The sequence below is a fragment of the Equus przewalskii genome, chromosome 7, assembly GCF_037783145.1.
Source record: "Equus przewalskii isolate Varuska chromosome 7, EquPr2, whole genome shotgun sequence".
In the NCBI taxonomy this organism is placed as follows: Eukaryota; Metazoa; Chordata; class Mammalia; order Perissodactyla; family Equidae; genus Equus; species Equus przewalskii.
The window spans coordinates 54,701,039-54,765,587 of record NC_091837.1 but is presented as its reverse complement, the minus strand read 5'-3'; the positions used below and the strand labels follow the sequence as shown (position 1 = coordinate 54,765,587).

At 40.3% G+C, this 64,549-nt stretch overlaps 1 protein-coding gene across 1 annotated transcript; it reads right to left on the bottom strand.

Annotated features, from left to right (window-relative positions):
* Positions 1–17,023: 17,023 nt before the first annotated feature.
* Positions 17,024–44,889, bottom strand: MEP1B (meprin A subunit beta). Its single transcript, XM_008531290.2, has 15 exons — positions 44,779–44,889; positions 42,466–42,484; positions 41,594–41,638; positions 41,468–41,511; positions 39,217–39,295; positions 33,580–33,697; positions 32,667–32,845; positions 30,936–31,154; positions 30,118–30,270; positions 27,846–28,061; positions 24,251–24,694; positions 22,596–22,775; positions 21,265–21,391; positions 20,416–20,620; positions 17,024–17,866 (listed from the first exon to the last, which is right to left on the bottom strand). Exons 1-15 carry the CDS (start codon positions 44,836–44,838, stop codon positions 17,852–17,854), a joined length of 2,103 nt encoding a protein of 700 aa, XP_008529512.1. The 5' UTR covers positions 44,839–44,889; the 3' UTR covers positions 17,024–17,851.
* Positions 44,890–64,549: the final 19,660 nt, after the last annotated feature.

Genomic DNA, 64,549 nt, shown 5'->3' with positions numbered 1-64,549 from the left:
CTGTTTTTATGCCTGTACCATACAGTTTTGATTACTAGAAGTTTGTAGTATAGTTTGAAATCAGGACGTGTGATGCTTCCAGCTTTACTCTTCTTTCTCAGGATTGCCTTCACTATTCAGGGCCTTTTGTGGTTCCATATGAATTTTAGAATTTTTTTTTCTATTTCCGTATAAAATGCCATTGGAATTTTGATAGCAATTGCATTGGATCTATAAATGGCTTTGAGCAGTATGGTAATTTTACCAATATTAATTCTTCTGATCCTTGAACATGGATATCTTTCCATTTATTTGTGGCTTCAATTTCTTACATCCAAGTCTTACAGTTTTCAGTGTGCAAGCCTTTCACTTCTTTGGTTAAATTTATTCCCAAGTATTTTATTGGTTTTTGATGCTATTTAAGTGGGATTGTTTTCTTTGTTTCTTTTCCCAGTATCTCATTGTTAGTACATACAGACTCAACTGATTTCTGTATGTTAGTTTTGTCTCCTGCAGCTTTACTGAATTAATTTATGAGTTCTAACAGTATTTTAATGGAGTCTTAGGATTTTCTATAAATAAGATTATATCATCTGCAAAAGAGACAATTTTACTTCTTCCTTTGTGATTTGGATGCCTTTTATTTGTTTATCTTGCCTAATTGCTCTGCTTAGAATTTCCAGTACTGTGTTGAATATGAGTTATGGGAGTGGCCACCCTTGTCTTGTTCCAGAACTTAGAGGAAAAGCTTTCAACCTTTTACTGTTGAGTATGATGTTAGCTGTGGGCTTGTCATAGATGGTCTTTATTATGTTGAGGTTACTCTTTATGAGACCTCAGTTTTACTGCCCAGGCCTGGAGACATGTTTCATATGCTATTTTGTTTTTTTCTAGTTTTTCATATATGGTTTAATGTTTAGGTCTCTGAATGGATTCAAATTCATTGCAGTATATAAAATAAGTATAAATCTAAATTAATTTTTTGCTATCCTGACATTCAGTTGCCCCAGTAATCTATTCAGCAATGATTTGGGAAGAATTTGGAGTGAGTTCACATTGTCAGGGAAGCAAGAATTCTCAAATCCCCCTCTGTCAACTAGATCCATCCAATCCTTCCCTTCTACCTCAGGCTCCCAAGGAATTTGCTACAAGAAATAGCAAACAAGAAAATGCCACTTTGCTAGAACTGAGTTAGTATCCACTGTCCCAGTGTAGCCCTGTGATGAAGCCGGGCTGAAGCATGCAATTTGGGCCTCCAGCTAAAGCCTGTACCCAAACCTGAGCTAATACTACTCTCTAGCCAGATGTGAGAACAGCAGCCCAGGATCTGCACCTTCAGATGTGCCTATAAAGAGAGAGACCTGCAGGCCCTGGGTCCACTGAGCCAAGTGCGTGGAGGAAGCTCAGACCTGGAGGCAGCGGGGCAGAAAGGCACGCTGAAGGCAGAATTAGCACCCCCCCCCTTGTCACGCTGCTCTGTTTTTCATATGTTAATTTTAGAATATATGATCAATGGAATAGAATCCCCTGGGGAATTTATCTTCTTTTAACCCAATACTAAAGTGTTGTGGTTTCCATTACTTTCTAAAATGTTTCAAATACGATAGAACAATTTTATATAAATATATTCATATTCATAAATTTATACTGAGTCCTTTAGTTCTCCAGGTGACTATCAAATTGTCAAGTTCTATTTCCTATTTGTTATAACTTCCGTTGATAATATATCAATGATGCATAAACCTATGTATTATATTTAGTTAGGAATTATTGTCTTCTTTATTTAAAATTCTCAACTGGGGATATTATCTATCTGTTCATTTATTCTTGTCCTCTTTTATTTTTCATGTTAAGATTTTATGATTTTCTTAAATGTGTGTCTTGAGTGAATTCTCAGTAAGTCAATATTTGCAAAAACAAAAAAGGAATCTTTCATTATCACTGTATATTTTAGCATTATGGCATTCACATGTACAAATAATAAATCTTGCATATTTATTTTATATATGAAATTAGGAAAACATTACTTCTGATAATTTTTTATGGATTCCTTTAAATTTTCCAATGATAGACTCATAAAACCTACAAAATTAAAATGTTTATTTTAGGGGCCGGCCCGATGGTGCAGCAGTTAAGTGCGCACATTCCGCTTCAGCGGCCTGGGGTTTGCCAGTTTGGATCCTGGGTGCAGAGCACTTGTCAAGCCATGCTGTGGCAGGCATCCCACATATAAAGTAAAGGAAGATGGGCATGGATGTTAGCTCAAGGCCAGCCTTCCTCAGCAAAAAGAGGAGTAGCGGCAGCTGATGGTAGCTCAGAGCTAATCTTCCTCAAAAAAAAAAATGTTTATTTTAATATGTTTATTTAACTTTTATTTATAATTATTGTCTCCTTCTCAACTATTACCAGAGTTTTTGAATGGTAACTAAGGCTTTTTTTCTGTCTACTAAGACTATCTCTAGTGCTAAATTAAGCAATTTTTTTTCATTGCACAAATCTTTAACATATATGGTTTTTAAGATCAAATACAAAGGACAATGCATGATTAACCATAAGAAATTCAAATGCTAAATAGAGTAGCAGTCTTTCCTTCCTTTCAATGAATTAGAAAAAGATCTCTAAAGAATAACTCTTTGGGACAAACCTCAGGACTCACCAACTTTTAGAGGCCGTTAACTATTTTCTCTTTACCTGAAGTTTTCAGGAATAATACAGCCTATGAATGGGGGGTGGGAGTAGGGTGTGGAGGAGGGGCATTCTGATAGTCAGGGCTGATTGTGTCCCACAGAAGAGTATGCGGCAGGAAGTCATCCCCCCAACTCCCTTCCCAGTGCCTGTGGGTTTTTTCAAATAGAAAAGAGGATGATCAATGAGGTGGGTTCCACGGTCCCTTGGTTAAGGAATAGGCTCTAGCTTCTAGCATAACTGCTTGAAAAACATGATGTTATCTTTTTGTTTGTTTGATTGTTATTCCAATATTCATTACTTGTAGCAGGCACAAAATAGAATGGATGCCCAATCCCCAGAGATTTCCCAGCAGCCATGTTTCCACCCCCTCCTTGGCCACAGGGGTGTGCACTTGAGGCAAATTGGGCCGATCAAAACACCTCACCCCTGACCAGAAGACGCTGGCACATAACCTGAGCCATGGCAATTAAAATCCTTCCTCACAATGCTTCCAAATGGAGCTGGAGGCAGGAAGCACCATATCTTGTCTGTGCTAGGACCTGAGTCTGGCACCCCTGGTGCCGCATCTCCTGCCACAGAGAGGGAGCTGGTTTGGTAGAACAAAGCCAACACACAGAGAGAGGTGGGAATGGGAGAGCCGAGGACTAGAGGAAGTCCTGGTGGTATGCATGTTTTTGATTCCTGTCATTCCTGGAGCCAACTTGAGCTCCAGCCTTCCCAAGGTTAGGATTTCAAGCCGCTAAAGTCCCCATTTGCTTAAGCAAACTCGTAACCTCATTTATAACCCAAGGAGTCCTGAATTATACAGCCAAAGGTCAAGTTTCAACTCAGCTGTTTCTGGAGTTTATCTTTCTCACTTCTGTGGACTTGTATGGGGATGTCTGTGACTAACCAGCAGTGATGGTACTGAGGGGTTCTGAACAGGTCTCCCCAAGATGTGCCACTTTGGCGTGTGGATTATTTTGAGCTGAAGGCAATCAAGACCCTACAAGCTCAAAAGAAACTTTTACCTCTCCCTTAAAGAATTTAAACTGGGGGCCTTGCCCATAATAAGAGTTATTACCAGGAAGAAGTTTTTATGAGCTATCTATAAGGCAGGGCAGACGTCTAATTACTAAACGTCCACTCTTCTTATTGTCCTGTGAATTACCCTTCTTGCTTCTGAAGCCCCAGGCCCTGATCCCAAAATGGCATGTATACCTCATTTTACCATTCTATCTTCAAACCTCTCCTGTATATGGGGATCCCATGCATATGAAATTAAATTTGATTTTCTCCTGTTAATCTGTCTCATGTCAACTTAATTCTTAGACCAGCCAGAAGGACCTACAAAGGTGCAGCAAAATTTCTCCCTCTCCCACAGCACTGTCTTTAAAGACAGCTATAATTTCTTTCCCCTTTCCCCGTAGACTTTCCCAGGTAGCAGTGGTTAGATGTGTGGGCTCTGGAGTTACAAGGTCCTGGTCAAATCTCAGCTCCAGCATTTATTAGCTAGTTCTAAGTGGCCTGTTTAAATGGATTCTGTTTAATGGGGAGTCCTTCTTTTTGTGGGCTACTTGGAGGTTGGCATATTACATAGCTTTTGAAGCTCACTAGTCAATGGGCTCTTATGGTATTATCTTCAGAAAACATTCCCATTCTGTCACTCAGGGCCATCATTCATTAGCTTTTCCTTCCTTCCCTTTTCCTTCTTATATTGTCATTATAAATGATCCAAGAAGCTATAACCAAGAGAAAGACTGACTCAGAGCCAGTGGCAGCCACAAGAAAATGCAAATTGGAGGGAGAGCAAGAGTAGAAAATAGGTAAGTTTCTTGAGACTGGTGGAGCTTCCAAGGAGAGAAATGTATGCAGTTCTTTTCTGATATTAACTACCTTTTTATTTTTAAAGATTGGCACCTGAGCTAACATATGTTGCCAATCTTTTTTTTTTTTTCTTCTCCCCAAAGCTCCCAAGTACATAGTTATATATTCTAGTTGTAGGTCCTTCTGGTTCTGCCATGTGGGATGCCACCTTAGCATGGCCTGATGAGCGGTGCTAGGTCTATATCCAGGATCCGAATTGGCGAAACCCTGGGCTGCCAGAGCAAACGGCGAAAGCTTCATCACTAGGCCACGGGGCCAGCCCCTTAACTACCCTTTTTATGGCTATCTTTATATTGGCTTAGGAGCTTTCAGAGGGTCTATGAACATTAATTCATGAAATACTGCCAAATTATGGAAGCTGAGAACTCTCTCGTAAGTAGGCTATTCTACGGCTAAGGTTTACCGATAAGAAAGTGTTTGTTGTACATTGCTGACAGTATGAGCTGACAGTAAGGGCTTATCAGGTAAGGCATTATCAGTGCTATCTGATAATTCCACGTGTTCATTACATGCGATAGTTTTCCAAGGCTCCATCTAAAAGGAAATGTTTCATAATCCCAGCTGCTTTGGGGTGTACCAAATCGCTGTTGTTAAGGTTTATGACGACTGAGTCATTTCTCAGAAACGGGACACCTTTGACCTAAAACTATTCATCCAGGAAAGGTAAGTTCTTGAGGACGTGGGGATGATTTTTGTTTTCTTTGTTATACAATTATCAGAAAATGATAGCAAAAAGTTAAATCCCTTCTGTTGTGACCATTAGAGTAAGAACCCAAGTAAACTCAAAAAGAGCATGTAATATTCAAAATACTCAGAAAAGGAAAATTTAAAAAAACAGATAGCTAACTCAAAACGTTATCTAAACTATACACACTTGAGGCAGTTATTTGAAAGATGTACAAATAAGATTCCTTTAAAAAAATTCTCCTCACAGTTTAGATGTCCTAACATAGTAATTGGAAAACATGTAAAAAATCTAATCATACAAAAAATTAAAAAGGAAAACATTGTCTCTTCTCCCTCTTTCTGCTACTCCCGTCCATGCATGCCTTCCCTAAGCCTCTGGGAGACCCGGTTAAGTTGTGTACACAAGTGCAGCTGGAAGGGGAGCACGGAGAGGATCTCAAGATGTTCTTTTGGAAGCCGCTATGGCCATCAGCTCTGCAACAGAAGGGCTTACCGACTTTCAGGATCTGGAATCTGGGCCTTGAGTCTTAGGGAGGTCAAGAACAGCTAAAGGCAGAGACGAAGAAAGGCCTTAGTCTGAGGCCTCGTCCTTGGATTGGCAGATCAAATAAGTTCCTTGAAAAAGCACACTGCTCAGTTCGAGGAACTCTTTTGTAATCTCAATCAAATTGCAAGTCAAATTTTTACCTCACATTCCCAGACTAATGATTCTGCTCCCAATTCCACTGCGGCGGATGGAAGAGGAGTGATTCCCTCCACCAGCAGGCAATTCTACACCAGCTGGGTGTTCTGCAATTCAACTCAATTCTGATGCTATCTACTTAAGGATAGCATTAGATTCCACAGGTTAAGGGCTCAGTCCTACAAGACTGCCCACCTTCACTTCTGACACCAATCTCAAGTCCAAATTGTCACCGACTGGCTATAGATCACAGGCTCCAATAATTCCCTCCTTGGGTTTGATTAATTTTCTTTTTTAAAGATTGGCACCTGAGCTAACAACTATTGCCAATCGTTTTTTTTTCTTCTCCCCAAAGCTCCTCAGTAGAGAGTTGTATATCCTAGTTGTGAGTACTTCTGGTTGTGCTATGTGGGATGCCGCCCCAACATGGCCTGACGAGCGATGCCATGTCCACGCCCAGGGCGTGAACCAGCAAAACCCTGGGCCACCAAAGCAGACCACCTGCACTTAACCACTTGGCCACGGGCCGGCCCCTGCTTTGATTAATTTGCTAAAGAAACTCACAGAACTTAGAGATAAATTCTACTGACTAGATTACTGGTTTATTATAAAAGGCTGTAACTCAGGAACAGCCAGATGGAAGAGATGTATAGGGCGAGGTCTGGGGAAAGGGAATGGAGCTTCCATGCTCTCTGAATGTGCTGCTCTCCTCCCACCTCCACACGTTCACCAACCTGGCAGCTCTCTGAACCCTGTCCTTTTGGGTTTCTATGGAGGCTTCATTACTTAGGCGTGGTTGATTAAATCCTTGGCCATTCACTATTGATTCAACATCCAGCCCCCCACCCCTTCCTCAATCAGGGAGCAGGACTGAAAATTCCTACCCTCTAATCTAGGTTTGTTGCCCTGGCAATCAGCCCCAATCCTTAAATTCTTTCCAAAAGTAACCTCATTAACATAACAAAAGACAGTTTGACTGCTCTGGTCACTTAAAAAATTCCCAGGGTGGGGGTTGCCCCGTGGCCTAGAGGTTAAGTTCACGCGCTCCACTGCAGTGTCCTGGGGTTTCACCAGTTCGGATCCTGGGCGCTGACATGGCACCGCTCTTCAGGCCACGCTGAGGCGGTATCCCACATAGCACAACCAGAGGCACTCATAACTAGGATATACAACTGTGTACTGGGGAGCTTCCGGGAGAAGAAAAAAAAAAAGATTGGTAACAGTTGTTAGCTCAGGTGCCAATCTTTAGCAAAAAAACACAATTTCCAGCGTTCTAGGAGCTCCGTCGCAGGAATGGGAAGACCAAATATATGTTTCTTATTATGAATCATAATATCACACATACTTACGAGTATAATTTCTTTTTTGTTTGTTCTGAGGGTAGAAGTTTGATTTGGTTTGGCCCTGCTTGATAATTGACCCCCTTAAAGATTGAATGTAGGTCCCGTCTGTAAGGTTGAACTTGAGGGCAGATCAGATGTACCTGAGGTACGGCCAGCCCTCACTGGGGTGGCACGTTCTGCCTGAAGCACCACACGTACATAGCAGAGTGGAATAAGCACAAGTTGAAGGACAGATTGACCTAGTTCTAAACATATCTCTCCTCTGCCAAATGAGGATAATGTCGCCTATCACAAAGGACTGTTTTGAGAATTAAATACATAAAACACCTCGCATAGAGTCTAGAATTGAGTGCAGTCCCCACAAAATTGTCAGTTCCCTTCTTCTGACCAAGAAGAAGGTTAGTTCCCTTCTTCTAATCTTGCTCTTCTCCAAGGTCCCAAAAGTCTATGCGCTATCCACCTCCAGTGGCCTGTTTCCACCTCCTGGGTTGGTTTGAAATGGGTGTTTAAGTGGCCAATGATCAATTACATGTTTCCATGACAGCTCTTCCCAGTCATCTGAGAGCTCTGAAGAAAATTTCCTGTAATCAGTAACTCTAAGGACAGCAAGCACTTTGTTCCGAGTGTAAAATACATTGAGCACTAAGATTAATGTTATAGATGGCTTCCAGTCCAATGGCCTTAGCAGTCAGACTTGACTTCAGTGGTGAAATTCGGTTTTATGTTAAAATTCTAGATGTCAAAGGATAACTGTTTGTCCTTCCTGTAGTCCCTGTTCTTATATAAATGTGACTAGAGATATTGAAGATAATGTGAATAGGACTCTATTCTTTCCAGGCCCCAAGCAATGGTGTCCACAGACACACAGGAATTTTAAGGTCATTTTGAGCCCTAGGATTAAATAATGTTCAATCTCTCCCTGGTATTTAAAGAAGCAGATTAACTCATCAATATCACCAGGTACCAATAGGCCCGAAAGAGTGAATGTGCTTCCATGAGTACTTCACTACTAGCATAACTGTGGGCCGTCCAGGACCAGTTCAACTGACCCCATCTTATCAAAAGAGTAATTAAGAGTGGTTTTTCAGGAGCTGAGACCCCTTGTCCAGTTCAGGCTGGTTGAGACCACCAACCCATCAACTGGGCCTGCACAAATGCTCTGACAAGTGACCTTTTTGATGTCATGGAGCTAAAAACTCCACCCTCAGATCATGGTAACACCATAATTTTGTGAACATGAATCCTGTGATGAGGCATGAAGCTTGACTACACTCGCACAGATCATCAATTACCTCACTTCTCCCTTACCTCCGATCATTTATTCCTACACTTCAGACCACCTTGCCCCCAACCCCATAAATATCCCTGAGTCCCATTTTCGGGGAGGCAGATCTGAGATTGATTCTCCTGCTTTCTCGCTTGGCTGCCTTGTGATTAAATCCTTTTTCTTTGCAAACTCAGCATCTCGGTGATTGGCATAATCGTGCAGTGAGCAAGGCAAATCTGGTTTGGTAACACTAGGGAGTGATTTTTGCCCATGAAATAAGGTGTCATTAAATTCTATCCAAAATGTAAAATTTGAAGTTTGAAATAGCACAATATTAAATGTCTTAATAAAGTCTCTCTATGTACAAAATTTAAAATAATGTGAAACATCTCAATTTAAAATTCTTCAAGACTCTCATAATTTTAAAGCTAGTGACCCACATGAATTGCAAGTTGTGATTATCCTATAACCACAGGGCAGTGCCACTTTAGCTGGTTTCCACATATACCCATTGTCCCTTGTCACTCAAAAGTGGTAGAAACAAACGGCATCACAAACTTACAGTCATAGGCCTCACAAGTATAACTTGACAACCTTGCTGCCATGGCAGGCATGGAACCATTGGATGCTGGTTGCATGGGAAAAGGTCTTTAGATCAAGTCCAATCCCCTCATTTTACAGGGCTGAAATATTCCATTGAAGGGAACTCTTCTCAGCCTTGAAACAATGCTGAAAATTCTCGAACTCCACTAGTGAACTGTTAGTTAATAATTAGCTCTGGACACATATCTTAAATTATCACAGGGAATAGAGACCAAGGAAAAAGTAATCAAAGGAAAGTATCCTGGGGTGAGAATCATGGCAGATACTGGATCATGACAGACTGAGATGGTTCCATTTCCCCTCTTACTTTAAAGATAACTGGGTGTGGGATGGGGCTTCATATATACTTGAAAAAGAGGAAACATTTATGTAAACTATTATATGCTCCAGTTTTAACCTTTGGAAACAACTATAAAATGAAAATCTATACACTATTAAAAAGCTTAAAGTCTGGAACTAACAGGTAATGAAAATTTGGACCCAATATGGCTACACAATATCAATGAATGGCATTTTACTAAAGTATATACATACCTGCCATTCCCTTGTCCTTAGTATATATTCATCATGAGTAATATGATTATAATCACAAATAAGAAATTGGAGAGATTTTCCTCCATTGGTCCTAGAATTCAATAAAATTCTCAAAAATGTATCTCAATCTCAATTTGGGAATTCCTGATGATGGAGTATAACAGCTTGCCTGTAATTCAGTAGTGTTAACCATCCAAGAACCACACTATGGGAGACCAATAATGCTTGCAACACAAATGGTCATGATCCTGCACAGAAAACAAGAACGATGAGATCAACCTTTAAAGGGCTGATTTTTTTTTTTTTATTATTAATGTTATGATAGATTACAACCTTGTGAGATTTCAGTTGTAGATTTTTGTTAGTCATGTTGTGGGTACACCACTTCCCGCTTTGTGCCCTCCCCCCACCCCCCCTTTACCCTGGTAACCACCGATCAGATCTCCTTATCAATATACTAACTTCCACCTATGAGTGGAGTCATATAGAGTTCGTCTTTCTCTGACTGGCTTATTTCGCTTAACATAATACCCTCGAGGTCCATCCACGTTGCTGTGAATGGGCCAATTTTGTTAAAGGGCTGAATTTTAACCAGGATTTTTACTGTAAACTACTGTGGGCATGTGTTGTGAGAAAAGGCACATATGCAATTGTTTTTGCTAATTAGATGATTATAAAAATCTTTTAACTGATCCCCCCACTCTACCCCTACCTGTTCACTGAGAATAGTCCATTGTCATGCAGGATTCTTCCTCCTGCTTTCTCCCTGCTTTTCTAGCCTCTTGTTGTATTTCCCCTTCTAACAATAGCAGTGATACAGAACCTCTTCATCTCAAATTCATGTGCCCAAGGCGTAGCAAGCCAATCACTGAGACACTGGTGCTTGGAGATGGAGAAAGACTCTACTCCATCTGGCCAAGATGAGAAGGAGGGAACATGGGTTCACTCAAATCTGCCTTAACCAGAGCAAAAAGCAGCGGGCATTTATAGAGCTAAGGGGTTTGGCAGGAAGAGCTTCGGTGAAGCAAAGGGGCCACTCTCAATAAGCCCCTGGGCAGTTTGCCACGGGCTGCTGGGGGCCAGCCATCCAGTGACCGCAACCTCCCCGAAGGCATTCTCTTTCTTCTGCAAAACACTCATAAATCTTAAGACCTGAGTCACCCCTCAAGTTAAACAAGAAAAGGGCAAATCGACAAGATTCATCATCCATGTCTGTGTTGGTAACAAGGTCAAAAGGCAACCACATTCCTATTGAATACCTATAGTAACCCTCAGGTACCCGGTTCCAGCAGCACTTACACAGTGCTTGTGACGTGCCAGGCAGTGTTCGAAGCACTTTACAATATTATGTAGTTTAATTCTTGCAACAACATTTGAGATAAGTATTATTATTATTCAGTGTAGAGATGAGAAAATTAAGGCATAGAGAGATTAAGAAACTTGTCCAAGGTCACACAACTAGTGTGTGGTGGGATTTGAGGCTAGGCAGTCTGGCTCCAGAGTCCACTCTTAGCCACGAGTGTGTAGGCAACAATTTCTCTTCTGTTGCTCAAGTGTACTTTCTAAAACTTCCTTTCATTAGGGTTACCATGCTTCCAGGTTTGACTGGGACCGGTAAAGCCTGGTGTCTGTAATCATTTTTGAAAATTGTCCCTGTCTAGATATTAAAATATATCACACTTTTAATACTACCTACTTTCCACAGCTTCCGTTTGTTGAGTGCCCACTATGCACCAAAAAATTTACACTTATTATCTCATTAAACCACATAAGAATTCCATGATGTAGCAACAGTGATTGTCTCATTTTATAGCTGAGGAAATTGTGTCTCAGAGATATTAGGAAATTTCCCCCAAATTACATAACTCGTGTTTACTGAGCCAAGATTCAAACTCAGGTCTATCTGGTGCAAAAGCTCATGGCCTTAATCACTACTCCACTTTTGCTCCTTATGAAAGGCAAGCAGCCAAGAAAAATCACCTCAACTGTCACTAACTGGTGATACATAAATGGCAAGCAATAGGATATATTGGAGTGTATGAGGAAGCCATTTGGTGTAAAACTAACTCAACCTGACCTTGTTTTTCCAAAAGGAGCTGACGTGGCCATTGAGCATGCACTTTATATCTGCTTTAAGCATTTGCTATGTCCCAAAGACAAGAACAAATGGCGTTAGGATAGAGATGCAACTTGCCCCACATTGGCATTTCCTTAAGGATAAGCATCTCTCCCCAGGCGAGGAACTGATTGCTGAGCCCACCCTGTGACCACTCAGCTCAAGACAGCAGACCTGCTACATGCTGTGTGAATCCCTGTGCTGGGTAGGCAGTCTTGTGACTGTTGAAAAGGGACATTCCAATCATATGTGATACATGCTCTTTGACGGTATATAACCACTCTGTCCACCCCACTTCTTTAGTGCCTTTTCATCCTTGGAGAAGGAAGGCCCTGGGCTAGTCCTCAGATCTGGCTCATCATACACTCACCCCAATTTTGATTTATAGATTGGTTATGGACTATTTGCATTGACACTGGGTAAAGAAAAGTCCACTATTACTGGCTGCATAGAGTTCAACTAGGACAGCTGTTCTCAAAGGGCGGTCCACAGACTCCAGCAACCCCCAAGATCTTTTCATGGGGGTTATTGAGATAAAAATATTTTTATATTAATACTTGGATATTATTTGCCTCTTTCTATGTTGACATTTGAACTTATGATGCAAAAGTATTGGTGAGCCTATGATGAGATATGACTTCACACCCAGTAGGATAGTTATAATTTTTTTAAATTGAAAATAACAAGTATTGCTGAGGATGTGGAGAAATTGGAGCCCTCGGGCACTGCTGATGGGAATGTACAGCAGTGCAGCTGCCATGGAAAGCAGTTTGACAGTTCCTCAAAAAGTTAAACATAGACTTGCCATATGACCCAACAGCTCACCTACTAGATCTAGTCCCAAAAGAGTTGAAAATAGGTGTTCAAACAAAAACTTGTACACTCATGTTCACAGGAACACTGTTCACAACAGCCAAAAGGTGAAAACAACCAAAATGTCCACCAACTTTTGAAAGAATAAACGAAGTGTGTTATATTCACACAATAGAATATTATTCAGCTGTCAAAAGGAATGATGTACTGATATATGCTACAGTGTGGATGAAACTTGAAAATCTCATGCCAAGTGAAAGACCTAGACACAAAAGGTGACATATTGTATGAGTCCATTTATACAAAATGTCCAGACTAGGCAAATCTGTAAAGACAGAAAGCAGATTAGTGGTTGTCAGGGGCTGGGGGAAGGAGGAAGGGGACTAATTTTTTAATGGTACAGAATTTTCTTTTGGGGTATGGGGGATTGGAATTGGCCACCTCAAAATGTGTCTCTTTGGTTAAAGACAAAAGACTCTGAAAGAGACGTTGACCTTCCCCCTAACTGCCTAAAAGAATTTACGACAGAAGGCCTGTCCTGGGGACACCATAGATAACTCCGGGTATCTGTAGACTGTGAGGGTCCTTGCTAACATTATCCTTCTTATCAAAGTTCTGTCTACCAAACATTTGCTTTTCCATTTCCATGTGAATTGTCTTCCTCCCCTTTGACGTCCCAAACCACTACGCCCAAGTCCTCCTTTGTTTTTAGCGAAATATGGTATTTAAGGTGGTTGTTTTGGCCATTTTGGCTAGTTACTCAGTTTTCCTGGATTTCTCCCATGTATTCATGTTATAAAGTTTTGTTTGATTTTCTCTTATTATTCTGTCTCATGTCAATTTAATTCTTAGACCAGCCAGAAAGACCTAGAGGGTAGAGGAATTGTCATCATCCGCTACAGGGGAGTCATCCCTACAGGATGAAAAATGTTCTGGAACTAGATAGTAGTGGTGATTGTATAACGTTGTGAATGTACCAAATGGTACTTTAAAATGGTTAAAATGGTGAATTTTATGGTTTTAAAATTTTTACAGTAAAAAAATTGAAAAAAAAAGTAATGATGGGTAAAACTATTGGTGTCTTAGCACAAATGAAGGCAGTGGAACCAAACTGTACTAAAGGCATTGTAACCTTCGTTGTTACACACTTGCAGCAAATAAATGAACCAATGAATAAATAATTTTAAAGCAAGCTTTACTTAAAAATGTCCTTAAAGAAGCAGTAAATATTATTAACTTCATGAAATCTCAATTCTTGTGTATACATATTTTTTATATTCTGTGTGGTAGAGCAGAAAGTACCGAAAAAGCACTTCTGCTGCCTGGTGAAGTACAATGGGTTCTCAAGGAAAAGCACCTGTACGATTTTTGAGTGGTGAGATGAATTGGCTGCTTTTTGCATGGAAGACCATTTTCACTTTAAAGAACAATTGAAGGATAAATTATAGTTATTCAGACTTATTTATTTGGCGGATATTTTTTCAAAATCGAATGAAGACTATAATTTTCTATACATACATAATGTAATATATATTATATCTAAAGTTTAACTTATTATATATGTGTTTTCTAGTGTCTTTGGTATGGCTTTTATAGTGGTTGCTCTAGGTATTACATTAGATATATAATTATAAATTTATAAATTGTTACATTATATATAATTTATAATTTTATATATAATTACATATAACTTTTAAATATACTATGTATACACTTCTTTGTGTGTGTGTGTGTATATATATATATATTTATCTAAAATGTAATAAAATTCACTGGAGGAAAGACAGCTTTTTCAACAGAGCTGGAGCAGTTGGACATCTATAAGTCAAAAAATGAACTTCAACCTAAACCTCACACTTTTTTCAAAAATTAACTCAAGGGGCTGGCTCCGTGGCCGAGTGGTTAAGTTCGCACGCGCTGCTGCACCGGCCCAGGGTTTGGATCCTGGGCGCGGACATGGCACCGCTTGTCAGGCCACGTTGAGGCGGCGTCCCACATCCCACAACTAGAAGGACCTGCAACTAAGATATACAACTGTGTACAGGGGGAGTTTGGAGAGATAAAGCAGAAAAAAAAAAAAAGATTGGCAACAGTTGTTAGCCCAGGTGCCAATCCTTAAACAACAACAACAACAAAAAAAATTAACTCAAAATGTATCACTGACTTCAATACAAAACAAAAAATTATAAAGCATTTTTTAAAATAGGAGAAAATCTTCAGGATCTAGGGCTAGCCAAAGAGTTCTTAGACTTGACACCAGGAGCACAATCCATTAAAAAGAAAAGATGATAAATTGGACTTTATCAAAATTAAAAACTTTTGCTCTGCAAAATACTGTTTTAAGAGAATGAAAAGACAAGCTACAGAGTGGGAAAATACGTTTTCAAACCACACATTTGACAAAAGGATAGATTTGGAATACATAAGGAACTCTCAAAACACAGTGGTATAAGAGCAAAAACTCCACAGGGCGTGAGCAGAAGACGTAAAGAAGTCGTCCACGGAAGAGGATACACAGATGGCAAATAAGCACGCGAAAAGATGTTCAATATCATTAGTCATTAGGGAACTACCAATGAAAACCACAATGAGAGATGGCTACACACTTATTGGAGTGGTTAAAATAAAAAATAGTGACAAGTGAATAGAAGCCAATCTGAAAAGGCGACATGCCATATTAGTCCAACTAAATAACTTTCTGGAAAAGGCAAAACCATGGAGACAGTAAACAGATTAGTAGTCGCCAGGGGTTACGGGGGAGGGAGGGATGAACAGGTGGAGCACAGAAGATTTTCAGGGCAGTGAAACTACTCTCTAGGACACTATTATGGTGGATACATGTCATTATACATTTGTCAAAACGCATAGAATGTGCAACGCTAAGAGTGAATCCCAATGTAAACTATGGACTTTAAGTGATCATAAAGTGTCAATGAAGGTTCACAGATCGTAACAAATTTACCACTCTGGTGGGGATGTTGATAGTGGGAGAGGATGTGAGTACATGGGGGCAGGGGGTTTATGTGAAATCTCTATACATTCTGCTCAATTTTCCCGGGACTCAAAAACTACTCTAAAAAATAGTCTATTAAGAAAAAAATAATGACAACATCAAAAGCTGGCAAGGATGCAGAGAAACTGGATCACCACTGGTGGTAGAAATGTAAAATGGCAATTTCTCAAAAAAACTAAACATGCAACTGCCATATGACCCAGCAATGCTGACCTGGGCGTGTATCCCAGAGAAATGAAGATTTATGTCTGTACAAAAACCTGTACGTGAGTGTTTATAGCATCTTTATTTGCAATAGTCCCAAACTGGAGACAACCTAAATGTCCAGCCACAAGTGAATGATTAAACAAGCTGTGGTGCATTCATACTGTGGAATACTATGCAGCAATCAAAAGGAGCAAACTGTTGTACACACAAGAACCTGGATGAATCTACAGAGAATTATGCTGAGCTAGAACAATTTTAAGAAAGCAATCCCCAAAGGTTCTACACTGTATGGTTCCATTAATATGACATTTTTTAAATGATAACATTATAGAAAGAGATAGATTAATGGTTGCCAGGGGTTAAACAGGAGGCGGGAACAAGAGGGAAATGGACAAAGCTATATGAAGGCAACTTGATGGGTTTTTGTGGTAATGAAAATGCTCTGTATTTTGACTGTATAATGTCAATATCTTGATTGTGACATTGTACTATAGTTTTGCAAGATGTTACTGTTGAGGGAAACTAAAGTAAAGGGTACACAAGATCTCTGTGTAATATTTCTTACAACTGCATGTGAATGTACACTCATCTCAAATAAAATGTGAATTAAAAAAATTGAATGAAGTGAGCCTGTCACTACAAGGAAGACGGTACTTGTTGCCAAAGATAAGATTTAAGCTTTTGAGCAAAGATTAGAATTTTGGAAAATGTGTTTCCGCCACTGTGAACGTCAACTTCTCAGGACTTAAAGACTTTTTTATGAGATCAGTAGTGATATTGACTAATGTTATGCTTTGTTACTGTGTAACGAAATGTGCCAAAAGTTATAAGAGCTGAAAAACTCAGTGAACCAATATTTTGTAAATGATCAATCTACAATATTGCAAAATCACGCATAGCTGAAAGAGCCATTCAAAATATAAGACAGATGAATGATAGATGTACTGGACAGAGTACAAAAGGTCATTGATATGACTTCAGATTCCAATCACAACCAGCGTTTAAGAAATTACCATTTGTCAACTTTTACTATAGTATTCAAAAAGAATATCCACAATTACCTTTTCCAACTATGAATCTGTGTGAGGTTAGATTTTCTTCTTATCCTTCATCTAAAATAATATATCACAATAGACTGAATGGGGACACATATATGAGAATTTGGTTGTTTCCTATTAAGCCGGACAGTAAAGATTTGCAAAAAAAGTGTAAAACAACATCCCTCTTTTTGCTTAATTTTCTTTTATTTTGGAAAATATAGTTATTTTTCATAAAAATATTATTTATGTTAACATGAATGGGCTTATTATTTTTTAATAATTATTAAAGACATACTTTTAAATCTTCCTATCTTGAATTTCTAATAAGGTAAGATGTGACAAATGTAATACTCATAAGCGAAAGCTCTTTGGGGCCATTGATAATTTTTAAGAGTAAAAATTTGGGTCTTGAGACCCAAAACTTTGAAAACCACTGTTCTAAGAGTTTTAAGTTTTCATGTTAATCATAGCTGGAGATTCAAACTAACTCTAAACCAAGCTCATGTACCAAAGGGCTTATGAAAGAAAACAAGAGGGCGGCCAATTTGGGAGGGAGGGGTCCAAGGAGAGAAAGAGAGCTGTCCTACTGCCCCTCCCTACATTGAGACAGGGCGGCATGTCTCGATGCCCATTGCCATTGGGTGTTTCCAGTGGGTTTCTAGGGAATCACTGGAGAGGCCACACACTTGCCCCCAAATAAAGGATCAGTAATTTGGAAAGCTGTCTCCAGTTGCTGCTTTCCTTTTTATAGACAATATTATACTTCCAGAGGAGCCCAAATTGCTTCCCCTCCTTCATTTTTATTTTTTTACTTCTCCTCCTTTAAAAACAAAAACACAAACAACATTTCACTAATTAGACTTTTACCAAAATAATGATTTATAGTATATCCAGCTATTTACAGAGAAGATCCATTTATAGAAGAATGAAGCGGTTGTAATATATTTTAGGTGAAATCCATGACAAAGAATCCTTTTTAATTTCATTTGCTGGCCATATCGTTGAGTTAATCTTCAAAATGCATGTTGCTAAAAGGGGAAAGAACAATTGATGACTTAATTTCTAAATTTAAAAACTGTCATTTAAATGAATCACAATGAAAGAGTCTAATTTTTAAATGAAGTGTCATCAGCAGTCCCCTGGCATCCCTCCCAGCTGGCAGGCAGCCCCGGCCCTGGCTCCAGGAAGATGCACTGGCCTGCGTTATTCAGATGCTAAAACATTAGGGTGAGCACACACTGCAGCCTCAGAAAGAGGGTCATTCTGATTTAAAATCTATACTAGATCTTGGGGGCTGGCCTTGTGGCCAAGTGGTTAAGTTCGCACGCTCTGCTTCGGCGGCCCAGGGTTTCGCCAGTTCGAATCCTGGGCGTGAACATGGCACCTCTCATCAAGCCATGCTGAGGCGGTGTCCCACATGCCACAACTAGAAGGACCCACAAGTGAGAAAAAAAAATACACACTATGTACTGGGGGACTTTGGGAGAAAAAGGAAAAATAAAATCTTTAAAGAAATAAAAATAAAAATAAAAAATAAAATCTATACTAGATCTGAAGGCTCTGTTATCGGTGAATTAACTATAGAAATGCCCCAATGAAGGAAAATGTAAGTTGATTGCCTACTCTTCGAAATGTGTTTAAATGACCCAGAGGCAAAACGGTTCTGTTGTAATATTGTGGTGGTTGTGGTTGTGTGTGTGTGTGTGTGTGTGTCCACTTAATGGCCCCACCATGTCCCTGATACTCTGATAGTTCTCCACTTTATTGACTGACTTCTTTCTTTCTCTTCTCTGTGTTTTATAATTTTCTTTAATTCCTTCCAATTTTTGCTTCATAATCCGGCCCTTATAATAGTGCTTACATTTTCCAGTTTCCAGAGGAATATTCCAGCAGTCCCATCCACCAGCTAATGGCTCCTCTCCTCCCTAACCACTCCTCCACCTTCCCTACTCCCACCCCCAATTGCATCCCTACTGGCACAGGGGACCACGCCTGCAGGCACAGCTTCCGTCAAATTAGCCTACTGGGTCATTGGCTGATCTGTTCCTTTTATTTTGAGACACAAAATAAGCTGGAAATATGTTTTTTAAAAAACAACTTGCATATATTTTAAGTACTTTTCTAATAAGCCTCTTGAAGTAATTGATCCATTGCCTTATGATTAGCTTTAAATATCTTCTTGTTGAGGAAATATGGGAATAAAACTATTTGCTTTCTGTCCATTGTCATTCTCCATCTTTTGACTAACTTTGCAAGCAAATTTAGTGTCTTGATCTGTTTGTCCACTTAAAAAAAAATCATAGCCTTAAAATATAGTATGTCTTGAATAATCATTTTTCTTAAGAAAATATACTCTTGCTTTAACTAACTGCAGTGTTTTTAGTTTCAGAGATACTTTAATTGAGCGTGTTTTTCCTTTAGTTTCACTAGTAATTTTCAGACTCTATTTTGAACAAAATACACCTGGAGGAAATTTAAAGATTTACTTTTAATTGATGTTCAGATCATATGCCATTTTCTCTGTGCTCTTTTGTGAGTGAGAATACAAATCTGCATATGAACCTCTGTGCTGTCTACTGGTGAGGTACATAGTGGCTGCTGGGGCCCAGGTGAGTTCTGCCCTTCAAAATGGAGGCTTTCCTGCAGGACATGCCCTTCCCCTGAAGGGTGCTGCCTTGCCCAATTATCCATTCCCTCTGGGTGGAGGGGGGAGCCCCAATTCAATGGCTGTTGATGTGGGGAGTACAAGGGCCTGGCCTCATTGCTTGAGTTCAGGATATGTCTAAGGGGCCATCCCAGCTCCAGAGCTCCCTGTAGGGCAGTGGAGGTTGGGGGTGTGGCAGGCCCCTGAGGCCTTAACTGCAATCGCCTCACAGTCCAACCTCACCCCCTGCTCAGTCCCGCATCCCTCACTCCACTACAGGAGTTCCCAAGTGCACTCCCCAATAAACATCCTGTATGCAAATATCCATCTCAGAGTCTGCTTCCTGAGACCCATCTGGGACAGGATAGTCTCAAAGTCTATTGCCACTTAGAGACTCTCTGAAGCAAGACTTTAAACCCTCTACTTGAAAACCTTGCCTTAGAGTTACTTACTGCTCATGGAGCCAGAATTAGTTATCTTCTTCAATGGAAAAGCCATAACTATGCCAGTACCCTTTGCTACAAGCCTGAGCTCAACCACCACCAAGACACCTTTGGACCCAACACTGACAGATCATCTGTCCCCTTGATCAGGAAGACTGGCATTTGTAGGCAAAATTAGTTGTGCCTTTTAGGAGCATCACAGACCCTCACTCCAGGAAAAAACGCACAACCATACACAATTTCAGACACAATTATAGGAGGATATTAAACTCCCTCCCCAAAAGTCTCCATGGACTCCAGTTTAAGAACCATTCATTTGTAGTGAAGGGAACAGGAACTATAGTCTCAGAGCAGTTGTCCCCAGTATAGAGAATGAAGAGAAGGTTAAACAAAAAGAAAGAAAGAAAAGTGTATATAAAAAAAAATCCTAATTCTTCTTCATATGATTCATCGATAGGTTTTGAATAGCCAAATATCAGACTCCACTTACATTTCTCATAGTCATATCTGCTGTTTTTGAACTTGCGTTTTGACGGTATCTCTTTCTGGTACAATAGACACTGACGAGGGTGACTATGAGCATCAGGGCAAACACACCGGCAGTGGAAGAAGCAGCAATGATAACGGTGTCACGATGGGAGCCTCTCTTCTCACACCTTTCTCCCATGTACCACCAGTCTTCCCCTGACGGACACCTACACATTCAGAGCATGACTCAGAGTTCTCAGCTGATATTTTAAATCTGAAAATCTTCACCATTAAAGATATAGGTCAACATTCAGGTCATTGACATGGATGATGGAATGATTTTGCCCACTCTAGTCCAGAGGGGGATGGTTAGACTGGCACCAGAGGCCAGGCAGGGCCAGTGGATAGGAGCAATGGAATGACTTCTACTCTGGTACTTCAAACAGCAGCTCCGAGGTGGGAAAGGAGGTGAGTGTGGGTAAAGGAGAAAATTTAGTTCTCAGTGTCCCCTCCACCTCCCAGCTAGACACCTTGGTCAAGCTCGTCTCAGAACTTAGGTATCTCCATCTGGAAAATGGAGAGAGTCACACTTAACCACATCAGACTGTTGTCAGGACTTAATAAGATATGTAACTCATAAGGACTTTTTCAGGCAGTTAGAATATAATGTGCTATTTTTTCATAGGCAATTTCATTGTTCTTGTGGCTATCCAAAGTCCCAAATGGAGAGAAAAAAGTAAATATCCTATGAATGGTTATGGGAATCAACTGATTTCACTCACATGAAATATCAGTATTTAATCCTACATCAAGGGAATGATAACATTTCTAACAAAAGAGTGGGGAGATCTCGTCTGAGTGACCCCCTTACCTGCACTCGGCTTTGCCTTCTCGGACAGTGCAGAGGCCATCATTCTCACATTGGAAGTCTGTGCAAAGTTCACTGATGCCAGGGGTTGGGTTTGGCTCAGTTTGTGTAGAATTAAGGTGGGATATGTCTAAGGAAGGCAGGGGGAGAGCACGGATGGAAATGAGCTTTGCTTTAACAATCATTTGCTCTTTAAGTTTAAAATAGATGCCCAGGTTTCAGATTTGTGAGAAGTTCAGGTAATCTTGAGGCATAGTCCAGTAACATTCACAGGCATGAAAATAATAAATAGGCAGGTGAAATCTCGCTGGCCTGTGGGGCTACTACAGAACCACATGCTTGCCTGGGCCTAGGCTTGCCTGAGCTTGAAGGGGCCCAAGCCCTTGTTACTGACCCTCGAGGGACAGCCAAAGAGACCAAAGCACAGAAATGCAAGATCACTGATGGGCTATGCCCCAGGTCACAGGTCTCCTGCTTGGTGGAGCAAGTTAGCGGATATATGGCGCAAGACACCAGGTCCCCTGACAACCAGGGTTCTGTTCTTTGCAGTGTTTTCCGTTACTTCTGGTACAAAGAGTGTCAAACAGAATTGATGAATATGTAACTTTTTCTCTGCTACATAAAATGTTTTCTCCCTTGGGAAAAGTTACTCCTGAATAAGTTTTTCTGAGAAATATCATCTAGATTTACTCTAATAGACAATAATGTAAAAATTTCATGGGTTTTACTTGTACCACCTTTCATCACAAACAAGATTCTGATTTACTGAGACATAAGTGGGTCTTTAATAGTAAATGAGTTAAAATCCTACCATACAAAACATGGCAACTACCAGGATTCCTGGAAAATGTATTTATTGGCTGCCATGGCTAAGAAATTTTAGGAAGACAGTAGATTATTCTCACTGCCAAGGTATATATGTGTGTGTGCATATGCATGTATATATATTTAAATGAGACAATAAAGATAGTCCATTTCCAGTTTAATTTCACGTGCTTGTGTGATATTTTTATTTCTGGAATCCTTGAGTATAATCCTAGGATATAATAGCTATACTTTAACTTATTTCTAAAGATGTTTTCTGGCCTAAAGTTTTCCACTATCGCTCCATGTAGTGGTAATTAAACTCTTTATCCAGGAATCATCACTGTTTCTATTTAAATTATTTTCTTATTGTTAATGATTCATACCAAAAAAAAATCCTAGTCATGCCTATTTCCTCCCACATCTCTATTTAATATATCTAAAAATGGAACCCAGAAGAGCACAATAAATAATCACTGGCCATAACAACAAAACAAATAGCTTATATAAAACTACTTTTATCAACATACCTTCCACTGTCAGTAGGATATAAACGTCATCTCCTTTTATAAAATCTCTGCTTTTCAGCCTCTCATGGGTTATAAAGGCACTGGTTCCATAGCCCCGACCTCTTCTAAATTGAGTTCCATTAGGGAAAAAAGCCACTTCTCCCACATTGGAAGGCCTGTCCCAAAAATAGTTCCCATTATCTGAAAAAGCAATTTATATTAATGGATTGTGTTTAGCATCATCATAGCTTTTGGTGGTAGGAAAGCACAGGCAACGTGAAACACAATTAGGATGGAGCTCAGAATAATTAAATGATGGTATTGACCTGTGATGTATTCGCTGGCAAGTCACGGGAGCTTGTTCATTTTATACTGTCCTAAAAGAAATGAGATGCCTGGCAGAGAGGACCACATTCTGGAACATGAGTGGAGAGGTTCCAAAAGTTTCCTAGGTCGGGTACCATGCCTATACTGACTGACCAGTATAGAAAATCCCCTACACATTGGAGTCATTCCTTAGTGCCCTTCTGAGTTACAGACAGTCCTTTTAACTGAGTTAAATCAATATGTTGCTGAGAGAGATTTTAATATTAGCAAAGGACAGTTTATTTCATTAACTGTCCTTCAGGAGTAGAAGACAGTGAGAAGCACTGCTTCTGGGAACGGTGATGACCTGCCCACCCCTGAGCCATCTGCAACGTCAGTCAGGGAAAAATGTTTTGAAAAGAAAGGGAAGAAATCCTGAACATCAAGTCCTTAGACTTCTCCTTCTGAATATTATTTTTTTCCCTATCAAATTAGGTTTTTTTTTCCTCTGTCGCTCAGGTCCATTCTTTTTGTATATAGAATTCAGATTTGGTGGTAATAATCACCTTGCCGTAATTCCATTTTTCCCTTTATTGGATTCCAAGAGGGCAAAGGATTATTGAAATTGGAAATGTGATCATTGCTTTCTGGGTGCTGCTCCTTTTGGAGACTGGAAAGATGGGGAATGACGTCATCACTGGCAAGTCTTCCAGGACTCTTTAATAAGAAGTCATAATCCATTCTCACGCTCTTCCCAACACTCCAGAGTACCTGCTCAATGTCTTCCTTCTCGTCAAAAACCATCCCCCATTAAAACAGCTGAATTGTTTTTGACAGTCCCAATGGCAAGACCAAGGCTGCACAGGTTGTTGCACTCAGCACCTGAGGGCCTCACCACCCCAGGCCCTTCCACAGGCTTCCATGCTTGATCTATAGTGATTCTCATAACACATCTAGGGGGTTTTATTACTGCTCCAGTTTTACTGCTGAGGACATTGGGGCTCCAAGAAATTATTTGCTTAAGGTCACAGAGCTAATGAGAAGCAAACCTTGGATTTGAACCCATGCATGCCAGACTCTAAAACCAACACTCCTTGCACAACACTGGGAATTCAGGTATGGACATCAATTCCTAGGAATATAGTCAGTATTTTCTCCATTTGTTGGCATTGCTGCTGACATCCCTGGCAATCTCTTGCCTGAGAGACTTCCACAACCACTGAAGCCCTTCCCCCTAAATATCTTTTGTTCCTAAAATTTGGAGCCCAAAATTCCCTGGGTACACGACTGTGCAGTCTCTCATTCCCAAACCATCCATCTCTCCTACAGCAATGATCATGAATTAGCAATAAAGAAAATGAGTCACGAACCGCTGGTCATAAATGGGTCTGTAGTTATACTCCGCTGGTTGGACATACGCTGTCGAATGTCAGGATTTTGATCCAAGAGTGTCATCGTGGCTTGTTGCCAAGGACACGGCCACTGTAATTGATCATCATTGGCTCCAGAGATCAAGTGGAAATATATTCCTGCATTAGTCAAATGGTTTAGATTCAAGAAAATCTGAAAGGCATAACCTTTGGAAGAATAAAATGGAGGGCTATATAGAGTTCCACTTGGGTTGCCAATGAACTGTGTGAAATTCGTTATATGCCAGATATGATGAGGGCACTGTGTTTCTGAAAGATTGATGTCATCAATAGACAGGCCACCCAGTGATGCACCAGTGCCTCTGACCCCTCCAAACGCCACTCTAAATTTGTTGGTCACTTTCAATGTTACATGATAAAGTTGCCAGCTCCCAATGGGTATATCTGCAAAAGAGATATTATTATTTCAAAGAACGCAAAGACTATGAATCATGTGCAAATCAACATTAAAGTTCTAACCTTCATGGACAAATGATCATCCTAGAGCTCCTGATGTCTACAGGTTTGAGGTTTATGGCTTTCTTACTCCTCCAGCCCAGACTCATTTACTTCAAGGTGTTTCTGTGGGGTCGAGCTGCTCTCTGGAATATTTGGATGTTTATCTAGTTGTTTCTCGGGTAAGTCACCCTTTCCTAGAGATGGGTGAGTAAACAACAGCATCTAACTTGTGAGTACTCCATGCCCTATTCATGGGTTACTCCCTGCTCTATGTTAGTTAAATGGTCAAGCAAGCCCAATATTCTTACCCTTGTTCCCAAGATTCCTGTGATACTCAGCCAAAGTCTCCTTCAATATATTTATAGTTTGGAATACTTCCTGCACATGCAAAATTTTCAATCAACTTTTTGGCAATATTAAACAAGAATCTACCAAACCCTAGAAAGGCAACATCCTATGATTCACTCCTTGGGTCACTTACAAGTGACTCGACATTGTAAGTGTTATCTGGTATTTAGTACCATCTCCTTTCTCCCCAACCTGCACTTCTTCCTCCACTATATGGCACACGGGGTGCCACCTTGTCTTACTTTCTTATATCACATACCCAGATAAGAAGCAGTACATTAAAAAAATGTCAGAAGCCCCCAGACAGAGAATAGCTGAGGAATTCATGTCAAACTCGTAGTTAACACAATGACTTAAAACTTAAATATGTTGGCACTGAATATGAAACACAATTGCTTGAAAATAAGTTAGAAATATCCAAATTACAGAAAATGCTGTGTTTATGAATAGACTCTAGATTGAACAAAAACCTTTCCTGAGAGCTTTGCTTCGTTATTATCAGTGCTATCAGTTTAAATGCTGGACTCCTAAGCAAGTTTCTTAAGTGCTTTTGTGCTATTGTCTATCAATGATAATACTCACAGATTACTAAATCGAAAGGAATATATACACACATACATGCACACACATAAGATGTATATTATATATGTAATTTTATATATTATACATGATTACATATATAATGTACATATATAGTATGTGGGTGGGTGTGAGTGTGTGTATATAGATATAGACATAAAGAGATTGAGAATTTCACCGTACGTATTCATGAAGAAAAATATCATCTGTGTTTCAGATTGTTTCTCCTTGTTAAACGGGGGGGGAATGGCATGACATATAGCATAATGTTGATCAATTTTATAATAGGTTTTACTTAATTCATTCAAACCAAGAGGTCAATGTGTGGAGCAGACAGTACTATATCTGCCAGCCCTCAGCCCCTCCCTGCCTCAAGGACCCTCTTAACCATCCGCTTTAATAGGTGGTTAACATGACCCACCTCTCTGACACGTGATTGGAATGAAGCATGGGCACCCAATCCTAGAGATACCCTTCCTCCACTCAGGAATTGCTCCAGACGTTGCATTTAATTCAAGTCATAACAATCAGAGTCCTTCACTGGGATTTATTTTCTAAGCTGGAAATTAGAAGAAGAGTCCCTTTTACAGTCTAAAGGCACGTTTGGCAAGACGTAAGCTGGGAAGCGCCAAGGTACAAGTTTATAGACAAAGCCCAGCTCAGATAACATGAGACGTCTCCAGCCATGTTCAGAGACAGGTGCAGTCCTGCCTGAAACCGTTCCTCCCTCGTCCATTCCATAATTTAGTTATATTGAGCCAGTAACTCTTCCCATTTTGCCTAAGCTGGTATCCGTTGTATTTTTATGACTTGCCAAAAACTGACCTCTACTGTGCCAGAGACTTATATACTGTTTCTTAAGTGAGTGTCACATATTAGAGTACACAAAGGGGCCTCATTTTTGCTTCCTGACCACAGCATAAAACAGGGAGGATCAAGTTCTAAGTTGAAAAGCAATGAGTCCATAGCCCCTGCCCTGTTGTAAGTTATTGCATTAAGAGTTAAGACTGCCTCTTACACTCTTTGCCATTGGTCTTAGCAGCATCTTTTCTAACACCATGTCTATTCAGGCGTGGGAAATAAAAGAAAAAAATAAACAAATGGGACTACATCAGATTAAAAAGTTTCTGCAAGCCAAAGGAAACCATGACGAAATGAAAAGACATCCTACCAAGTGGGAGAAAATATTTGCAAATCATATATCTGACAAGGGGTTAATTTCCAAAATATATAAAGATCTCATACAGCTCAACAACAAAAAAACCAAACAACCTGATCAAAAAACGGGCAGAGGTTATGAACAGACATTTTCCCAAAGAAGATATACAGATGGCCAACAGGCACATGAAAAGAGGTTCAACATCACTAATTGTTAGAGAAATGCAAATCAAAACTACAATGAGATACCACCTTACACCTGTCAGAATGGCTATAACTACCGAGACAAAAAATAACAAATGTTGGAGAGGGTGTGGAAAAAAGGGACCCTCACACACTGCTGGTGGAAATGCAAACTGGTGCAGCCCCTATGGAAAACAGTATGGAGATTCCTCAAAAAACTAAAAATAGAAATACCATATGATCCAGCTATCCTACTACTGGGCAAAGAATGTGAAATCAACAATACAAAGAGATTTATGCACCCCTATGTTCATTGCAGCGTTATTCACAGTAGCCAAGATGTGGAAGCAACCCAAGTGCCATCGACTGATGAATGGATAAAGAAGACGTGCTATATAAAAACAATGCAATACTACTCAGCCGTAGAAAAGAGACAAAATCATCCCATTTGCAAAAACGTGGATGGACCTTGAGGTTATTATGCTAGGCAAAATAAGCTAGACAGAGAAAGACAAACGCTGTATGATTCCACTCATATGTACAAGATAAACAAACACATGGATATGAGAACAGATTAGTGGTCACCAGAGGGGAAGGGGGTAGAGGCGTGGGAGAAAGGGGTAAGGAGGTACTTATGTGTGATGATGGATAAAAACTAGACTATTGGTGGCGAGCACAGTGCAGTTTATACAGAAACTGATATATAATAATGTACACCTGAAATTATACAATGTTATCAACCAATATGACTTCAATAAAATAATTTAGTAAAAAAAGAGTTAAGACTGCCTCACTGTGAACCCAAACAATGAGACTGCTGATATTGTACCTTTTATTTCTTCCACAAGGGTTAAACTACCATTGACATCATCTGCAGAATACTCCCTGATATAGATGTTCAGTTGGTCATTTTCACTTCCGCTGCTATATAAAAAAAATTGCAAGCACTGAAATCCTCTTTTAGGGTACAGTGTTCTACTTTCCAGCACTGCCATGGCCCCCACATTTACAGAGCTACTGTCGAAATGCATGAAGAAACCAGAACCTGTTAAGAGGACAAAAGCAGAATTGAGAGAAAACATATATTGGATATAGGATTGCATATTCTGTGGGCACTATAGGTCCACTTAGTTCCCACTGTATTGGGCATTTAAATATGGGTCTAGGATCAAGCATTTTATGAAAGAGACAACACGAGGCTACCTTTTTCTTACCACAGATGTTAGTTTTCAAAAACAGAAAAAAGTATCACCTATCTGGTTTAGCGTCTCTCTCTCTCTCTCTCTCCCTCCTTCCCTGCCTCCCTCCCACATTCCCTCCCTCCTTTCCTCTCTCCTTCCTTCTGGCCTGTGTATGACCACTATCCACTACCCAAATCTGCATTTAAAAAGAAAAATATTTTTTATTGAAATATATTTGACATATATCCTGTGTAAATTTAAGGTGTACAACATGTTAATTTAATACACTTATATTGTAATATGATTGCCATTATAGCGATAATTAGCACCTCTATCATGTAACATAATAGTCATTTCTTTTTAGTGGTTGGAATAATTAAGTTCTAGTCTCTTAGCAAGTTTGGTGATTATGATACAACATTGTTATCTACATTCACTATGCTGTGCAATAGATCTCTAGGGCTTATTTACTACTCATTGCAAGTTTGTACTCTTAAACAACATTTGTTCCATACTCCTCCCCCCAAAAAAAAGAACAAGAAAAAGAAAAGGAAAGGCACTTCATTATTAGAGAGTAACTCCTGCCTAGACCACCTGAGCTGTCACGTGTAGGGGTGGAAAAATTTCCCCTTCTTCTCTTCCAGGTTCTTTACCTGGTCTAATATTTAAATGGATATAACACAGATTAACAAGAGAAAAACAAATTTAATTATGTACATACAGGGGACACTAAAGATATGAAGACTCAAAGGGCAGCCAGGTAATCGAGGCTTATATAACATCCTGAGGTGAGGAAGGGGCTAGGGGTCTGGAGGCACAAAGGGGAGCAAAGGCAGAGGTGTTTGGGAAACAAAGATTGTCCTGTTGGGCAGATACATTTCTTAGATAAAAAGGTATCTCTGGTAACAGCTTTCTTCCTGGTACAGGCCCCCTTTCCGATGTAAATTTAGGCACGTATAGGAGAGGTAAAGAGCTTTCCTGAATCTGCTGGATTTTGATTGCCTTTAGCTCAAAATAATCCTTATGCCAAAGAGAAATCTTTTAGGGTGGCAAAACCTGCTCCCCTCCACAAGCAATGGCCCTGAGTGCTGAAGTCTAGTTTTCGTTTTTTGTTTTTTTTAAAGATTTTATTTTTTCCTTTTTCTCCCCAAAGCCCCCCGGTACATAGTTATATATTCTTCGTTGTGGGTCCTTCTAGTTGTGGCATGTGGGACACTGCCTCAGCGTGGTTTGATGAGTAGTGCCATGTCCGCGCCCAGGATTCGAACCAACGAAACACTGGGCCGTCTGCAGCGGAGCGCGCGAACTTAACCACTCGGCAACGGGGCCAGCCCCCTGAAGTCTAGTTTTACACATTTGCTGCCAAAAATGAGCAAATAAATAAAAATTTGGTACTTGTAGCCAAATAAATGACTATCTAGTTCAAAACAAAACTACAATGGCAGAGAATATTCATCTGAATAAAATTAAATAAATTGTACTTTGTACCTTCACTTTAAGTATTTTTTTAACAGGAGGATGTAATCACAACCAGCTGAAATTCTGAAATTGATTAATGCACAGCCTATTGCCTTTCACTGGAAATTCTCTTGTATTCTGCAAGCTTCTAGAAAAAAATCCTTTACCCCCAACATAAGAGTCCTTCAGGAGGGACAGTCCCTTCTGCCGTGGGCACATACTATGGGTGAAGGCTTCATGGAGCCCAGCTCTGACTCATAGGAAGAAAAGCAAATACAGACAGTAAAAGCAAAGAAATTAACCACACCCTGATAACGCACAGAACCGAGTCCTTAGTAGCAACCTCATGGGTTATCGCCAGTAATTCTTATGGAAATTAGAAATAAATTCTCAGTCTTTCATAGCAAAGGGAAAGGCTGGAAGCACTGAGAGTAAAATCTAGAAATATCTCCCTCCTGTTACCTTTGCACTGGCCCATGTTAGAGTGGTCGCTGTCTGGCCCCCTGGGAACTTGTGAAACCCGCTGCCAGTCAGCATTATCACCTGAACTTTGAATCATACCACACACGTTTTCCAGTTCAAAATCGCATGAGTCCATAAAGCTCAAGGAAGAGGCTACAAAAGCAAAAGAACAATTATTGACACTCATACTACGTGATCATCTAAGTAATAAAAACTGAGCTTATCACAGAAGTACTAGGAATGCCAGGATGCTGTGAAAGGGGACAGCTTGCTGATTCTGGTGATGGTATCTTGGAGGCCTCTTGATGTCTGCAGAACCAAGACATCAATCAATTCCAGACATCTGAATAAGCTGCCTGATCCAAGTCTTTTTATTAAATTATCAAATTATAGAAATCTGAGTCTAACCTCCTCTAGCTATTCAGATTATTAAGCCACAACCCAGATTATTTGATCCCATTTATGTTATGGCTGTACACCCTATTTTGGGTGAAAAGAGTTTGAATATCAAGTTGGCCCACATCTGAATTAGAATTGGCTTCAAAAACCTGCGTGGGGCATGTTCCTACAGGAGCCAATTTGTTTTTATATCTGAAAGCCTGATCTTTTGAGAAGGAAAATGCTGCTTCCGAGTTGTAGATTGGGATCTGGGTGCCATTCTGCTTTTTTTTTCTGAATATCAAACTTCAACTATCAAATAATAATTGTCAAACTATAATTCCAGAAAACCCAGAAATATTCAGCAAAATGGCACAAAGCATAATTTTTCCCACATAGCAGAGAGAAACAGAAGTCATTTCAAAGAACCTGTCACATACAACAGTTATACAGCCGGTTCAACTTTAGGAGATCATAGTCACTGAAATCCATGCGTTGGCCAATCACATCCGCGAAGTCTGAGATTTTTGTTACGATTGTTGGTTCTGTCCCATTTTGGAATGCTGTTTTACTGTAGTGCATTACTGAAGTGTAGTCATAGGGAACATTCAGAGAGTCAGATACTTGGTCATCATAGGTGTTAAAATTGTGCTCTCTACCTAAACAATAAGTAAGAAATCTTTAATTACTTGATGTTCACAAAATTCAGGTCATCTTAGTCCAAATACTGTTACCTTTGAAACGAAGACTGTAACAAACACAGTGCAACCTTTGCTACAACTGCTCTATGGTATTTCAAGAGTGTTCCATATAGTCCTATTCTAGAATATAATATTCAAGCTTAGAACTGTGATACCAGCGGTCATGCCGAACGTATATAAGGTTTCATTACAGCCCCCAATTGGACATTAGCATTTGACCTAAGGTTCTAAGAGCTGCTAATGGAAAGGAGGATTCTAAAAGATGTCGCTGAAACAGTGAGAGTCATCGGTAGGCGATGATGGGAGGGCATCCATAGCAGATGGAGATGAAAGTAAGAGGACTTGGGGAGGTGTGATGGGAAAGGACTGGAGAATGATAGCATAGAGTCATTAGAAAGGAGTGACATAGTCAAGGATTTCATGGTTAGTGAAATATGTGTAGATGTATTTAAAATGAATACATTTAGAGAAGATGCCTGGCTGCTTAGCATCATACTAACGGACAACTGATTGTGACTTGAAATTGGTTGATTTTGTGGTCACAGTGAGGTGGATCTGATCTTCAAAGCATACAGATGTGTTATCGAATGTAGGTGGAAGTTTCTACCTAAAATAAGACTTTGGGAAACCTAAAGTGTGTGGCCATGGATTAAAACTAAACACTTCTCTTGCTCTTTCAGTCTGCTGCTATGCCATACGCCAGTTAAGATCACCAGACACTAGGGCAGATGGTAAGGTGCAAGAGCCGTGATGTTAAGACTGTGATGTCAGGGGCCTCAGCACAGGGCACTCCTCACAGAACCTCACATGATAGCAACACCATTCCATCAGCCATACCCTACAGAGGCAGGACAGACGGGGAAATGAAGTGTCACTGTGGAAAACATGAGTTCTAGTCAGACATGGTTATTAAAACCCTTCTGACTTTGAGTACAAAGTCACAAAAAGTTTGAGCTGTTCAACTACTGCAGTGTTTCTCCATATGGCCTCCATGGAACAACAAACCTGAATACTCCACAAAAAGAAAAAAAAGACCATGATCAAGTCACTTTGGGAAATGCTTCTCTACTTGGAGATTTACAATTCGTGTCAGTCTAACAAAGACTCTGAACAGGAAACAGTATAAATAACTGTAAGTTTAATTTCTTTTAACCTAGGGTTTCCCAAACTAATTTGACCACAGATCTCTTTCCATACACTGGTGAACACATTGTGGAACAGAGCTCCATAACACCTGCTTTGGGAAACACTAGTTTCTAAGATCACATCCAGCTCAAACTAGGTTTCAGGGACACTGTGCCCCAACAAACTTCAGGCACTTCAACTCATGTTGAGTCAGAGCTAAATAAAGTAAGATATCACAACATAGAGTTTTCCCATTATTAACAGTCGGCACAGATGGTAGGAGAGGGCACATGCTTAGAAATTCAGTCTTTAAGTAAAAAATATAAGAAAGCAAGAGAAATGTACCTGACAGAATTCTGTCCCAAATTATGCTGACATAGTCATCCCGATCAGAACGTGACTGCTCATGCCAGAACCCCAGTGCGTGGAGGAACTCGTGTTGAACCGTTGCTATTCTGTCACAGTTTTCCCCAATGGAGAGCTCTTGCCTCCCAACACGCCTATTTCCCACGTAAGACCAGCAGCTAACAGGAGAGTCACAGGAGAAAGGGGTGAGGGTGTTATAATGATGGAGGTTGAGGTCTCCGGGCAGAATCTCCAGTGCCTAGTCTCCTTAGTTACCCTCCCAGATCCTTCACTCTTACGTCTGTACACTGTATGCTTCTCTTGTAACCCTGGTGAGGTATGAAAAACCTTGCAGACCAGATGGTCCCAGGAGAACTTGCCCTGGCACCAAATATTACACAGAAGTCAGCCTAGTCCTGATTTTTCCCGGAAAGTTCAGTCTTTTCAGATCGTCCTCGGTATGATGATAACCACTAATAAGGGTTTTATAGAGACAGCAACCACTGGGAATTGCTGAGCTCCAGGCAAATAATACTGTCACCTTCTTAACTCAAGCAATAAAGTGTACTTAAAATAAATTTAAATACACTGTGCATGCACACACACACACATGTTTTACTTAAAGGGGGAAATAAGGAGTATGTTAACCATAAGCAGCCAAAGTTCCCAAAGTTGTGGGTTGGATGCATGCAATCCCATCCTCCTTTTCTTAGCATTGGTAGTCTGGTTGCATGTATGAACATATCATTTTTATGGCTAGAGAACCCAGATACAAATTGTCTTGTACTCTCCAGTAAATAGCAAAGGAAGCCCCCAGCCCACCCTCAAGGTCAGGGCCTATGGCAATTGCCGTGATATGCCACAGCTGCACAATTCTCGTTCCAGGCCTTAGAAGACAAACTCTTCAGCTCACCCGCTGTCCTTGATCACTGCTATATAGTTAGCTTCTCCAGCCCAAGGCTTGAAGTCAATGCATGTTTTCAGGCGATAACGTTCAAATGCATTGAGGATAACTCCCTTAGCATTCATGTCTGAAGGAGGAAAACAAACAAAAATACACTTACTAAAATTATCGCCATTGAACAATTCACCCTGGAAATAGCCCACACAACATATTGCTTATTGTGAGTTAGTTCTAATATGAATGTTTGGCGTTTTATTTTTACAAAGCTTGGTATTCGGTGCCAATTAAGTATCATATACAAGTATTTGATTGTTCTTCAGATCCCTTATTTCACCCTGTGTTTATCTTCTGGAGCCATTAGAGGTGCATTACTGAACAGTAAGCAAAGGCATCTCCTTACCTCAGAGAACATATGCATTGGATCACAGGCAACCAAAATGAACAAGCACTGTCATGTGCTTCATCTGTGAAGCTGAACTGTGTATTTATGGCCTCAAAGTGGAGCTTTTAATCTGAGGACCTTGAGATGGGAGGGTCCCTGAATATTCTGAAATAATATGCAAAGTGTCTATGTCTATATCTGTATCTCTATCTATATCTATGTCTATCTACATCTTCAAATTGCATTCTCTGGGGAGAGCGTTCATAAGATTCACAAGTGAATTCAGGGCCCAAAATAGGGTTAAGGATCATTGCTTTGAAGCTGAGTGATGCTAACAGGTCGGACAGACATGGAGCTCAAAAAAGCAGAGGCATGAAAGCAACAAAGACATGCAGGAAAAGAAACTGGCAACCTGGAGGGAGGGGCTGTATAAGATGTACGTGGAGAGATCATCACAAATGGGGTGGCATACCGGTGAAGTGAAGGGTGCTGGCCTCAGGGAGGCGGGAGGCAGTATGGCAGAGTGGAAAGTACTTGGACTCTGGAACCAGACACACCTAAGTCCTCACCACTTACTTTTGACATGTTACCTTGGTTAATTGGATTCACTTTTGGAGCCTTGGTATCGTCATTTAATCATGATGAAGTCAACTTTACAGGAATGTTGTGAGGATGGGGAGAAAGTAGAGGTGAAGTTCTAAGTAAAAGGAGCATTTATCAAATATTCATTTCCTTCCTCCCCTCTTACTTGACCATTGCACAGGCATTTAAAGAATTACTCGGAACTCCTCTGTCCAGGCAGGAGAAGGTCAAGAACAGCATTCACACAAGTAAGGCCCTAAAATCCACGCATCGATGAGAGGCACTCAGAATTCAGCCTTTTACAATACCACACAAATAACACATTTGGTTATAAACAAGTTAGAAAATGCATATGAACAAAAAGGAAATTTAAAATCCTACCCCCCAGGAATAACCAACCACCCTTATCATGTTTTTTGCTTATGAATACATACATACATAATACACATATATTTTTATTAAAAATAAAATCACAGGCTTCGTAACAGTCTGTAAACTTCTTTTTCACTAAATAACACGTCATTAAAATCTTCATCAATGTTGTTTTTATTATCTTAACGGCTACATTATACAGTTGTAACATATGGAAGTAACTTCCTGTTGTCAAATATTTAAATTGTTTCCAAATTTTCTGTACTATAAATATCACGTTTGGATCACTATTTCAAATCTAACACTTCCTTAAAATAAGGCGTGATAATACCGACCGCTAGGTGACTATTTTCGTAGTGAATGTGAAAGCAGCATGCTGGCTTTTATCAAACTTAATGAAGATAGTTTCTACCCCCAACTGAATTGTTTTGAGAATCAAATAAGGGAACAAATGTGAAAGTTCTGTCAAAAGCATAGCCCTCTCCCAAGATAGGATTTTCATTTCCCATGTGCCTTTATTTACTGAGGGCCTTTTAATTCACTTTGCATCCTAGACGTGGATGAGCTCCACCTGGGATCATGTTATTTCAATCCCAAGGCTCCAAAGGATAAGGCAGGTCCTGGACAAGCTTAGGAGTTAAGCAAGCAGCTGTTCAGGATTATTTTCCCCTCCTTAGCCTTTTCAGTTCCTAGCACCTTGACCTTCATTTCCATCTCCACCTCTTTTACTGCCATCCTCCAACCCCCACCGCCCCATCCCCCACCTCAGATCTGGCACTCATGCGAGGAATTTTAACTTATTCAGTGGAAGCTACACATGGCTGCTTCAAGCATTACGCCTTTCAGGGGAGTTGCATCTATCAGCCAGACAACACCTGAAGTTTCAGCTAAAAGACTAAAGCCCTACTGGCAGAATTTCATGTCAGTCCACCAGAATTTGAGTAATAGTGATTTCTGGAATACCTCTGGAAAACCCTTCATAGGTATTTACTTTTGCTATGTGTAAGAGTGGCCTTGCTTAGTGATTTTCTTAGTCGGAGTCATTTGAAGATGGTATAAATTTCTGAAATGTGAGGAAATACTCGTCTCATTTTAAACATAGAGAATAAGTTCACTGCTACGATATTAAACATAGGTAAAGTATTTTCTAAATAAGAAAGAATCAAAATCATAGAACTGAAAAAATGGCCTATAAAAATTTGAAGTTTAATTGTATTATAAAAACTATATAACATGAAACAATGCAATAATATTAAGTGAAAGAAAGCGGAACAAAAAATTTAAAACACTACAGTTATAACTACGTAAAAATGTTCACAGTTTGGATGGTAGGATCTGAGCTGAACTGTTTACTTCATACATATATGTTTATCAATTTATTTTTAAAAATATTAACTGCTTGGGGCTGGCCCCGTGGCCGAGTGATTAAGTTCGCGCGCTCCGCTGCAGGCGGCCCAGTGTTTCGTCGGTTCGAATCCTGGGCGCGGACATGGCACTGCTCGTCAGACCACGCTGAGGCAGCGTCCCACATGCCACAACTAGAAGGACCCACAACGAAGAATATACAACTATGTACTGGGGGGCTTTGGGGAGGAAAAAGGAAAAAAATAAAATCTTTAAAAAAAAAAAATATTAACTGCTTATAATATGCCAGAGACTATGCCAAGCCTCAGATTTGCAAGATGAAAAATGGCTCCTGTCCTCAGGGCATTCACTATGTTGTTTTATAAGGTTATTTAAAAACAAGTATATAAAGTTCATAAAGTTACAATAGCTTTGGTTACAATACATGGCAAAAATAGACTAAGAGATACAGTCATATTAAAGCTCACTGATCTTTCATGGAACACAAGAGAATAATTTTTTTTAAATTTTATATATATATAATTTAAAAACACAAGTACTTTTAAAATTTTTTAATCAAAGATTAAAACAAAAAAATATTTAAAATCTTTCAGATTCCCCCTGATTCCGAAAGTCAGTGAACATCTTTCTCCTTTCATGTTACAGCTTCCAACCCTTCCAAACTGTTGCTGTGGCATTTTCTCCCTACTCTTGGTTTTTCATCCATGTTTCTGGCCAGTCCTCCCCTCTCAATAACTTCTATAAGATCCTCCATCTATTCCAGTTCCAAAAAGTTGTTCCCCAGGCTGAATTCCATTCTCGGTCATCTTCTTACTCAATACAATCTTCTTGGGTCATTCAGTGAGATCCAATTATCTAAAGAGTACTTGTGAGAGAAGCTCATTCATACGCATGGCTTCAATCTTCTCCTACATCCTAATAACTCCCAAATATTTCTCTATCTTGAACAACAAGGCCATACACCAACACTTTATATGATACCTCCACCTCAGTGAGCCTGATGCATCTCAAATTCTGCATGCCAAAAACTAATTTCCACCACACTTCTCTATCTCACCCTCTTTGAGATATATTCCCTATTCTTGTTAAAGGCAGTACCATCCACCCAGTTGCCTTTGTTTAAAAACAGGTACATAAAGACTGAATCCTGAGCACTGGCATTTCTTTACCTAGACTGATCTTATTCTTTTCTTTTTTTTTTTTTTTTTTTGGAAGATTAGCCCTGAGCTAACTTCTGCTGCCAGCCCTCCTCTTTTTGCTGAAGAAGACTGGCCCTGAGCTAACATCCATGCCCATCTTCCTCTACTTTATATGTGGGATGTCTGCCACAGCATGGCTTGCCAAGCAGTGTGTAGTTCTGCAGCTGGGATCTGAACCAGCGAACCCCAGGCCACTGAAGCAGAATGTGCACATTTAACCACTGCGCCACCGGGCTGGCCCCTAGACCCATCTAGTTCTTGAGCTCTTGCAGTCAATCACCAAATCAAACAACTGCTTCCTAAGTCTCTCGGAGTTATCCGTTTATGTCTATCCTCACCGAGAGAGTCTTGGTTTAGAAACTCTTCAGTTCTTCCCTGAATTTCTTCAGTAGTCTCCTAATTGACCTCCTTATTGCTTTCTGCCCCTCTAATAATACATCTTCTATACTGCAACCAGCACGATAACAGTCTCACTTCCACATTAAAGCTTTTGGAGGCTCCACGTTATCATCAGTATACACACCAAGTTCTTTAACACGGGAAAGACTCCTTCCCAGTCTGGGTCCTGCCTACATGTTCAATCTCATTATCTCCCCACTTCCAACTGAAATTCCAGCTAAGGGTTTTCTCCCTTCCGCATGCCTTCGCACATAGTGATCCATCTGCCTAGACCACCTTTCCCTTGCTATCAGAGGCTGCACTAGCCCACCTGCTGCCTTTCTGGGACTTAGAAAGAAGCATCTCATTTGGGCAGATGCTGCATGTGTTGGCTTGGCCAGTGAATGAATAGCACTTCACGCAAAGAAACGAAAGCCTTCTGATGAACAGAATGCAAACTTGATTTCAGTCCCATTTGTTCCCTCTCCCAGGCGCCTACATGTGGTGTCCAACTTGATGACTTTCTTGACAGCCCTGTTGCAGAGTGTCACCTGCTCCCCAATACATATGCCTTTATATCTAGGTTGAGTTAAATGCCCCTCCAACACGCTTCCATAACTCTTTGAACATGTTACTAATCATGCTGTTTATTCCATTCTATTATAATTAGCTTTTGATTTATCTGAATCTCTACTGAAATGTGTGATCTTTAAGGAGAAGTTTACCAAGCAGCAGTTCCTAAACTGGTGCTGGTAACTGACATCATTTTTGCTAGTCCGTAAATAAAATGAGATCCATGGTTAGAGTTTTCCATTACAATTAAATTTCTTCTTTAGACAAATTTTCCTTAGTTATGGATTCACTTTTTCTGACTTTCTAGTATTAAAATATTTATTTTATGAAAAGATGATGGTAAAAGATAGTGGGTTCTTGCTCTTATTTAAGTTCCTGACTTGGCAAAATAAAACATCGGTAAAACAATGCTGCTCTCTAAAGTTTCCTTTGGTTGGTTGTTTAATATTTTTTACTCACGTGTAAAATCTGAACATGTGGGAAACCACAGCTTTAGAATAAAGACTCACTCCCTAATCTTTATGTCCCAAGCATCCAATACAGAGTAGGCTGTCCATGAATGTTGGTTGAATTAATCTCTTTATTGGTTCAAACTCAGCAAATATTTCAGACATCATTTAGGTTCTTTTCATTGTTCATTTTTCATACTTCTTTAAGTAAATGTACATAGCCACACAAAGCAACAAACGAATAAACAAACCCTTAAAGACCATGCGATCCTACACTTGGAAATATTGTGATCAAATTCTGTCAGGGACATACATTAGTTATGGACACTCCAAGGTGTATACTAACCCAAGCTATCTTCTAGAACATATGGAATGGTATGAGGCCATCTGTATGTTTCTCCAATGATGGAATTTCTATCTTGTGTCTATAGAAAATAAATGTGAAAGAGTTAACTAAATAAATCAGGCAAAAATTTATGAAACAATCAAAAGTTAATCTAGAAATAAATCAAGTTTAAAGCTTTCCCAGCCAGCCTAAACAAATTGCAGGTGTGTGTGCATGTGTGTGTGTCTACCCCTACTTTTATCGTATCCTATCAGATTTTCCAGGTGGAAACTACTAATTTCTATCATTAATTTTGTTGATGGAGTTGAAGAAGCAATCATGCAAAATCATGTAAAGAATGACTGTTGGAAAACTGAGCTATAAATACTGGTGGATTTATAGACTAGTTTCCTATACTAGAGACAAAAAATATACAAGAAGGAAATGATAGCAAAACCTCAATAATCTTGATCTCACAATATCAGAAAAAGTCACACATGAGCTAGGCCAAAGTTTTCAAAAGTTTTTAAAGGATTTGAAATTTTTATAACAGAAAACTAATATTTCGTTAATGTATTCATCTAGTCAACAAGATGAACATGCTCAAGAGAACAGAAATCCATCAGCAACAAAACTGCAAAGGTCTCTACCTTCATGGAGCTAACACCTAGTGGAGGAGACAAACAGTGTGTAAGAAAGGAAAGAAGTTTAAACAGGATCAATTTAATAGTGCAGGAAATAAAAAAGGGAGATGTGGACAAGAGTGAAGGGATGGGGGAGTACATTAGATGAAGTGGTCAGGACAGGACTCTTTGAAAGGGTGACATTTAAGGTGAAATGGAAATGTTAAGAAAGAACTGGGATTCAAAGTGACCTTAGGAAGATATTCGAGAGAGAGGAAACAGTACTAGTTACCCTGGTTCTGAGGTGGGAATATGCTTGGTATGTTCTGAGTCTTGGTATGTTTTGAGGCCAGTAGCCTAATGAGTTAGGAGAGAAGGAGACGAGATAAGAGAATAAGAGAGGCGAGAAGAGGAGATGGCAGGAGAGATAGGCAGGAGTTAAACTATGCAAGGTCTTGAAGGCTGTGGGTAAATTTTGGTATTATTCTAAATGCAGTAGGGAGGTGTTGAAGAGTTTTAAGCCAGGAAGTGAAATGGTGTCATTGGCTACTTAAAAGACCACTTTGCTGTGAGGGATGGAGACAGGGACAGGTAGAAAAGATTATAGGAGAGCAATAATTGAAATAGACAAATTAGGAGAAAAGTAGATTATTTGAGGAATATGTTTGACACAGAAATCACAGAACTTGCTGATGGATTGGATGGCGAGGTGAGAAAAAGGGAAGAAGCAAAGGTGACTTCTGAATTTTTGACTTAGTCAGTGGAGTGTGGGGAGAGGGTGCTGATGATTTTACTAAGAGGGAAGACTGAGGAGGAACGGTTTGTATAGAAAATCAGAGCTCAGCTTAGGACAGCTGACGTTCGCGGTATTTCACAGAAATTCAAATGGAACTGACAAATTGGCACCTGGATAGACCAGTCTGGAGCTCAGGGGAAGGAATGGACTAGAGTTACACATTTGGAGTCATGAGCATAAAGATGACAGTTAAAGCCCTGACACAGGTGAGATCAAGAAGGAGAGAACACAGAAGAGCAGGCCCAGGACTAAGCCTCAGACACCACAGCTCTGTTTCTTGAGTTCAAGTTCACCATGGGGGTTTGAGGGGTGTCTACAGTGCTTATGATAGAGAACATTTAAGCTCCCTTAAACTACATGTAAGGTACCTGTGTTCATCTGCGTGCCATGATGGCTAGATAAGAATCCGTGCTCTTTATGAATAGGTTTGGGAGGATCTCAACTTGGCAAAACTATTTTCAGCTGTCAGGGTAGAAGTCACAAAATCTCTCTTATGGTAAAAAGCCTGATTCATTGAAGACATTTACAAATTCAGTTTAATTCTGCTTCAACTAGATTGAATCAGTGAGGTTCTATCTAAAAATAAAAATGTCATGTTTTTCCAATAATGAAAATCAATCAGATCAATAAGACCAAGGCATACATGGTGATTGATGGTGGCTTCAACCACTCTGAAATCTGAGTAATGGAATATGAAGACACTATTATATGAGTCCCTAGAGTATAATGTACTCATTGAATAAATGTGTCACCATGATTCTGTGCCCTTAGGGATAGTTGGGCTTAACAAATACTCTGTATTTTAGCTTGCAGTGATTAATAGACGATTCTTCCTTGCATTGTTTCAACTCACCCCAGCAAGTCTGACATCTCCCTCAAAAAGATCCAGTCCCAAACCTGAGAAGGAAAACAAAAATTCACGTTAACAATTGAATTCCAACTTACATAAAGAATGAAAAAAATATATATATCCACAAACCTTCATTGATATCAAATATATCCGGGTCAATTCCACCATCTACATCTTTAAAACAACAAAGAAAAACATATTGAACATTATGTTTATGAAAGAAGAAAATCTCTACCAATGATCAAATTAAAAGTAAACAAGTTCTTTTGCCTCAGATAAGTGGCTACTAGGTTCTGATTCAATATACACTGATTGGTTGGTTGATTGATTGATTGATTGATTGAGAACATCTCATGAGCCAGGCTTGGGGATCTGGGGCTTTTGCATATATACTCTTGTCTTACCCATGTCCCTTGAATGCCAAATGACTTCAGGGACAAGAAATTGGTTACTCCACACAATATTAAGCTTAATTTGGAAGACTAGAGTAGATGACTAGATTAAATAGGAAGCAAATGTTTAAATGTGGTCAAAGCAGGCCAATCTCCCCATACACGTACACCCCTTGCTTGTAGCATACCTTGGAGCTCTCAAGCAAAATTCCTAATTTAAACGTGAATTACTCCTTCAAGGTGCAAAGGGGTGGATACTATGGCCTAATCTCTAAGCATACAACTGAATAGAATGGACGTCAGGTCCAGATGACTTGACACAAAATAGCAAAAATAATAATAGCAAGCATTTATGTGACTGTGTTTGGACTTTCCTATATCACCATCTGTTTTTCTGCTGAGTATGTGGAACCCTGAAACAGGAACAATAAAATGTTCCTTAATAAATCAAAAGAAGCAAGTGTTTGATCAAAGTTCAATGCAATTACGCAAATGCAATTATGTATTGTACTTATCATTAAATGCGTCCTAAGTTCTTCTGTTCTCTGTTCTAGTATCCACATAACTTTCTTTTACTATAACTTAGAGCAAAACTCAAAATAGACTCACCAAAGTTTTCCGGAGTTGGCTGGGAAACAAACACATAAAAAAGATATTATTACCATGCCCATGACATAAGTGGTCTTCCTGGTTCCAATTTATATCTAGCCATTTGGGGTTTTTTTTATTATTATTAATATGATGGATTACTTTCTGACATATATCCAAGACAGCTAAATTGTAATTTAAGATAACTTTTTGATCAAAGGATCTTCTCATTTCATATAAAAAAATGAAACTGCCTGTTACATGAATTTGAAGGTGAAAGAAACAAGAAATCAACTTCACAGATTGAAAAGAAGGCAGAACATAAGACTTCAGTTCTCAAATAAGTGTTTACTTTAAATATGATTTTTTTTTTTTTTCAGAAAGATTAGCCCTGAGCTAACATCTGCTGCCAATCCTCCTCTTTTTGCTGAGGAAGACTAAGGCTGAGCTAACATCCGTGCCCATCTTCCTCTACTTTATATGTGGGACGCCTACCACAGCATGGCGTGCCAAGCAGTGCCATGTCCGCATCCGGCATCCCGGCCGGTGAACCCTGGGCCGCTGAAGCAGAACGTGCGAACTTAACCACTGCGCCACAGGGCCGGCCCCTAAACATGATTTTCTAAAGGATTCATGGAGCAATTTTTTTTATTGAGTTCATAACAGTTTACATCATTGTGAAATTTCAGTTGTACGTTATTTCTTGTCCGTCACCATATAAGCATGGAGCCATTTTTGAAAAATCTAATAATTTACTCCCAATGTTGAGATACTATTGCAATTTATAATCATCCTTCACAAAGAAATTTTATTGAAGACCTCATTAATATGTTTTACTTTCATATTTCTCTCAAGACTCTGCCTTCAAAGACAATACCAAATATTTAAGAAAAAAATCAATGGGTATACTTTGCAATTAAAAAAAAAAACTTTTAAAAAAGCCTAGGGGCTGGCCCCGTGGCCGAGTGGTTAAGTTTGCGCACTCCCCTGCAGGCAACCCAGAGTTTCGTTGGTTCGAATCCTGGCCACGGACATGGCACTGCTCATCAAACCACGCTGAGGCAGCGTCCCACATGCCACAACTAGAAGGACCCACAACGAAGAGTATACAACTATGTACTGGGGGGCTTTGGGGAGAAAAAGGAAAAAAATAAAAAAAATCTTTAAAAAAAATAAAAAATCTTTAAAAAAGTCTAAAAATAGATTCTGTACAAGTGACCAAATGAAACCCAGACTACATGCCCACTGGAAGAAATTAAGTCAATTTGAGAAATTTCTTACTGAAGTCTAGTAAAAAAGCTCACAGGACTGGTAGACAGTAGGTCTGGGTTATATTCCTGGTTCCACCAACTAATAGGAAGTTAGTTCACCTTCCTGATACTCAGACGATCTATAAAATATGATCAATGCCTGCTTTGCATGGGTATTGTGAGGGTTATATGATATAATGTGAAAGCACTTTGTAAACTATAATAAAAATGTCACACAAATGTAAGATGCAATGTTATTTAGATGTGGCTTACATATCTAACTACTCGAGTCATTTGGAGTGTTTGGCAAGCAGTGAGGATGAACTGGTTGGATGGTTACCATCCTTTTTGATACTAATAAATGCCCTGGTTGTCTCACACTTTATACACACATAGGCACATACTCACAGAGGAATGCCAATGCACCTACTGGAAAAAGTTATGAAGTATTTGTTCAAAATTACAAGTTGAATGTAGCTTAAATGATATCTCTTGTTGTTAGGACTGTAGTTCTTGTTCAGAGACTATCAGCTCAATATAATAACTGTTATTTTCAAATCACAATTAAAGGTTTTCCCCCAGGCATTTGAAACATTATTTAAAACCTTGGGTTGGTTTATGGTACAGACTATCTGTCACTGTAGGAAGATTGGTCTAAACTGATGAAGAAGCAGAAGAGAAATCTCAGGCTACAAAATTTTGTAAGTATTTGCTGTGCCTGTGCCATTTGTCACTCACTCCATTCATGTCTCACATTACTATAACAGCAACATGCATTTTATTCAGCAGTAAAAGTGGAATGATTTTCAAATTTCGCATTTTCCATCTAATCAAAAGAAAACATTACACAACAACAAAACTAAAAGAAAAACATAAATTTATGTCAATGTCCCTGACTCTTTCTCTGGCAGGGGGCTTCTTCTCACTCTCTATACCCTGCCTGGCCCTGCTCACCAAAAAGAAACAACCATTTCCTTAACACTTTGAAATTCCTAAGAAACAAAAAACAAACAGGTTGTTTTTTAACAATCGGTATCAATTGCCCCCAATTTTTCTAATTGTTTTCCATACGTTGTTTCCTTACCAAGCCAGAAACCACGAGGAGAGCAGCGAAGAGAAACCAAGGCAGATACCATGAATCCATGCTGTCACTTCCAGAGGAAAGTCACAAACGAAATTCAGAGTAGTGTTCACCCTTTAAAAGGCAAACAGCATAACTTATAACCTTTGATCTCAATGATCCACCTTGCAAGTCAGCTCGCTGTGGTAGCAATACCTCCAATCAAAGAGTTAAAGTCCAGTATCCTTAACACAGCTCTGCAGAGTTGTTGGTTGGTTGTTGGTTTTTTTTTTTCCCTGTATCAACATTCAATAGCCAAATCCTTGCTGAGCCTGGTAATAAAATAAGTTCTCTAATGTACATGTACTGGTCCCTAAGATTATTAAGTGCCACTTGAGCAAAAGAAAACACCAAATTAATTTTTAATCCTAATCTTTCAAATAGTAAACATTTATTAAGCTCCTCCTACTCATGTAGTCCTCTGATGCTTTAGTATATCCAGTTGTGTCCATAGCTTTTTATCTTTCATTTATTTAATAAAAATTTATTGAGTTACAAACTCCATTAAGGTGTTAGAAATCTGGCATATTTGATATTCAGATACAAAGTAACAAAATAGCAACATATCTCACTCCTGAAAATTCCCATCAACAAACTCAAGTGGGAATTAGGATAAAAAGGCAAGGAATGATCACCAGTTTTCTAATAAACTAATATTCCCAATCCATCTCTCAATTCTGTCTCACTTTTTCCTTCTTTTCTTGGGATGACTTCTCTTTAGAGACAGCCTACTCTCTAAGTCAGTTCCCACAGTTTCACTCCCAGCTTAAGTGTGATGCAGGATAATATTTCAGAAATACTTGTTTTTTTCCACAGTATTTCCTTCCCCACTCAAGATTGGTCTTTGCCCCATCCCATGCAAATAGAAAGGATATAAAAAGACACGTAGCACAGACAAAAACTTGGGAGGATGCTTCGTGAATACGAGCTAGTCATTCCCACCCTCTGAGGAGAGGATGAGTTAAAGGGGAAAGTTAAAAACGGTAAGTATGATCATCAGTTCCTCACTTGCTCCCTGGGATCCTCCAGATGTTTTGTGGGACCCAAAACCAAATGGGCCCATTTCCCGGCTGGAGCTGCAAGGAAACAATACACTACAGAAGAAAGCATGTCTGAGGAGGAGGAGAATAATTCCCGTGAGACCAGATGTGATGTGAGCTGAGACATCAGACACCTGACTGCATTCTGTGTGTTGGGATGGGCAGCTCACATTAGAAGTTAGGAAACCGGAAGAAGGCAGGGTAGGAAGTGGCAGTTCCTAGGACTGTTGGAGTCTGTTTTGAACGGTAATGACAGCATATGGACAGAGCCTTACTAGGGATCTCATGGACAATCATTGAGGCATGGCTGAAATTCAACTCCAAAAATGTGTTTTGACTACAACTAATGGATATCCTTTATATCTCGTTCTTTCTGGGGTTGTCAATGAAGCTCTGTAATGCAGAAGCTACACTTGGCTGGTCTAACATCCCTCCAGCTCCCATCACTTGATGCTGTCCCTAGGAAGCCTCATCATGGCGTCTGGAGTCTGATCCCAGGGAGCTGTCTCTGCCTCTGCCTGCTGATCCTCTGCTGCTCTTCATTTCTCCCAGCTAATGTCATGAACAAGAAACCGAGAGCTTGAGATTTTAGGATTTATGGATTGCTCTGAGAGCCCCTGGAACCATCAGGAAAGCAAATTTCTCTTAGGAATATGGTTCTCAAAATCCCCATGGAATATGAGTACATTCTAGACCTGAGGGTAGCAGATTGTGAGTGTAAAAAGCTTTCTAACAGTAAATAGTACAGATATTGCAACAAAAGATCCAAGAAACTTTATATCTTTCCTCTTGTAATGCCCATTTTCTTTACTTATTCTCCCTCCAAAAAGAAAAAAATGTTTTTGTAAGTTATTTCATGAGTTTCCCAATACTCGCTCTTTGTGATATTTTATAAACACTTCTATAACATAATAGGAAGGTACATATATTTGAATATAAATTAAATTAAATGGATCTAGGAAAAAGGAAAAAAATGGAGGTGGAGTGACTAAAGAAGTCCCTGAGCAGCTATGAGAACATGAATTCAATGGGGGCCCAGGCAATGAGAGGGCAGGCAAGCTCACAAGTCATCCGTGTGCCCTGGGATTGAGCACACTAAATCACGTTCTTCACACATATCTTCTAAATCCCTGCCCTGATTTGCCATCTCCTAGTCCATTTTTCAAAATTGTAGTATATTACCATAGTAGTCAGAGTTCTCCAGAGAAACAGAACCAATAAGATGTGTAATAGATAGAGAGAGAAATTTATTTTAAGGAATTGGCTTACGCAATTGTGGAGGCTGGCAAGTCCAAAATCTATAAGGGAGGCCAACAGGCTGAAGACCCAGACAAAAAGTGAGGTTGCAGCTCCAATCCAAAGGCTGTCTGCTGGCAGAATTCCATCTTCTTCTGAGGATCTCTGTCTACTTTTCTCTTAAGGCCTTCAACTGATTAGATGAAGCCCACCCACATTAGGGAGGGTAATCTGTTGTACTCAAAGTCTATGGATTTAAATATTAATCTCATCTAAAAAATACCTTCACAGTGACATTTCGACTTGTGTTTGATCAAATATCTGGATACTGTGGCCTAACAAAGTTGACACATAAAATGAAACATCATAGTTACCTTTTTGTTTCTCTTGTTTTATTTGCCAGACTCTTCATGCTCACCTGTTTACAGGATAGCTACTGGTCACACTAAGGTGACTATTGTTGTCACCTCATACAATTGCCTTGACTGTCAGCCACACCCCTGGCGAATAGAAGGTGAAGATGCTATCTATCGTAGTTTGTGATGAGCATGAACGACAATACAGTCACATCTTTGATACTAGGAAATTATCAAAGGACCAGGAGTAACCCTTGAGATTTTAAGAAGCCAACTGGCTGAGGCAGTGAGGAAAAAGTCTATTACTACACAGGATAATCCTACTTCAAATCCCTGGGCTGATTTCCTACGGGGAGCTTTTATGCAGGGAGCCAGCCCACAAAGGAACTGTGGGAAAAAACTGCTGCAGCAGGAAGAGATAAACAGCTGCCTCCCACCACTATGAAAGGATCACCAGGTGGCTCGTAAAGTTTCACAACCCTAATCTAGCTCAGCTGGCTTGGTGCCACTAAGAATTTATTCCATATGGTATTTGTTGTAAATGGGGAGATGTTGGTCAAGGGGTACAAAGTTCCAATTATACAGCGATGTGACTTGACTCAGCAAGATTGTACTGTGTACTTGAAATTTGCTACAGGGGTAGATTTGGAGTGTTCTCACCATATACACAAAGATAAATAAATAGGAAAATGGTAACCGTGTGAGGTGATGGATATGTTGATTGGCTTGGTTGAGGTGAATATTTCACAAGGTACATGTATATCAGGTCATCAGGTTGTACATCTTAAATATATACAACGTTTGGTGTCAACTGTATCTCAATAAATCTTGGGGGAAAGAAAAAAAGAATTTACTCCAAGCTGGAAGAGGTCTAGAGTGAGCAGCCAGTGACTCTGTGATGGAAATAATGACACCTGCTCCTAAATTGATAGCTGTACATCTATCTCTTGGCACTGTTCAAGAGTGATAACTCCCTCAAACTCAAGTCCAGTTTCCTACCCCTGTGCCTCAGGCCTGCAAACACCTGGAAGAAGGGATTAATCACTCCTTCTCTGCTTTGGTTGCACTTATGTACAACACTCATGGCCCAGGATTATAGTTACTTATTTGTAAATTTGCCTCTCCCAAGTAACTAATTAGAAACTAGTCTCTTTGGAATGTACAGCCCCAGTACTTGGCCTTTGATAGGAGTTTGGTAAACATTTGTTGAAAGAAATGGGAATGAGCTATTGAAAAATCTGTGTCTAGGGGCTAGCCCCGTGGCATAGCAGTTAAGTTTGGCTTGCTCTGCTTCAGCAGCCTGGGTTCACGGGTTCAGATCCCAGGTGCGGACCTACGCCACTCATCAGCCATGTTGTGGTGGTGACCCACATACAAAATAGAGGAAGATTGGCACAGATGTTAGCTCAGGGCGAAACTTCCTCAGCAAAAAAAAGAAAAAAAGAAAAATCAGTGTCTATGTGTGAATTGCTTTTAAAGCCTATCTTATCTCCACTAGGCACATAGGTCAAAAAGCCAATAAAATCACATATTTTATGTGTGATATTTAAAATCAAAATCCTGCATATTTTTGCTCAGCAAGAACTAATATTTTCCCCTGGAAGTAATGGAAGTCTTCGTTCTGATATATTTTTAAGGGTTTCCTGTGTACACATCACTGCTTTGTGATTTGGTTGGGTCAATTAGACTTAGTACAAAGTGACAAAAGGCCTTGTAGAGGGTGGGATTACGTGTGCCCAGCACTAACATGGTTTTAAAAGCTACTCATCTATATAAATGCATTCACTGCAGGCTCACTCCATTCGTTTTTGAGAAAATTTCTGCCAATTACCTAATAACCACGGTTTCGTCTGTCCGTTGTTCTTTAAGTAAATATGGTGTTCATGAAAAAAGCAGCCAGTTCAGCTCACATCTCAAACAATCATACAAGTGCTTTTCCTCAAAAACAGGTAAGTTGAGAGTATCAGTGGAAATTTGGGTCAGCTAAGATGACACTGTTATCGTCCTCTTATTTGCAATCACCAAAGTTCAATTATCTGTTAACAACTTGCAGGTGGTACCTTCTCTGTGCCCGGTACCAAGCACCATCCAGCCTGTCTTTCACTGCATTGGCTTTTTGTTTTGTTCAGTTTGTTTTACAGTGTGTGCCAGCTGAGAAAAGCCACCCAGACATGTGCTAGAATGACAGATACTTTCCAAAGAATGTGCAAATGACTCTATCTGCAGTGCAACAACAGAAAGAGCAAAAGGTAACCAGGGTCACACACATAGTGCAAGACTAGACGGGCGCCTCGGGGAATGAGCTTGACTCTGTTACCTCGTGTTACTAAAGTGTGCGACCGTGAATGGCATTGCTTAAGCATTTGCTGTATCTAAGCAGGAGAAAATTTCCTGGACAGAAAATTTGAGGGAAAGATAGTCTTCTTTCCTCCTTCTGTTTCCTGCGCTCCAGCTTCCAACTCACAGTAATGTTCCGCCTGGGCCACTTTAACCACAAATGTTACTGAGGAAGAAAAGATCGAATGTTCAATTCACTCCACTGGAGTCTACTGTGAATAGAAAAGGTTTCCTGAGCATTCTGCTGTAGGTGTTTGGCTCCTGGTCCTTCCTGTCACATGCACATTCCTCCACAGCAGTCCCCAGACATTTTTATCTTGAGACCCCTTTTCATTCTGAAAAATGATTGAGGACCCCCAAAGAAATTTTATTATTTTGAGTTATCTCTCAATATTGACCTTTTTAGAAATTAAAAACTGAGAAAAATTTAAACTATTTATTAAGAAACAATAATTTTAAACCTATTATTTGTTAACATGAATAATATATTTTAAAGAAAACTAAGTACATATTCAAAAACAAAAATAAATTAGTGAGAAAGTGGCATTTTACATTTTGACAAATCTCATCTGGCTTAATAGAGAACAGTGGGATTCTCAGATCTGCTTCTGCATTCAATCCATTGCAATATGTTGTCATGATGAAAGCACACAAAGAAAATTAGGCCTCAAACAGAAATGTAGTTGAAAAAAGGAGGAGTGTTTTAATAGCCTGTAAGGACCATAGGAAGCTGTTTTTTCCATTAGGCACCATAGAAACAGGGCCTACGGCCAATGAGCTTGAATGATGCTGTCTACGAAAATGCTTGAGACAGACCTAGGGGGAAAAAATTTGCTCTGAACTAAAAATAGAGGTACAGATGTGAAATGAATAAATGTCTAATTAAATATTGCACCTAATCTCATGTGTCAAACTCATCTGTCATTACATTTACTATTCATAAATATTTTTGCATTTGAAAAAAACTTAAAAACACATCAGATTTTCTCACTTTGCCAGAAATCTCAAGTAAACATGATTATGAAGAAAGGCAATAAAAAAATTAAAAGTTACTCACAGGCAAATATTTTCAAAAGCAGAATCCTAAAAATACACCCAATATTTTATGGGGGAAGAAAGCTATATTTATGTAATGTGGGAGGTCAGCACATTTGAGTATTCTTGAAAGGATGTGGGATGGGGCTCCAAATAAGAGGGCGGACCCAGGCCTTCAAAGGTCTCAAAACCTGGCTGGCCCGAAGCTGTAACTTGTCCTCTTGGCTCCCATCAGGAGCACAGCCTCAGAGTTTAAGCCCTGGGAAGACTCCCAGCCTTGGCGTCCCTTGCCCCTCCCTCTTACGGGCTTCTCCATTCTGCCTCAGCTCTCACCCCCCTGCTCCGGTGACGTCGCCTTCCGAGAAAGGTAAAGGAGTCCCAGTGTCCACGTTCCTTCAGGGTTTTGCAAACTCAGCAGTTTCAGGCTTCCTGGGATGTTCCCTGGGCTTCCCTCTGTTCCAGACCTCTGCACCTCGAATGGAGGGCGTCTGATCCTCCGCGAGTCAGGATTCTCCCATGCCATGTCTCTTGGCTTGTCCTCTCTCCACCAGAAATGCTGTGTGTTTGGTTTCCCGAAATACTTCTGGACAAGCCCACCTTTGTCACTTTGAGTAGGGACAAGTCACACGAGGGGAGAAACTGTCCTAGCCGTTCTTCCTTCATCTGGATCTCACTGAGCATTCGCCCGTGCCGGGTGGGAGGGGGTGATCTCCAGAGCTGAAAAGGAGAAGGATAAAGGTTTCGGACAGATCTGCTTGTCTGTCTCCAGCACATATGTAAGAAATACATAAGAAATTGCCAATAAGAGTCAATTCTGAAGAAAGCAACCGACGCACAGGAGCAAGGAAAGGACTTTTTTGCTTAATTGTGGACCTTAGTTGGTTGGACTAAATATTTGCTTGGAGACCTAAAAGAGAAAAAAAAAAAATGGAAAAGTATTGAAATTTGATATATTTATTTGAAAGCGCCAAAGTAAAATTCAGAACTTTAGTGTTCCTTCTTATACTTACACTAAACTGTAAGATTAGTGTAAACAAAAAATTGTCCTGAACCTGGAAAGAACCTCCTCCTGAGAAGCTATGAGCATTCCTGATAAAACGCATAAGCCATTTTCTTTGTGTGTGTGTGTGTGTTTTTGGAAGATTAGCCCTGAGCTAACATCTGCTGCCAATCCTCCTCTTTTTGCTGAGGAAGACTGGTCCTGAGCTAACATCCATGCCCATCTTCCTCTACTTTATATGTGGGACACCTGCCACAGCATGGCTTGATGAGCGGTGCCATGTCTGCACCAGGGATCCAAACCGGGGAACCCTGGGCCACCCAAGCGGAACGTGAAAACTTACCCACTGTGCCGCCGGACCGGCCCCACAGGAGTCATTTTCTGATGAAGTTTAATGGAACTAAGATTTTCAGAGAATCTAGTTCTCCAACCACCCATTTCAATATCAGCTGCCTGTTTACCAAAGCTTTTTTAATGTATTTGATCTTACAATGATTACAAAAATGTTCTCTTTTTCTATAAAATACTCCCACTGAGAAAAAAAATCTTTAAACTAGCCTCTGTAAGGGCTTTTCCCTTGTGTGCAAGGGTGTCAGACAACTTTGATATCTGCTAATAACTAAATATCGGAAAAGTTTTCTTTAACATTACTACTACTGTTTTTATTTGAAGGGAAGGGGCTGGGCATTCTGATTTTTCCAGGGTTTAAGGTCTCTAGACCTGCTGGCTTCTGTACCATTGAATTACTTTATAAGCATATATTACTTACATAGATTAATTCCTTGAAGGATTGTACGCAAAGGCACTCTGCTTTAATTACGTTTCCCACATAGTCTGTTAAGGCACAGTACTGCTAATGTATAGTTTTCAAAGAAATAAAATTATGACTCTCATCCAAATATAAATAGATACATGTCAAAGGTTTTATTCAATTAATTAATAAAGACGCAGTAAGATGCCAGAACCAGTTCCAAGAAGAATCTGATGAATCGTCATATATATAGGCAATCAGGAATGCCAAAATACATGTGCTAATAGTTGCAAAACTGATTAATATTATATAGAAAAATGCAACGTAATATTGAGGTTATCTTTCTAGAGGGCAGAAGTCAATCGTATCTGTACTGGACAGTAGCAGTTGCCTCTCTATTTACAGAAGTCATTTGCACCACTACCAGGTTTCTGCAGCTTCAGTTTCACCCCAGTCAACAGAAGACAGTCAAAGATATGCACCCCTATATAGTGAGACAGTGTTCTCTTGACAGTGCCCAGGATTCCATGGAAAGACAGCCCAATAATCTCTTTAGCCAATTTCCAAGTCTTGGACAATTTTTCCTAACAAACCATTTTATCAACAATTGTACCATATCAAAAACCAAAGTATAGAATGAATTAATGGTGAGTGGGGACTATGAAAATTATAGCTGAACAATTGCTGGCTCTCCGCTTTCTTCTTTCTGACTTAATAATACTTTCTTAAATTGTTAATAATTATAGTATAATTTCAATCTAAATCCCATTTTTTTGAAAAGGGAGAAAACTTGAACAAATGACTCTAGAGCTCACCTGGAAAAATAAACATCTGAAAATAGTCAAGAAAATTTTGAAAAAGAATTGGGAGAAGGGGATAGCCGTCAGTAGCTACGTAGAAAAAAAGTGGAGAGAGTTGCCTTCCCTGATATTAGATATTAAAAGTCATTTGAGGGGCCAGCCCTGTGGCGTAGTGGTTAGGTTTGTATGCTCTGCTTCAGCAGCCCAAGGTTCACAGGTTCGGATCCTGAGTGTGGATCTATGCAGTGCTCGTCAAGCCATGCTTTGGAGGCACCCTACATACAAAATAGAGGAAGATTGGTACAGATGTTAATTCAGGGCCAATCTTCCTCACCAAAAAAAAAGTCATTTGAAATTTATAATAATAACAACAGAAAATAGATTAATAAAACAATGTAAAGACCCAAACATAAGAATCTACTATATGCTAGAGGTGGCATTTAAAACTAGTGGACAAATGATGGGTTATCAACAGATGATATTGATACAAATAGATATATAGTTAGTTGTTTAAAATGTTTTTAAATGGCTATTAAAGCATCAGCTGGAATTAGCCGGATGGGAGTCATAAAAGGACTTCAGATATTTTAGACAAAAGGCAGCCAGAACACAGGAATTATAGTAAAGAACATGGTGCAAGCAAGGATAAAACAGTGGGTGCAGATGGAAAGCCTAGTGCCCAACAGAGAATGGTGAGCTGAGCAGAGAAGAGTGGTCAGGAAGCAGCGTGTCAGGTCTGGGCTGCCTCGTAAACAGGCTTGAAGTTGATCCTAAAGCAGATGGGAAGCCTCAAAAGTTTTTAAGCAGGAAATTGTCATAATCAGGTTTTCATTCTAGATAGATTACTCTGCTGTCTGTGTAGAGGATAGATTCGAAAAGGTTAAGAGAGACCATTTTGGATATAGTTGCATAAGGAGAAGTTTCCAGAAGTATTTAGGAATGAGAGCCAGATTATAAATGTTTAAAGGAGGAATAGATGGAAAAGAGATGAAAGTTGTCAGCACAATCCTCACGTTTGAGAATTTGGGCCCTGAGAGAAAGAAGAACGGTAGGATGGTAACTTCAGGCAGCAGGAGGTTCTAACAAAGATTATAGGGAATGTCAAAGACTCGGGCATGTTGGCAGCAAAGCTGGAGCCAGGGGGGATGGGGGAGAGGACAGTGACGGGGAAAGGGCTGGGAAGAGTGGGAAGGGAAGGGTCAGAGGAGCCATGAAAGAGCCATCTATCCATCTATATAGAAAAGGAGGAGGCCACTAACTCACAGAACAGGTGGGTGACTTGTACCATGCAGTCCTGGTATTAGCTCTCATGTTCTCATCTTTATCACTTTCTGGAAACTCTTTCTAAAAAGAAAATACGCCTGGTAAAAAGGATAAATCCAGGGGCCAGCCCGGTGGCACAGCAGTTAAGTGCACAAGTTCCGCTTTGGCAGCCTCGGGTTCGCCCGTTGGGATCCCGGGTGCGGACATGGCACCGCTTGGCACGCCATGCTGTGGTAGGCGTCCCACATGTAAAGTAGAGGAAGATGAGCATGGATGTTAGCTCAGGGCCAGTCTTCCTCAGCGAAAAGAGGAGGATTGGCAGCAGTTCGCTCAGGGCTAATCTTCCTCAAAAAAAAAAAAAAAAAAAAGGACAAATCCACTTACTGCTCTAAAAGGCTCAGAACCATCCAGTGTACAGATTTCCTGTCCCCATTTTATGCTGCTGTTATTCTCAGTGCTGGGGATAAAGCAGTGAGCTAAGCAGATGAAGTCCTGCCCTCTTCGAGCTTACTTTCTCATGGGAGAGGAGACAGTCGTCAGATATGTCACCACAGAACACCATGTGAGGAAGTGACGTGTCCCTCCTCAAGGCGAGGAGGTCGAGAGTGAGGGAGGGGCGCTACTTACCTGAGGTGTCAGGGGAGGAATCTGTGGTCAGACGACGATTTTCTGAGACCAGAGGGACGAATTCCAGACGGGTGGAATTTACTGAACGGTGGATACGAAGGCAAAGTTTCAGGATTAGAGATCCTGAAAACAATACCTTTTAGGAAAACGAATAAACAAATTAGCCTGGTCTAGTTATCAGTTATCCAGACAGTGTGTTTCCCAACTAATAGTTTGGGCTGCAAATTAATTTTCTATTACTTCCAAATGTGACTTGTCTCATTATAAATTACCACTTAATATTTATTTCTGATCCCAAAAGCAGGCCTAAATTTTGGAGAACTGAAGAATTAAAATTATTAGAGTAATAATCCAATTTCTGTTAAGTGTCCATGAAAAATGCTAAGAGAAAATGACTCTAAGAAAAGCCTGAGACGAATAGCCGGATGTCTATAATTTTTAAAATCTTCTTGTACTTTGGTTATTCATCAAACCTGCTGTGCACCTACAAATGCTAAGCACTGGCCTGGGAACCAAGGGTCCAGATTTTGAACAACAGCCCTGTCTTCTAAGATTCCACTGCCAAAAGGAATGGGTGACTGCAAACAAATTAATTACGTGGCAAGGCTGCAACAGAACGTGGCCAACGTGCTTTGGGACTATAACAGCCAAAGAAAGGAGATACCAGGGCACTTCTCAGAGAAAACCCCCTATAACTTTCCTAATTGCCCTATTCAGATGACACTTCGCAATCACTTTCTTACTAGTCCATTATGCTGCCTTTGGCACTTTTGAATATTTCCTCATTTTCTAAACTTTCTCTGTCCCTGGTTACCTGGCTACTCATTTCTCTCCCTTCTTTTCCCACCTCTCTGAATTCCAGCACATTAGTAACTATGCCTTATTCTTTTTATGTGCCCCAGCAGCTAGAAAAATATCTGGCAGATGACAGATACTCAACAAATATTTGTTGGGTTGAACCACACTAGATGTCACCTCAACAAAGTTCTTCCTCTGCCACACCCAGGGTTCTATTCTTGCCCCATTCCTCCTCCCACACCACATTCCTTCCTTTGTTCATTCATCCATTCAAAATTATGTATGGAAGAGCTATCAAGTGCCAGGACCTGTTCTGAGAGCCAGGGATATAGCAGTGAACAAAACAAGCAAAAATCCCTGCCTTGATAGGGTTTTCATTCCAAGACAGGAGACAGATAACTAAAATATGTAGCATGGTGAAGGTGCTGAGAGCTATGGAAAAAATTAAATAGATCTATTAGGGTGCAGTCAGAGAAGCAAGACCACTAGGAGATACTCCCAGTGGTGTGCAGGAGCTGGTTAGTAGTGGCCTGAGAGATCTAATTGTTAGCATCTCTGCCCCACTCCCCATTTAGTGATGTCACATCAGTAGTTTAAAATACCCATGGTGGGAATATTTATACAAGGGAAATTGGCAAATGCTACAAATCAGGGCTTTTTTTTTTTTCTAGGAAGCTAGTTGTTCAACTTTTCACAATATAACACACACACACACACACAGGGATTTACTATAGGGATTTGACTTTACGCAATTGGGGGAGCTGGTTAAACAGTCTGTAGGGGGCTGTTGCTTCCGCGTCTGGTGCTGGTGCCTGAAGTCAGCAGGGCAGGTAGCCAGAAGGGAAGACAGATGTGAAGTAAGGGAAGCAAGATGGAACCTACACAGCTGAACTAGAACCCAAGAGGGTGGATTGAAACTCGTTGCTCTCATCATCTCTAAGCTTCCGACTTCAGGGATGTGCAGGGTGGGGTGGGGACATCCTACGGGAGAAGCTGATGCCCTTCATCATGGAGCTAAACACATCCCAGACCCAGAAGTCTCAGAAACTAAAGGAGGATCCAGCTAGAGCCAGAAGAGTTGTGGGTCAGCCACTGCCCCGTGCCAACCAGGTGAGCCAGCAGGTAAGTGACACTGTAGTTGACTGCACCAGCAGCACTTCGCACACTGTACCAGTCCTCTAAGCCTAATATGGCTGTCCCTTCACTTCTGCCTTCCAATGTAAAAGAAAGAACAAAAATGGGACAGAAGCTAGAAGGCAGAATGTGGTCAAGAGAGGGTTTGGTTTTGTTTGAATTAGGAGAAATCATAGTATGTTTGTAGACTGATAAGAATAATCCAGTAGAGAGGTAAAATTTTATCATGGACAGAGAGAGGGGACAGCTGCTGAAACAGTGTCCATTAGTAGGTGAGCGAGGAGGACATCTAGTACACAAGTGGTGAGACTGCAGGCTGAGGAAAACGGCTTTCATCCTTCGTAGATCAAGTCCCGGAGGAGAGTAGAGCGAGTGCATGAGGCAGGTAGGTAGATGGGGGTGAGGAAGCTGCGGAAGTCTCATATTGTTGTCTCTAATCTCTCATTTATACCTAAATGGGGTAAAAGCATCAGCTGAACAGATATTTTGGGAGAATTAAATAAGTTAATATATATAAACACATAGGAGGTATGTAATAAATGTTAACAACTATTAAATATCATTACATGTTAGTCTGGGTCATTAAAAGTTCTCATGCTTTTAATGACCTCCTTTACTTAAGCTTCAGATTCAAAATCAGCTCCTGCTGGACACCTCTCAAGATCAACAGGTCTAGAACCCCAAAAAGAAACCCTGTACCTTTTAGTTGTCACTCTCCATTTCTGCACAATCTTGCCAACCCTTGGCAATGCTAATCTCCTTTCTGTCTCAATGTATTTGCCTATTGCGGACTTTGCATATAAATGGAATCACACAATATGTGGTCTTTTGTGTCTGGCCTCTTTCAATTAGCATAATATTTTCAAAGTCCATCCATGTTGTAGCATGGATCAGCACTTTACTTCTTTTTATTGCCAAGTAATATTTCTTTGTAGGAATATGCCATATTTTATTTATCCATTCATCAGTTAATGGACATTTGGGTTGTTTCCAGTCTTTGGCTGTTATGAATAATGCTGCTCTGAACATTCTTGTACAAGTTTTTATGTGGATGTATTTTTTATTTCTCTTGCAAATACACCTAGGAGTAGCATGGCTGGGTCAGATAGTAACTCTATGTTTAAGTTTTTGATGAACTACTAGATTATAGCAGGTATATTTTTTCATGACAAAAGTGAAACCATGGATACCATTCTTCTTTTTATAAAAGGTTTGCGCTGCACTAGCTGAAGATCTCGAATGAGAGAACTTTTGATTCGGGTCAGCTGGCCCTTTGATGCCCCGCTGTGCATAGCAAACCACTGCCCTGCTGGTCACAAAGAGCCCCTCTCAAAACCAAGGCTCTGCTCTTAGCACTCTAGGTGGAGTTTGGAATGTGCCTTCCAAATAAAGTCATGGTCGCTTTTTCCTCTTCACTCATCCTCCACACGCTTCAGTAACACCTTAATTTAAAAATGGTGTATTTAAAATAGCGTGTGATTCTCAAATTTCCTTTGTCATCCACTTATAATTGTGTGATAATCTATTGGCTGCAATATGTTTGAACATTTATGTATGCATGGTAGTTGCAGATTGTATTTTATGGTGTTTGGATGATTTTTTAAAAGCAGAATAAAATACCATCTAAATCTCTCATCACACCCAAACCAATATACACTGCATAATCTTTCAAAAGTTAGCTTCTGCCAGGTCATTACCCTCTTGAAAGAACTTCAGTGTTTCTAGGGTAAAGAAGAGACGCTTGGAGCTTGGCTCACACTCTGCCCCATCTGTGTCTCAGTCTTATCTCCCGCCACACCCTCCATGACTTTCTGCTCTGTCTGCTGTGTTCTCCGCACCGTCTCCTGGACACACCTTCCTGAGTCTGTTTCCTGGCCCTCCGCTCTGAGACTGCTTCCCCCTCCTCTTATTATCTAGGTATGACTCAAAGTCCAGGTCGATGTTGGTCTCCTCTGTGAAAGCTTCCTTGACATCAACAAAGTGCTCTCTCCCTCCTCTGAGGTCCTACAGTATTTATTTTTGCCATACAGCATTGAACATGTTTTTATGGACGTGTTGTATTTTCCCACGGTTCCTTGAAGGAGGGATGATACAGTACCCTTTGCCCTGTATCCAGAATTTTTCGTGTAGTATGGGTCTGAAGAAAGGTGATTTCGCTGAAATGTGACTTTGATTTGCTAAATACTTAACAAAAGCTGTGTTTCAAGTAGTCTATCAATGGTTTACTATGAATAACATTTCCTTTTATTTACTTCAGTAATTCCCTGCATTCGCGTGGTTCAGTGACTAGCTTTCGGCCTTCTTTTTGGGCGTGTTGGATTTGTAATCAAGCTTGATTAAGTGCCTACTCTGGGCAAGGTACTGGAAATATGAGAGTTCAAACAGCAAGTCTGTCTCATAAACTGTGCCTTCCAGCAATCCCCTTCATGATACTCTTATTTTTCCTAAAGTTTCACAACCATGTTAGAAGAACTGGTGTTCAAATCACTAGAAGGACATGTGGACATGTTGACAGTTTGGATCAAAACTGGGGAGGGGACGCTGAGTTTAGTGGACCCCTGGACGTAGCAGGTTTGCCCTGAGAAGAGGAAGGGAAGTGGGCATTGTCTTTCTACACTATGTTGAACAGTGTGTGACCCTCTACGGCCGTCCACACCATGTTGAATGTTTGCTCTGCCGCTGCGGCTGCTCCTTCCTTTTCCTGGACGCTTCATCTCTGTTTCCCTTCAGGTCAGCTCAGCAAACATATTGAGCACCCACTGTATTAGAGGCATGATGGAAAGCACTAGTTGCCCGATTTATTAGTATATGTTATATGTTTTTATAATATATAAAATAGGTGTCATAAATAACATGTATAAATTTATATATGTATATTTTTATAAGCAGGGTATAGCAGCATTTAATAAGAGGGTTAGATGAGAAAGCAAACACATCAGGTGAAAACCAAATAAGGGAAAATTACCCTCAAGACATACTTGAATAGTCCATAAAAGCATACCATAAGAGGTACAAAAGAAGTGAGGTCTACCTGAGGAAACAGCCAGCTCACACTTGAAACACCTCGGACTCACTGTGGGGCTTCTTGAGAGGGACCCAGGTGAAGTGTGCATTTGATGGGACTTTGCTGTGTGTGAGCGTGTATGTGTGTGCCTGTCCTTTTTTCTAGGGGAAACAAAATTACAAAGCTGTGTGCAGCAGCAAATCCTGGTCTCTTTCTCCCTTCCGCATTCGAATCACCCCAATATGCCTGCACTCTCTTCTCCACTCTGACCACGTTCCAAGCGGCCCGGTCTTTGAATGTTCTATCCGTAATGTCATAGTTCGAAGCTGCCACCTTGTGGCTGTTAAGTGAATGTGTTTTAACCCACCTTTTTAATGTGCTGCTTGTCCGCTACACTTGTAATTTGAAGCCGTTCCTAATACTTTCTGCATTTTCATCACGACCACTAACTCCACCCGGCATGTGGGAACAGCATGTTACTTATGCGACAGCTACAGAGTAGAAATATGTGCTTCCTTCCTCCAGAGCTGCCAGTTTTCCCGTCACAGGCTCATGCAAGTGGATTGCAATTCTTTACATCCTTCAGGATAACAAGTGTCCCAAGAGTTTAAAATCACGGCAGGGTCACACGTTGCTTTGGAGTCTAGACACAATGATAGTGTTCTCCCAAATTGCTGTGTAATCTTTACTTTAAAACCCCAGTATCCAGCAAGCAATAATGAGTTTCTTTCGCCAGCATTTATTGAACACCTGTTAGCCATCGCCTTGAGGAGCCCCCAGCCTTGTGGGGAGCCATGCGAGACCACAGGACAACTGCTGTAGTGCAGCCTGCTTACAGTGGGGCTCTTCGTGCACTGGGGGCCTGGGAGAGAGCACTCGAGTCTCTCTGAAGGGGTCGGTGATGGCTTGCTTCACAGAAGAGTCTAGGCTGAGGCTTCAGCCAGAAGGTCAAGGGGCCACGGCTGAGGGGAGGTTAGACACTCCAGGCAGAGGGAAGAGCAGCACCGTTTCGGTGAGGAAGCTCACACACCACCATTCTGGGACTTCATTCCTGGAGTTTCGCCAGCCCAAGAGGCACTCGAGGATCTTGCTTTTAACAGGCTTGTTTAAATATTCTTAGGAGAAACTTCTTTCTTTTTTTTAAAACAAAATCTTACACTGAACCATAGGCTATTCCTGACATATAGTTTGACCAACCACTGCGTTACCAGATGTTTGTTTTCTCCTTCATGTAATCTTCCCTTTTCAAAATTACTTATTCTAACGCAACGCAAGATCTTTCCACAGTCCATCCATCCCTTCAGAGTGGTTTGGAAACTGGCTGAGACTGATGCTCCAAGAAGTCACAGAAGACTACACTTTTGGTACCTGCTAGGGGAGGGACAAAGAGAGGAGAAGCAAGGTCCTGTTTTCTCTTCTCCCTAAAGTAGATGCCCACAAATTAGCTCAGAGATGGACAACCCATGGCACCCAACGCTTAGGAGCCATAGAGAGTCTAAGGAGGCCACACATGAAGGCAAGTGCTATCTGTATAGTCAATAAATAATATCCCACAAAAATAAGAAATATTTGATCAGAGACCTGCCTGGTAGCCGAGTATTTAAGGTTTGTCTGCTCTGCTTTGGCAGCCCCAAGTTCACAGGTTCTGATCCTGGGTGCGGACGTGCTCTGCTGTCAGCCATGCTGTGGAGGCATCCTACATGCAAAGTAGAGGGGGATTGGTGCAGATGTTAGCTTGGGGCTGATCTTCCTCAAGTAAAAAAAACCAAAAAACAAGGAGGATTGGCAACGGATGTTAGCTCAGGGCAAATCTTCCTCACAAAAAGAAAAAACACGGTTCAAACATATGTAAATGCTGAACAAGTAATAACTTATAAATCCACCTGGAGTTGTTACTGGATTAATAGCACTGTATATTTCCTCAATCATAAAAGTCAGCTGCTCGTCATGTGGGGAGGTCTGAGAGACTTTTTGGAATTCAAAGGGAGTTTGCAATGCTGGATCTGGTTTAGCTCTTTATCCCTGTCTTTGTCTAGTTAATGCCTACTTCTTCAGATCTTGTTTCAACTGGAATCTTTTCTGTGAGTCTCTGACATAACCAAATCCTGCTCTTTTGTGCTCTCATAGCATTATGTACCTCTCCTCTGTAGAACTGAGCACAGTTGCAATTTTGGATTGGTGTATGTGTGTGTGCACGTGAGCGTGTGAATATTTAATGTTTGTCTCTCGCCCACTACTGTAAAATGTCCTCTGGGCAGGGACTGCGTCTTTCTGCTCAATATTATCTGTCCAGGATGCAGCACAGGTCCTGGCATACACTAACCACTTGTTAAATATACATCATTCACTAAATGAATAAGTACAATAAGCTAAAAGTCCCCGAGTCTCACCCGGGGAGACAAATACAGTGAAGACATGTCAAAGTAGACCATCTAAGGCCCTGCTGGCTGATAGATAATTCTAGGGATCTGGAACTCCAAAGGAGGTCTCCTTGAAGGGGAGACCCAGACATGTCGAAGAAGGGGAAGACAGAGCTCACAAACGTCCTCTAGCTAGACAGTCAAACTCAAGGGCAATTGCACCTCTTGTGGACAGCCAGTGTGTTGGAAAAAGTCCATCAGATTAAGGACTAGGCACTAGGTTCTAGTCTTGGGTCTAACTGCTTTCAAGCTGGTGTATAACCTTGGACCAGTTACCTAACCTCATCTACCTCGACTCAGAGTCCTCATCTGTAAAATGGAAACATTTGCCCTGCCTACATCATCATTGTGAGAATCAGGCAAAACAATGGGTCCAAAAGTGCATTAAAATTATAGAGTACTTAATAAATATAAGGGTGGTATTTTTTTTTAACTACTTCTCTTTCATGATACCCCTCTTCAGCTTCTCTTAATTTATATTTCATGCCTTATTTTTCCTTTTTAAATTTTCAGATTGTTTTCCCAAGTTTCTTTATGAAATGCTTTCTATAGTTTTTCTGGAGATTGTCTACCTGGTAATTTTTGATTATGCATCTTAATAATTACCTAAAATGAACTCAGTTTCTTAAAGGCCCCATGGAGACTATCCGTCTCAACTTGTTCGTAGCTCAGTGAAAGGAGAGCCAATACTGCTTCTCCTTACTGTCACAAAACAGTTGAACAAATACTTAGTGATTGCCCACTGTGTGTTAGGTGTTGAGCAATGCCAAATTAGCATGATCACAAACCTCAAAAATGCCATAGTCTGGGGGCCAGCCCAGTGGCATAGTGGTTAAACTTCATGCACTCTGCTTGGGTGGCCCAGGGTTCACAGGTTCAGATCCCGGGTGTGGACCTACATATCACTTGCTCTTCAAGCCATGCTGCAGCGGTATCCCACATACAAAATAGAGGAAGATTAGCACAGATGTTAGCTCAACAACAATCTTCCTCAAGGAAAAAGAAGATTGGCAACAGATGTTAGCTCAGGAACAATCTTCCTTACGAAAAAGAAAAAAAGCAAGAAAATTTCCGTGTGGTCTGGTGCAGTTGTGCTTAACCATGGCTGCACATTAGGAATCATGAGAGCCTCATCCCAAAACCAAATAAATAAAAATCTTGTAGATGGAACATGGGCATAGTTGTTTTTCCAAAATTTCCCAGGTGATTCTATTGAGCAGCAGTGTTGAAAACCGTTGATCTGGTTGGGAAAGAGACATACAAATTAATTGTAATGCTGTGATAGAGATGTAAACAAATTGCTACTAACATAGTAAATTCTGCTGGGAGATCAAGCAGAATATAAGCTCACAAGGGTGAGAGATTTTTGTTCATTGATGTATCTCATGCACTAGAACATGTCTAACATAGTCATTCAATTTATATTGTTGAGCTGTAGCTTTAAGAGCAAATAAATAGGATTTCAGCAAGATAAGGTATGGGAAAGGCATTCAAAGCAGAGGCACTAAAAAGAAAAAAGACATAAGAGTAAGTGTAGAGCATGTGGGAAGAATTTCAAATAGTTGAATGAAACTAGATTGCAGACTGTATGATGGAGGCAAGTAGAAAAGTGCACTGATGTCCATGCTAAGGAATTTGTTCTGAAGTGTGCAGAAATTGGTAAATATCAAAGAAAAAAACAGTACATAATTTACAGTTTTCAAAGATAACACTAAAGATCTGAGGTTATCAGATACTTCTCTTTATGGACCTGCAGTCCTATAAACAAGATGACTGCCTCCATTTTTATAGTGGAAGAAAGTTGATGAGGTTAATTTTCCTGTGTTCAGAATTCCACTAATAGGGGCTGGCCCTGTGGCTGAGTGGTTAAGTTTGTGCACTCCACTTTGTTGGCCCAGGGTTTCACTGGTTTGGAGCCCGGGTGCAGACATGGC

Excerpts from the sequence above, each read along its gene's own strand:
- MEP1B (XM_008531290.2), bottom strand. The coding sequence starts at position 44,838 with ATGGATTCATGGTATCTGCCTTGGTTTCTCTTCGCTGCTCTCCTCGTG. Across the intron at positions 22,776-24,250 it reads AGACCCATTTATGACCAGCG|ATAATGGGAACTATTTTTGG; the intron begins GTTCGTGACTCA and ends TTGCTTTTTCAG. Across the intron at positions 20,621-21,264 it reads GAAGGCAAAGCCGAGTGCAG|GTGTCCGTCAGGGGAAGACT; the intron begins GTAAGGGGGTCA and ends CTGAATGTGTAG.